Source organism: Saccopteryx leptura, chromosome 2 (assembly GCF_036850995.1).
Source record: "Saccopteryx leptura isolate mSacLep1 chromosome 2, mSacLep1_pri_phased_curated, whole genome shotgun sequence".
NCBI lineage: Eukaryota > Metazoa > Chordata > Mammalia > Chiroptera > Emballonuridae > Saccopteryx > Saccopteryx leptura.
The window spans coordinates 242,684,894-242,754,000 of NC_089504.1; the positions used below are offsets into that span (position 1 = coordinate 242,684,894).

Genomic DNA, 69,107 nt, shown 5'->3' on the forward strand with positions numbered 1-69,107 from the left:
AGACAAGGGGCGGTGGGCGTGTGGAAGGTTTGCTGAAGGACACATGTCTGAGGGGTGGCCTGAAAGGCAAGACCAGCAAGTGCAAGCGGGGCAGGAAGAAGAGTTGGATAAAAGGCTCAGAAGGGAAAGTACACGTATGGCAAATCCAGTCAAAGCTCAGGGCAGTTGGACTGCCGGGAGAGAGGAGGTAAGAGATCAAGTAAGAGGGGGGACAGGGGCTTGGAAACCAACTCCGGGGCTTGGGTTTTGTCCTGCAGCAGTGGGGGACACCTGGAAGGTTTTAGGTATGGGAGTAACCCGGTCCGTCTTCCCTCTGCCCTCACTCTCAGAAGTTTGTCTGAGGACCCTGAGGGTCTCAGATTAGAAACTCCATGAAGACTCTAAGAGGGTAAAGCCACAAAGGCAGGGTGCTCTTTTATTGGCGCAGAAACTGGAATTCCTCCTCTCCCCTGCTTCTCAGTTTCTCCAGGGAACATGTACAATCAGCAGTCGCTCTATTTATCTACACCGATGAGCCTGGTCACCACACACACTTTTTTCCCGGGGCATTTCGTATCTTCCCCCTGGTTTCCTATTTAATCTTCTCCATGGAACTCCTGGGCAGGAACTGGGTCTGATTCATCTTCCTGTTCCCTGGCCCCTCACAAAGTGCCTCGATCACAGAGGGAGCTCAATACATGTCTGCTGATTCATTTTGATCCTTCGATGAGGTGGAAAGGAGAAAGCGCTGGAGGAGGGGAGAAGCAAGCCCTCGGCTGAATAATGCCCATGGCCCTGGATTGCCCTTTGGGAATCTGGGTTTCTATTCCTGCCCTCTTTGCCACCACGTGGGAAATACCAAGGCAGCCATCTGCTCCGGGCCTCAGATGTCTGTAAGATGGAAGTAACGATAGAAGAGAGGGCTTGAGATTTAGGCAATCAGAATTCACATGAAAAGAATCACTCTTGTCATCAAGGAAGGAGGGGGTGGGGCACGCGGCGGCTTTCTCCTCTCTCCCCTCTGAATGCTGTTGAGATCTGAGCCAGAAAGGGCTGCCACTGTCTACAGCGGAGAATGATCGGTTTGGATAAACACACCCGGGTCCAGTCCATGTGGAGGTAGGGTAGCTGATGGCTAGCTCCATTTCCCACACTCCTGCCCAGAGAGGTGGAGTGACTCCCTCAAGCTCACACAGCAAGGGAGTGGCAGAGTTGGGCAATTTGAGATTATTCAAATTAAAGCATCCTGGTTGGAAAAGTGTATACTGGTGAGTTAGCATCAGACATCAAATTCTATCTCAGCTTTGCAAGTTACAGGTTGCAAAATCCCAGAGGTGTCTAACACCTGTTTACCAAATGAGCAAATAAAGGGGGCCATTTGCATATGTTTAATTTCTAAACACCATCCTCCAGACCCAGCACAGGCTCTGTCCCACAGTAGGGGCTCAGTATTATATTGTTCTGTTCAAAGAGCACAGGGTAGGTTCTAGGATCCTGGGGCTCCCTAGGGCTTAAGGCACTTTGGCAGATCTGACTCTGTGTCAGTGGTTCTCAGGCAGAGATAATTTTGGATGCTGGGGGCTATTTGGCAACATCTAGAGATATTTTGAGTTGTCATAATCGGGGTTAAAACTGTGCCCCTGGCATTAGCAGGTAGAGGCTGGGCAAATCTGAGTGGGCTCAGCCACTTGCTAGCTGTGTGACTTCCCTCCCTTAGTTTCTCCATCTGTAAAATGGAGCTAACAACAGTAATAAAATGATGTGTTTTACATGAGTCATTTCATTGCAGAGCACAATGTCAGGCACCTATAAAGACTCCATGACTGGCTGGCAGGGTAGCTCAGTCGGTTAGAGTATCATCCCAAAATGATCCCCAGTGGGGCACATACGAGAAGCAATCAACGAGTGCACAACTAAAGTGGAACAACACATGAATGCTTCTCCCTCTCTCTCTCTCTCTCTCCAATCAATAAATTAAAAAAAATTTTTTAAAGTAATAGGCATTCGATATTTAAAAAAAGACTCAGTGACTTTTTTTAATGCGTACAGATTAGAGAGTGATCATTAACTTAACAAAAGGGTTCGCCAAGAGAATTATCTTAATGTCACATTTCAGTAGTGCGTTGAACACCTGGTGACATTGTCCCGGGTAGGATGGAGACACAGCTTGCAGAGCACTTCTATTATGTAAAGGACGGTTCCTCTGAAGGGTGACAGTGACCACAGTGCCCCAGATAAGGCCTCTAGGAACCAGTTCTGTGTGAAGCTGGACCAGCCCCAGCCCTGAGACTGGATATTGGAAGGTCCTTTAATGACTCCAATCACATAGTTATTTACCTCTTTCTCCAACAAGATAAGCCTCTCCTTCCTACCTTCTCTACCCCAGGGTCCAACAAAATAGATTCACTCACTTTCACCGGCTCAATGAGACACTTCTCTTTATAAAGAAGAAAAAAAAGGACTGCCTGTTTCCCCACCACCGTAAGGCCCAGTACCAGCAGCAAACAACTGGGAAGCAGGGTGCTTCCTAGTTTCTCAAACACCATCTCCCCGAACGCTCCAGGCAGTCCTAGTAGGCAGGCACAATGACTGCCCCATTTTACAAATAAAGAGACTGAGGCCCAGAGCAGCTGAGTGTCCCTACCTGCCGGGACTGAGTGAGGGCTCTCAGGCACGCCCTCTGACTTCAGGGCCCTCTTCCACCTTGACAGGTAAGAGTAGAGCTCTTGAAGGAGAAAATGAGCTCTTAAAAGTTGAGTCTCATCTTTTTCCTTTGTGTCTGTCTCTTAGCACCATCACCTCCCCTATCCATCAGCCCCTAAATACTCTGTTCCCCATTTCCTATAACAACCTCTCACCCAAATAAGACAGACTAACACAATTCCTCGTGGCCACTCTAGTAGACAGGGATATGACTTTTATCCTTATCCCGGAGATGAAGAGACTGAGGAACAGAGAGGCTAAGGGACTTGCCCTGTGTCAGACAGCCAATGAGTGGTGGAGCCAGATTCCAACCAGGGGGTATTGGGCTCCAGCATCTGAACTGTTCCTACCATGCTGTGTTACTTTCCCTACATGTGGGACTGGCTAGAATTTTTTTTTAATTGTAATTTAGATGTCTTACTGATTTGCTGTGTTTTTCCATTATCACCCTTTTATTTGGAACCATGTGAAGGTTTCTGACTTGACAAGAATGAATAAAAAGTTTTTTAAAAAGAATAAATAGCCTGACCAGGTGGTGGTGCAGTGGATAGAGCGTCGGACTGGGATGCGGAAGGACCCAGGTTCGAGACCCCGAGGTTGCCAGCTTGAGCGTGGGCTCATCTGTTTTGAGCAAAAAGCTCACCAGCTTGGACCCAAGGTCACTGGCTCGAGCAGGGGGGTTACTTGGTCTTCTGAAGGCCCGCAGTCATGGCACATATGAGAAAGCAATCAATGAACGACTATTGTGTTGCATCGAAAAACTGATGATTGATGCTTCTCATCTCTCTCCATTCCTGTCTGTCTGTCCCTGTCTATCCCTCTATCTGACTCTCTCTCTGTCCCTATAAAAAAAAAATTAAAAAAAAAAGAATAAATAAAAATCACTTTCCGGCCCTGGCTGGTTGGCTCAGCGGTGGAGCGTTGGCCTGGCATGCGGGGGACCCAGGTTCGATTCCCTGCCAGGGCACATAGGAGAAGCGCCCATTTGCTTCTCCACCCCCCCTTCCTCTCTGTCTCTCTCTTCCCTTCCCGCAGCCAAGGCTCCATTGGAGCAAGGATGGCCCGGGCGCTGGGGATGGCTCCTCAGCCTCTGCCCCAGGCGCTAGAGTGGCTCTGGTCGTGGCAAAGCGACGCCCCGGAGGGGCAGAGCATCGCCCCCTGGTGGGCAGAGCTTCGCTCCTGGTGGGCGTGCCAGGTGGATCCCGGTCGGGCGCATGCAGGAGTCTGTCTGACTGTCTCTCCCCGTTTCCAGCTTCAGAAAAAAAAAAAAGAAAGAAAGAAAAATCACTTTCCAAGGCGTAGATTCGTTTCTCCAATCCAATGTACTCCTGTCTGTAGTTTGCAGAATCCACCTCATGACTGGGTTCTTGGGGTCCTTGGGCAGACTTTGCTTTCTTCCTTTTACCAAACTGGAAACCCACCCAGCCGGTTGCTCCATTTGCAGGACCCGGAAGATAGGCAGATAAAGTTCAGTCCCTTCTCAGCTTTGCCCATCCATCTCCATTCACTGCTGTAGCCCTCTCACCGTCCATCCATTCATTCATTATTCATTCAGTCAACAAATGCGCACTGAACAGCAATGTTCCAGGTACTGAGCTCAGCCCTGGGGACTCAACAGTGAATGGGACAAACCCAGTCTCTGCCTCGTGGAACCGGTATTTTATTAAGGGAGACTGACAATATGCACCTAAACATATAAGTCAGATAATTCTAGCTACTGATAAAGGCTACAAAGGAAATAGACAAAGAGCTGGAGTCCAAGGTGACTGGGGTTGAGGTGCTTGGGTAAGGTGGTCAGGAAAGGCTTCTTTGAGGTGTTGACATTTGAGCTGAGACCTAAGTGACAAGAGGGAGCCAATCTTGTAAGGATCTGAAGGGACATGGGCAAGCCACATGCAAAGGTCTTGAGGTGAGAAAAACCAGATGTGTGGGTGGCACAGCGGGGGGCCAATGAAAGGGGGGCATTAGAGAGGGGGCCAGGAGCCCCTCACCAAGGGCCTTGCAGTGCAGGGTGAGGAGTATGGATTTTATTTTAAGTGCATTGGGGAGTTGTCAAAGGGTTGACAAGATCTGATTTATAATTTTGAAGTGTAACTTTAGTTATAGTGTAAGGAAAAGACCGCAGAGGAGAAGAAACAGGAACAGCAGTCAGGAGGCTGTTGCTGTAAAACAGAGGAGATGATGGGGCTTAGACTGGAGCAATAATGGAGAAGAAGATGAGATGTTGATGGGTTGGAATATACTGCGGAGGCAGAGCTACCTAAACTTGCTCTTGGATTGGATACAAGGCAGGAAAGAAAGGGGGAACGGAGGATGACTCCCAGGTGTGGGTAGAAGAGATGGTCCAGGACTCTTTTACATTAAACTGGTCCCGTTCTGTAAAACACCCACCCAAGCCACATGAAGGGAGTGTTCTCTGCCCTCTTGTTCTTATTTCTTGCTTTCAGATTTAGGACTTCTAACTCCAGACCACAGGCCATGATGACCTGAGAATGCAAAGGGACTATGCTAAAAATTATGAGCAATGTACCCAGTGGTATATCCCCACTCTAATGATCAGCATGCCCCCCCCCCCCGAAAAACATGGGCTATTAGAGAAAGCACAGGCTCCAGTACCAATGAGATCTGAGTTAGGATCACAAACCTTCACTATATAACTTCATAAGCTAGTTAATGAACAGCTCTGAGCCTCAATTTCCCCATCTGTAAGATGGAGCCATGTGAAATACCTGCTCCTTTTGGATTGCAGTGAAGACCAGAGAACCAAATACACATAATGGTCATTCAATAAATGGCTTTATAAAAAATGTCTCCTTTACCCACCCAAGGTCAGGGTTTCTCTCCTGGCACTATGATGTTTTGCATTCTGAGAGGCTGAAAGGCATATGGTCCAAAAGGATGGTTGCTTTGCCTTTAATGAAAGATCTCAGGGTGTTTTGGTGAGAAGATAACAGGGTCTGGAGGAAATGGTGTGCTCATATCCCAAGCCAAAGATGCAACGCCTTACCACAAATTACTCGGTTTGAGAATTCTACTTCCTTTGCATTTATTTTATAGGCAAATTAGCTCTTGGATGTCCAGGTGGGGAGTAAATTCACAGAGAACCCTCTCCATATTGGTAATGCTAACAACTGAGCTTAGCTGACCCCCCTGTGGTGGGGAGGTGAGGAGAGTGCTAAGAAAATCAAATGAGGAGGTGACCCCAGGACCTCTGGGCTCTCTGGGAGGCTGTGTACCTATGAGATGCCAGAGGGAATGTGTACAGATCTATGTGCATTAAAATGGGTGCACTCTCCACCCTAAAAAGAAGTACGTGATTTTTTCCCTTCTTCTGCACAAACTTCTTTAAGCAAGTGTGAGCAGAAGAATGGGTGCTTGGTCATACACCATGTCAGATGTCTAGAAAACATCACACACATTTAGAAAATAAAAGCATCAGGTTAACCCTTTCCTACCCAAACTTTCAAAAGGGATCATCTCCTTCTTAATAATCCTAAAGATTGTTATCTCTGCCTCAAAGGGTTAAGTCAATTTAATGTCCATTGCTTTCGTCCTGGCAGGCCATCTATCCACTTGTAGACAAGAGCCTCAGACTGTTTGCCTTCATATTTGCCTACCAATCCTCCCTGGCTTTTATATTTTTCCAGCCAAGAAGTTGAGGTGCCAAGAATATGATGTTTTCTGAAACTAGCATTTCTAAAATCCTTCCCTCTTCTTCAGAAATAAATCAAAGGGCAGATTCATGGCGTCCATTAAGGCTTAGTTCTATTGTTTGAAGCATGAATTCCCACTCATTTTGGAGTTCGGAATAGCTTTTGTATCTGTGTCAGAGTGCATTGAAAATAAACCTTTCTCTTATCATTTATTTGGGAAGAAAGGAGAAGACACCATTTTTAATCAATCATTTTTGTTCTTTGACATATACAGTATATATATATTAATATATATATACACACACAGAGAGAGAGACACACACACACACACCTGTGTACAGAACACGGGTTCCAAAGGATAAAAAGAGGAAATAAACGCCGAAGGAATCAAGAATCACAGAGTGTAGGGAAGACCGGAGGAGGGGATCAAGGAGAGGGCCGGGCACAGAAGCCTGTTGGCTCCAGCGGTGGCGCGACAGGTTCAGCACCGCGGACAGCTCCCGTCTTTGTCTTGGTCCAAACTCGGGCGCCCGCGCACAGCCAGGAAGCGACCGCTGGTGCACCCGCAGCCTTTCCCACGAAACCTGCTTCGGAAAGAAAGAGAGAGAGAAAGAGAGACTAGAGACGGGAGGTAGAGGTCTTCCCGGCCTCTCCCCGCATCGTCCGAACTCGGCCCTGATCTCATCCAATGGCATCACGGCAGCCGGTTTTCACTCGGTTTCACGAGGAACCTCGCTTCTGTCTACATCGTGTCGGGAGAGCCAAGGGAGTCGTCGCGTCGAGTTCGGATTGGGTTTGGAATTCGTTTTGCCGTCACTGCCCCAGGTCCCAGCCGCCCGGGGTTCTGGGCTCAGACAGCATCTAGTCTCGCCTTCAACCAAAGGAAAGGCAGGAGGGGGGAGATCTTGAACTCTTCGCCGGTGCGTATCCGGGGCTTTGGACACACAAGGATGCCCACACCAGCTGAGCCTTGCCCCAAGACCCGCAGTATCAAATCCAAGGGAAGGAAAACCGAAACTCAGAGAGGAAAGACATAAAGACGAGAATGCGTTTCTTCCGATGCAACCGCGGCCCGACCAAGAGCGGTGAATTCTGTCCCGATCCGAGACTAGACATCCCAGTGCACCAATTCCGCGGCTTTTTCTCCCTTTCGCCAAGAAAAGCGTCTGGTTCCGAATTCAGCAATCTTCACCCACAGAGGCGGGTCAAAATATAGTGGGGTTTTATTTTTCTGGGCCCTTTCGTAGGATCCAGGATAGAAAGACTTTCTTCTCACGTTCTCCTCTGCCTGAAACCTTGCTCCCTGGAAATGCGCGCGCGAAGTTCACTCTCCAAATCCTACACACGCGCGCGCGCACACACACACAAATACACACACACACACACACACACACACACACGAGCCCAACGTCAGTAAAGTTATGTGTTTTAAGCTTCAGAGAAGTCACCATACCAAGCTATGATTTTTTCTCACGGAATTCGTTCCCCAAGTGAAACGCCAGGGTGCGGGTAAGACCCCGAAAGTAAGTTTAAAAATAAGCCTCTCGTGCAATGAAGACTTTTCCTCTGGCCTTCTGCGAATATGTCGGGAGGAAAGAAAGCGGACTCTTGCAGATCTCCTAAAGCTTAGGGTCCCCACGTGGCCTCAGGGGCTCAGGGACCTCTCCAGGAACCAGCCAGCCAGGAGACCCGGAGCCCAGCCCAGCCGCTACGGACTGATGGGAATTCGCCTCCAAAATAAATAAAATAGCCACCCTCCCCCAAAAAAATATCTCTTGGAATTTTTTCTCCCCGAAACAGCCTTCTGCCCTTCCTTGCTCCTCCCCCAAGAAACCTGGAGGAGAGAGGCCGCGGCGCACTGCAGGAGAGCTCAAAGGAGTTTCAGAGAAAGCGCGATCCCCGCTGCGGAGCCCGCGGAGCAGAAGGGAGCGCAGCGGGGTAAACATACTCGCCTTGGGTGGAAGGAGCTGGGGGTCGCCTTCCCTGGGCCCCTCCCGCCTCCCGGGGTCCGCGGCCGTGGGCACCTGGGGGAGTGGGCGGGTCCCCAGCCCGCTGGGCGCTTGTTCAGCCCCGCTGCAGTGTAAACCGCCGCTTTCCGACGCAGATTTCCCTTTTAACACCTTCTAAACAAAGGCTAATGAGGCCACCGCATTACTTTATCAACACACAATCATTAGCAGCCGAGAATTACACGCGCAAGCGCACGCGCAAGCGCGCGCGCGCGCGCACACACACACACACACACACACACACACACACTCTTACAGCGCTTGCAGGCTGCCAAAGTCGGGCAAATTCTAAAGGAATCCATATTAGGCTAACAAAAAGGAGGTGGGATGTGGAAAGGCAGGGAGAGGACGTGGAAAAGAATGGGAGAGAGAGACAGAGAGAAATGCTATCAAACAGGGAAAAAGGACCAAGAGAAAAAAAAGGAAGAGGATGCAAGATACAGACTCAAACACAGACTGGCAGGTTGTAGACAGGGTCATTAGAAAGTTGGGGGTCCTTAATTTGGAGGTTAGGGTCCCTAGTAAGATCTCCCTGGTTAGGCTCCAGAGATGGGGTAGGGTCGCAGGCATGTTCTCAGAAACAACTCCAGGGATGGCCACCATCAGATACACTCAGCAGGGCCATGGGGTCTGTGACCACCGCCCGGTGCATGCCCGGCACTGCCTGTTCTCAGACAATGAGGCGCTGGGGCCCATCTCCAGGCCCAACCACCAGGGCGAGGATGAAGAGCATCCCAGCAGTTCTCAGCTCAGAGCTTCTGCGGGTCTGGCTGACTGGGATCAGTGCTTCACCGAGCAGTCGGCCAGACAGCCCCTAGCTCTGCACAAACTACGGAGTTTTCCTTCTCTGAACAAAAGCATCAGCGTTTCCCCTCACACGTTGGAGGACTGGCTTGCACCTTTGCTTCTGTCCTCCCCGGGCTCTCTCTAGCTCCCAAGGACCAGCCTCAGTCTGCGCCCTCCTAGGGACTGGAGTTTGGCCCTAGGTTGCAGCCCAACTACAGAAAGTAGCCTGCAGGACTGGTCTGGTGGCTGGATGGGCGGGGCCTCCGAGAGGCGCACTCTAGGAGAGAGGCTTGTAGGAAAGAAGGTGGGGACAGCCCACTGCACAATGGGCCAGGTCTCTCAACTAGCTGGCACTCACAAGCGCGTGTATTCACTTTGGGGCTGGATCTTCTCGAACCATGAAGCACGGTTTAGCTGCTATCCTCCCCAAGTGCTCTCTCTCAGAGCTGCCACTCACCCCTGGTGGCTCCTGGGGCTGCCCAGCAGACTTCCACCAGCCTCCGACACCCAGCCTGTGTAAAGCTGACCTCAGGCTTCTGGCCCCAGTTCCTGTCCCAAAGCCACCCGACTTAGACAGTTGCTGACCCCTGCCCACTCACGCCCCACAGGTTTCTTAAAGTCCCAGCCCACATATTGGACTGGAGTTGAGTTCAGACTCAGAGGTCCCCTTCCCAGTGCTTGGAAGGGGTCTTGGGGATGGGGGAAGCTTTGCCACTGTTAAATGGGTGGATAAATGAACGGGAGGAAGGAAGGAAGGAAGGAAGGAAGGAACGAACGAACGAACGAACGAACTGGAGGGATTCCCTGCATTTTTGATTAAACATTCCAGGTCGGCCCTGTCCAGTTAACGAGACCCTTAATTAAGCAGTGCGCAATTCAACTGACAGGAAGGCCCCGCGCCCCGCAGAGATGTTCTACAAACCAAGCAGTCCACAGAAGAGCTCGAGGGGACACACCAGCCTCATTGCCCCTGCCTTCCAGAATCCAAGACCATTGGGGTTCTGTCCTGGCCCTCTTGGGGACGCCCAAGCCCAGACACTCTCCCTATCTGAACTCGGGGCTGCCCCCAGCGGGCCGCCCCCGCGGAGATCCCGGACGCTCACCCACTCCCCACCCCACTGCCGTCCACACGCCCCGACTCCCGCCATCGCTCCCGCCTCCCTGCGCGGATGCCGAGGCCTGAGCCTCCCACCCAGCTGGCGTCCGCCCGAGCCAGCCAGTGCACACAGCGACCGAGATCCTAGGGCAAACCCGGACTCCCCAGGGCAGGGCCTGGGGACCGGGCCTGACGCTCGGCTCTCCGGGTCTCGCCGGATCGCGCCAAAGGCACCGCTCTTCTCAGTCCTCGGGGCTGCAGCCTCCACGCCCGCTCCTAGTCGGAGGTCGAGTCCTCGCCGTGGCGGGCAGGGCGCGGCGGCGCGGCGGGACGCTGAGTATGTGTGCGCTGCGCGGCCTATATTTACACCCCAAACAAAATAATTACACTTTTGTCGGAGGGAGAAAGCCAGTGATTAGGCGCGGGTTCTTTGCAGCAAAACAGTTTCTCAGTGGTACACCAGTATAATTTTTCACGGCTGGCTGAAATCAAAGAGGGGAGGTAATGAATCCGGCGAGCAATTTAAATTTACAATTTGTAACGCCGCCGCCGCTGCCGCACAGACCCGGCCGAGAGCGCAGCTCAGAGGCGCTCGCTGCGTTTGTTTAATGTTAAAGCCGCGCGGGCTCTTGGGGGGCCTGGGGGGAGGGGTTGTGGAGTACGTGTGTTGGGGGGAGGCGGTAATGATCGAAGTCGGTAGAAGACCTGCTGAACCGCCCAAGATACAATGGGGAGAAGAAGACGAGGGACGCGCCTTCCAGATCCCCCCTCCAAGTGCGCGCGTTCCCCAAGAAAGCAGGCCATTCAGGGGGTGCCTTCAGAAAGGCGAGGAGAAATATTCTGGCCGCCGCCAAAAAAAGCCTACGTTTCGGCTTGGCTTTGGCATCTCCTGGTGGTGGGGTGGGGGGAGTTTCTGGTGAGGAGTAGAGAGACGCCACTGAAACGTTCTCTTCAACTTGCGGGAAGGTCAGCTCCAAACGCCCGCAAGAATCCCCCTTCTGGCCGCTGCCCAGTGCCCCGGGTGGAGAGCTCAAGAAAGGCGCCCCCCAAACCCCAGCTCAACGTGCCTGGAAACTCCCACTCGGGCGGGTGTGTGCCTCCTCGCCGGTAATTAATTACCGAACTCAAGAGGGAATATGCAAACCGCATATTACTAACTCTACAGGGCTTAAGTGATTGGAAACAGATTATTATCTTGTTTGTCTTTTGTCTGTTTTACTTATCCCGCCGCCGTCTGTCGAGTTGTAATGTTGATACTCTTTACTCTAGGAGGAAGATTTTGATATAGTAAATTCCATCAACATCTTGTATAAGTGACATTGCGTCTCTATGCATTACCCTGTTAAGACATAAGCGGTTTATTAGTTACATATAGGAGGGGATTTCGCTGCCTGGTCGCCATCTGTTAGCACTGTTAGGTTGGGATAATTCGTCTAATAGTTGGTCTGCTGGCGGTTTTTGGATGCTGTGCGCCCTAGAAGGTGGAGGGCTGCAGAAAACCAAGCAAGCTCCGCTGCAGCTGGGCTGGGACAATGGGGCTTCTGGGTTGGGGCTGTGCTGTGCTGAGGCCCCAGGGTGGTCCAGGGGGGTCTGTGACCCGGACAGGATGAGTAAATTCAGCTACAGGCGGCAGAAGGCCAGACTAGAGCTTCTGGAAGAGGAACCCTCACCTCCTGCAATGGGAGGAACCCTCACCTCCTGCAATGGGACATTCAGCCCCGGATGACTCATCACATCTAGGCTCCTGGGGAACCCAGAGCCGCTCTTTGAGACTGCCCCCTAGTTCTGCTACCTCCCTAGCTTGACATCAGTTACTGGGACCTGGCTGTGCACCGGCATTTAAGTACACGCAGGAAGCAAGGGCAGGCGGGTATCTGGGATGGAGCAGCACATAGGCACTGAGCAGCCGGCAGGCTGGACAAAGCCTGCACTGGGAAGACGCAGCAGCAGATGGGTCCTTCAGATACTCAGTGGAGGGCGAGGCGAAGGTGAGCTCAGTGGGCCTAGCCCAGGGCCATCAGATGGGGGCTTCTAATGACTTTATGTGTGTCTTCCCTCCACAACCCAAAATCTGTACAGAGCACGATGAGAATCATTCATTACAGCGATGAGTCGGATGTTGGATTTGGATGCCCAGTGGAGAGGCAGAGGGAGGGAATTAAAGACAGAAAAAGAAATTGAGAAAGAAAGTGATGGAGAAATAGAGGGAAAGGGGAACAGAAAGAGAACAGAGGCTGAACATAAGCAGAAAGGGAAACAGATGTGAGAGAGCTGGGGAGAGAGAGGAAAACCCCAGTGAGACAAAGACTGAGTGGAGAGGGCAATTTGCCCCCACTGTGAGCCTCTTCCCTCTCCTCCCCTTCTTGTTTCTCTCAAGGACCCTCCATGCCCCAGGAGGCAGGGCCAGGCACTGTCAGAAACTGAGGTTTCATTTGGGGCCCCTAGAACTCGACCAGTTGGGCCTGGGTGACCAGGCGTGATCCATCCTGCTCATTTCTGGCCAAGCCTGGCTGTGAGCAGCCACAGCGCTATGCTGTGTAGACACCTGTCCCTCGGCAAGCTGGAGAATGGAAGCCGCGCACCGTCAGGCAGAAGCTGCCCGATTTGGGGACTCCTTTTTAGAGGCCCAGCTTGTGGGTCAGTGTCCCACCCAGTGGCCAGCATCTGTCAATCCCCTATCCCCAGCCAGATTATCTCCCCCAGAGCCTGGGGGAGAGCACTCATCCTGGACAGGAACAGGGAAAGAAGTGTGTCTGTGCTTCCACCAACTGTCCCAACCAGGCACCCAATCCTGCCCCCCCCCTTTAAATCCACAAAGGTAATGCGCTGTTAGGAGCACACATACAAATATAGCCCTCAAAAAAAAAAAAAAAAAAAAAACCTACAGGAATCTCATAAACAAAAATGCTGTTATATGTGCAAGTACCCACGTCTGGCACACATAGAGACCGGCACACAACACAGATCCACAAAATTCTGCTCTTCCAAACACATCCAGCCTGACTCGGTCACATCCACAATACAAACATTCTCAGATTTTCAGAGCTCCTTTTCCACATTGGTGTTAGCAGACAAGTACACAAATAATCACACACAAATGCACACGCAAACACCCAGCATTCACGTGGTCACAAGTAAGCATAGACACATATACACGGGCCAACAATAAACGAGAGTACACAGATACACAAACATGAGCAGAACCAGACATAAATACAAATACACGCGCGCGCACACACACACCAACCTATACTCACATAATTGATTACTAACTATAAACAGAGGCAAAAAAAATGCAATTCTCGAATATACACTAACAAACTCGGTAACTGCACGCGGACACACGTGCACAGCCAAGTCTTGGCGCACACGCTCTCTGGCCCCAGCCGTTGGGCCCAGGGCCTACCTTCCCTGGCAAAAGGCTTTGGGAGAGCAGAATGGAAAACCCCCGCCAGCCTTCCGGGCCTCCCTAAACCGGAGCCCCCAGTCGCCAGGTTGGCCCCTTGGAAAAGAAGGCCTGACCCTCTCCCTTCTTCCCCCGAGACCCACACCCTTCTCCACACACACCTGAGGGCACCCTCCCACACTCCCCCCAACCCTCGGCGCCCCGCGGGGCCGTTCTTCCAGCGCCTTATGAGAGCTGGAACTTGCACACCCATCTCACACGCCCTGCGTGTGCAAGCAGCGTCCACCCAATCGCTGGCGTTCCCCCCCGCCCCCCGCCTTGGCGGAGCGGTGCCGCGACCGGCTGACCCGGGATCTCGAGGGTGCAGCGAGGCAAGGAGAGACGTGGTGAACGCCGCCTCTGAGCTGGCTCCGGGAAGACCCGTTGGTCCTGGACTTTCTCCTCCCCACATCTCTTCCCGAGCCCCGTGGGCGGCGCGCTCAGGCCTGAAATTCCGGGATACCGGACTAAGCCAAATAACACACCTCCCCCCAACCTGAACCTGGGCCTATTTGGGAGGAAATACGCAAGCCTAACAGCCTCCGTTCATATTCCCTCCCCTGCCCCGCCCCCGAAAGGCTGCCTGGGTCCCAGCCCTAGCCCCGTGTATGACAAAAGAAACCGGGCCGGCGCTGAGAGCTCCTTGAACTGCGCTGTCGCAGCTCCAAGGCGCAGACCCTAGGGACGCGCAGAGGAGAAGGATTCCAATCAGCACAGGCTGGGCTAGGAAAGAGAAGGCGGATTTAGAGCGCGCTTTGGCCCTCTGGCAACTTCTGTAAGTTCCGGGGATGGCGAAGTGGCTAGGCATCCCTCCCCCGGACACACCTAGGCCCAGGAATCCTGGCCCCCAAATATTTGTGAGGAGAGAGAATGGAAAAGAGAAGCGGTTTTCAGATGGCGCGGCCCCCAGCCCCCAGCCCCCAACTAGAAGGTAAATACTTACTTCGCCTCCGAACCAGGTACAAGCTAATACTCAACAATACTGATGCCTTGTTTTTTTTGCTCTGTCCGGACCGCAACGTTGTAGCCAATTTAGATATGCTATAAATTTAAGAGGTTGCCATGGCCACCGCGCACCCATTGGCCGGCGGGCCCCCTACGTGCCGCGCCACGTCACCAAATCTGAATAAGGATGCGCGAATTAGGCGGCGGCCAGACAAAGATGAGGATCGGGACCGCTTGAAAGTGGGGGAAAGTGCTGGCGCCTCCGCCACCGGGGAAAGCGGCTCCGCAGCGCCAAGGCCAGCAGCCACCCAAGACACCTGGGGGAGCTCGTAACAAGCGCTGGGGCGCGCGGCCTGGGGCATGAAGCTGTGAGCGCCACCACTCCCCACTCCACCCCGGGCGGCCCAGCGCCAGGCCAGCGATCACCCAAGGACTTGACCCGCTGAGTCTTGGTCCGGCCCGGACTCGCCCGGCGGCGGCCAAAAGCAGAGGCGGAGCGCAGCGGCGGGGCCCGAGGGGCCCGAGGGCCGGGGGCCCAAAGGGAGGGCAAGGCGGCGCGAGCCGCCAGGGCGCGGGGCTATGATGGTGCACTGTGCCGGTTGCGAGCGGCCCATTCTCGACCGCTTTCTGCTGAACGTGCTGGACCGCGCGTGGCACATCAAATGCGTTCAGTGCTGCGAGTGCAAGACCAACCTCTCGGAGAAGTGCTTCTCGCGCGAGGGCAAGCTCTATTGCAAAAATGACTTCTTCAGGTAAGAGGCCGCGTAGCCTGCGCGCCCAACCTGCGCGCGCCCTGTTGGGGAGCCGGGGAAGGGGAAACTAAGAAACCCATCCAAGCCTCCCGGGCTCACCAGCTTGAAAGGGAAGCGGGGCAGCCTACTGCTCTCTCCCTGCCCTTACTCAAGGAAAGGGCCCGAGCCCGTGCGGAGCCAAAAGGAAGCTGCTTCGCGGCCTCACGGTTGCTCCTCCAGGCCGGCTTGGAGCGGAGGTGCGGCGGGGGCGGAAGCAAACTTGCTTCCCACTCGTCTGTGCCCCTTTCCGGCCGCTGCGGTCCCAAGGTGGAAAGCTTCGAGCTCAGTTCTGAGAGAGGAAGGATTTGGGGGAAGTTAGGGGTGGCTGGAGGCTTCTCCCACCGGGCAGAGTCCATTTGCCTAGGGGCTTCCCCCCATGGACAGCCACAAACTTCCCAGCTCCAGAGGGGGCACAGCCAGAAAGGTTTCCTCTGATGTTGGGGGGAGGAAACCTTTACCTCCTCATCCCCTTATCCCAACTCCTTAAATATTCTCTCCCATGTTGAAAAGTGCCAAGGAAATTCAAGCTGAGATTCAGGAGCTCAAAGGGGTGTGGGTGAGGGGTCCTTCCTGTGTCACCTCCCCTTGCTGCCCACAGAGGCCCTCAGGCCAGGGATAATCACTTCTCTGGGCCTCAGTTTCCCCAGCTGAGAAATGCCGAGGCGGTGGCCCGGAAGGCTGTGGGGTTTTCGACAGCTCAGTCCTGCGGGCTTCCACCCGGCGCCGGGAGCCGGCTTTGTGAGTGCGAATTCCGGCGCCCAGGGAAAGGGGTGTGATTCACACCGAGGAGCAAGGCTGCTCGCCTGCCCCAGCTGCTTGGCGCTGGAGAACTTGAATAGAAGAAAATGTCAGCCTCCCCTTTACACGTGTAAACTCCCTGGCCCAGGAAACCGAGGCACCTAATGTGGTGATGCTTGCAAAGTGCCTAATGATTTTTGATAAGGTACATATGGCCAATTACGCTGCCGGATAAGGCCAAAAGTGACTTATGGCTTCTAATGCCCTCACTAAATCAATGTCACCCAAATTCGCCCTGTTTAGAGACCTGGGTGAAAGTAGATGTGGGGCCCCAAAGTCCCGGGCCCTCTCCATCCCCTCTCTGCACTTCACCCCTGTTAGTGCTCATCTGAACCTCCCATTTCCAGAGGAGGCTGCCCTTCTTCCAGCGCTCAGGGAAAAAAGAAAAGGATTTAGACCAGGAATGTGGGAAAGGGGGGATCTGAGCATGCTGGCCATGCAAGTATACGATTGCCTTCTGGTCACATTTTCCCCGCTGCCTGCCAGGGTCAGGATTTGTGGGTGAGGGGGCTGGACACCTGGTCCCTGCTCCTCAGAGTCCACTGCTTGGAGGCCCTGCTGTCCACAGTCTCCTGACTAGTGTGTCCTCTGGTGTATCCCCCAGTGGGGACTGGAGAGCCTCCGGCGCTGGAGGTGCTGGGAATCAGCAGAAGGAGCCTCCTTTCAGCTCAGGTCCAGGTCAGGAGAGGGGCTCCCCGCCCCATTGCTAGACCCCGCCAGCTAGGCTGCTTGGCCCCTCCTGGACCCCAGCAGACTGGAAAGGATCTAGGAGTCAAAGCCGAGAAGTGGTCCAAATCCTGCCTCCCTGGCTTAAGTGCCTTTGTGACCTGGAAAAGCGAGTTTGCCTTTGAGCACCCCAGATGGATGCTGTGCCCATTGCTCTAAGTCTGGGGGAGTCCAAATAAGCCTGAATGTGGCGTGACAGCCCCGGTCCCAGGAGCAGTCTGGGACTTTGTCTCATCTCTTGTGCTCCAGCTAGGGAGCACAGCATTGGGGTCTCATTGGGTGGATATGGAAATGGAGATTTCTTGAAAGCTAGGGAGGGCGGGAAAAGGTCAGGGGCTTGAGAAGATGGGACATCAGACTGCCCCAGCTGACAGGCTGTGCTGTGTCTGCAGGCGCTTTGGCACTAAATGTGCAGGGTGTGCACAAGGCATCTCGCCCAGTGACCTGGTGCGCAAGGCCCGCAGTAAAGTCTTCCACCTCAACTGCTTCACCTGCATGGTGTGCAACAAGCAGCTGTCCACGGGCGAGGAGCTCTACGTCATCGACGAGAACAAGTTCGTGTGCAAGGATGACTACCTGAGCTCATCCAGCCTCAAGGAGGGCAGCCTCAACTCAGGTAGGGGGCTTCCGCTCCTCTCTCCTCGGCCCAGCCTGGCGCTCTCTACTTTGGCCCCTGCGTGCTGTGGCCGCTCAGAGCTCTCCGCTCTCAATCACCCACCAGGCAGTGCTAGGGGAAGGCAGGGGCCAGGCGCTGGGGGAAGAGACACCGCGTTGGGAGCCAGTCTACAGGCTGTCGGAACACCCGCTCCAATTCAGGAGCCTTTTCCACGTTGCCACCTTCCCCAACCTGGAACTGCGCGCTTCTCCTTTCCGCCTCTGTTGAGCTCCTGGTCATTTCTACGTGCCCCGGGAAGACGCTAGTTGGAAGATGGGAAGGGGGAGGAAGACCCGAGGCCCGAGGGCATCTGTAGCCTCCTCTCGTCCCCTCTCCGAGAAGGCCGGGCTCTCTAGAGGGCGTGCCTCCCCCTCGCCCAGGCACTAGGTGGAAAGTGCTGCAAAAGGGTCTCTTTAAAGACCCAGCCCCCCCTTGGAGGGAGTGGGCGGGCATCGGGCCTCTGGGGGGAGGGGCTGCCGCTGCGTTTGGGAGGGAACCAGCATGGCTGGTGGTGGTCTGGGCCGGCTAGAACCGGCTACCCGATTGGAGAGGCCTCAAGCCACCTCTCAAGTCGCTGTCCCCTTCCCACTCCGCCCGCCCGCAGTGTCATCCTGTACGGACCGCAGTTTGTCCCCGGACCTCCAGGACCCGCTCCAGGACGACCCCAAGGAGACGGACAACTCGACTTCGTCGGACAAGGAGACAGCCAACAATGAGAATGAGGAGCAGAACTCGGGCACGAAGCGGCGCGGCCCGCGCACCACCATCAAAGCCAAGCAGCTGGAGACGCTCAAGGCGGCCTTCGCAGCCACGCCCAAACCCACGCGCCACATCCGCGAGCAGCTGGCACAGGAGACCGGCCTCAACATGCGTGTCATACAGGTGCGGCCCTGGCCGGGTCACCCCCTCTCCCTCCTACCCAGCCTCGTAGCGTCCTGGAGCTGGGAGGCTCGGAGGAGGCTCGCACCCAGCTTCGTGCAGAATTCGGGTTTAAGGGCAGACGGTGCGGTCCAGGTCCGGACCAGCTGGTCACACTCGATGCCAAAGTCACTAGTCACTTCACCTCTCTGAATCCCGCCCCTGCTCATTCTAGGAGGGTTTTAAAACTCTCTGGGGGCAGGCCCCTCCCTTCCTCTCATGAACCGGTCAGAGAAGGAGGCGATGCTGCCAATGTTTGGGCAGGCAGACAGACAAACGGCCGGAGTCCGGCTGGGAAGCCAGGGGCCCAGACCAGAGCCAGGCCAGGCGGGAGACCTTTATAAAGCCGTCATGCCGCGGGGCGGGCCGAGGACCAGGAAGCGCAAGTCTTTATGAGTCGCCCCAAGGGTCCGCGAAATCCTTCACCCTTGACTGGTTCACCGAGGCCCCTCTCCACCCCTCCGGCCTAATCCGCTCCCCCCCCCCCCCCCCCCCCGGGCTAGGGCAGTCTTGGTGAGAAGAAGGCGCTAGGACCCAGAGGGGGCGGCCCCGCGCAGGAAGAGGATCCCCCTCCCAACCGAGAGCTCAGCCCCCTTCTCTGTCCCAGGTGTGGTTCCAGAACCGAAGGTCCAAAGAACGCAGGATGAAACAGCTGAGCGCACTGGGCGCCCGGAGACACGCCTTCTTCCGGAGTCCGAGGCGCATGCGTCCGCTGGGTGGCCGCTTGGATGAGTCTGAAATGTTGGGGTCCACTCCATACACCTACTACGGAGGTAAGGAGCCCCAGGATGCACTGCCCTACACCGAGACCCTCGCCCATTCTGGAGGCTTAGGGCGCAGGGCCCATCCCCAAGATCTTGGCTGCCCAGGGGCTCCATCCCTTTTATTCACGCAGGGCAATAATGGACACACCTTAACAGGCACACATCAACACATTCATACTCAGCCACAGATACTTCTTGAATGCAAAATCAGACACATGGGTTTACTCACCCATAGGGCAGTGCGCACAGATCAACACATCAGACCAAGCAGTGACACACTCACCTACACAGGACACATGGGCACACTCCCTCACACACACTCAAGTTCTGAGAACTCAGGGACACAAATCTACACACAGGATCACACATGACCACACAAAGGTATACTCCAACCTACATACACTGACAAATACACCTGGAGAGACCCATAGGCTTACCCACTCCCACCCGTCGTACCAGCTTGGGTACTCACAAATCCACACGCATCTTGCCCCAACCGGACACACAACCTCCCTCCTGCCCTTGCCGGTGGCCTGGTGTATTTGGCACTAGTGAAAACTCAGGCACTGGAGGGCAGCGCTGGCCGTAGGGATAGAGGAATCAGGATTCATCACGCAGCCCGCTTCTAAGACGTTCACTGGGGTTCTGGGCCACCGGGTCTGTGCTCACAGCATCTAGCACTAGTAGCCCAGATTCAGACAGGTGCTCTGGACAGGATTCTCAAGTCCTCTCTAGCCCCAAGCATTCCGGGTTTAGTGGCAGCTGGAGGCTCAAGGATTGGAACAATCCAGTTATCCACTCAGTCTTGGGGCTACAGGGGCTGGTTGTGAAGTTTGCGAACAGCAGTTCTGCGGTTGACGTTGCCAGGGTGAACTTTCTCTTGGTCACCGCTTCTCTTTCTCTTTCATTTGCTTGGGGGAGACCCATTCCTGCTCCCCCACTGAGGTTTTTAGGGCATTTTCTCTGTGTTCTGGAGCATTTCAGCCCTTGCTCCCTGTCCTCCACTTCCCAGACTCATGGGCTCAAGGAAGGCCCCAACCCCTCTGTTCCCGAGTGCCTGAATTTAGTGAGCCCCCAGGGGTGTATATGCCTGAGATGGGTCTCCACTCTGGGTTGCCCAGTGCCATGGGCCTGCGGGGTTGGGAGGCTAGTAGCTCAGTTTGGGGAGAGGCGACTTCTCTTAGAAAAAAAATGGGTTTAGTAGCAATACCGAGGGCCAGGCACCCAGCGCGCCGGCAGACCCGGGAAGATGGATACGAGCTTTGGTACAGCCTCAGGCCTGGGAGGTTAGTTAGATCTTCAGGTCTGGCCAGGGTCCTCAAAAATTGTAGGCAAAATGTGGCTGCGCTTTCAAGGGAGACACTGAGATGGCAGGGCCCAGGTTGGCGGGTTACAGATGCCTAGGGCAGCCCGGATGGTGGACCGTCCGGGAGTTCCCCTTCAGGGACCCTCTCGACCTAACTTTGTCTCCTTCCGCAGAAAATCTCGGCGGGTGCAGGGAGGTGGTGGGGCGGTACCAGTCCGGAATTTTCCCCCGCCTGGGTAATTATCCAAGGATTCCCTGAGGCCAGTGCGCCCCACCCATCCCGTCGCCTCCTTTAACCGCGCGTTTGCTGCTGGACACGAGGGTCTCTCTTCCCCCAGAGTGGGGGGGGGTGCGAATACCGCCCTCCCCAGCCCCAGCGAGGGAGCCCCCCTAATCCGCGCTGGGAGATCCCGGCGGCGGCGGCGGCGGCGGCCGGCAGCGGGCGAGAAAGGGGCCGGGCGGCGGGCCGGCGGCTCCCCGTGGGAGCGCGGACAAAGCCCCAGCTGCGGCTTTTGTGCCCTTTTCAGACGGCGTTTGTTCCAATTACCTCCGGCCCGGCCGCCATATGGGTGGAGGCGGCGCACTCCGCGCGGGGGCTGCAGCCCTCTCTGGCTTGCCCGCTCTTTGCGGACCCTGCCGGCCCCCATCCCAATCCCTTAGGGGCCCCAAATTCGCGCTTCTAACCTTTCGCTTCAGTTTCGGAGAGAATGGAACGAGTGATTCATTAAAAAAGTAATTGAGGACTGTTTTAGCTGCGGCCCAAACTATCTCCAAGCTTGCCTCCAGACACCTCCATTTGGACTGATTTCAGGATTTGGAGAGGGAAAGGGGATGACAGGGGGCGCCCGGAACTCTCTGGAGACTGAGACCCCAAGACGAAGCAGGGGGTGTGGGTTTGCCGAACAGACTTCTGCCTCCTGGCACGCTGGGAGCGTTGGTTTTCCGCGTACAAAGCGGGTTGTTGTCACCAGTGCGGCGCTACGAGGTGTTCCTTTCGTGGGGTTGCACGCCCAAATCCTTCAAGGGCTGTCCTGGGGGGAAGGGAGCAGGCTGACCGGAAGGACCAGGGGGTGTGGGCTTTGAGAGAGGGTCAGAAACAATTTGTTGAGAATGAATAGGTTTGTCACCTAGAGTCCCTATGTCTCCTGGATTTGCGAGCAGAATGCACATTTGTGCATTTTTTTCTGGAACGAGATCCCAAAACTATCACCAGATTCTCAAAAGGGCTCAGTGTTTCCCAAATGCTTTAGAACCTGGGTGTCCTGGCCAACCCACCCAGAGTGAAACTGTAGGACTGAACCTTTACCCTGGGCGGGGTGCCCATGGAACACCCGGCAAGACCTGGAGAAGGCTCGAGTCCTCCTCCTTGGCTCCCAAGTCGCTGGGGCTCAGCTCTCTGGGTTCCAGGCCAGGCAAGGCCAGCGCGAGTGGTGGGACAGCATCATTCCCCCTGGGGCGCGCAGGGCTGTACTCAGCCAGGTGCGGAGGTGCCGGGCGGGGCACTGAGCCTGCCTAATGCACTTTGACACCCAGGTTTCCGTGCCCCCGCTGAACTCAACTTGCCAGCCCCTCCGTGGTCTGGCTGATGCCCAGATCCCTACTTCTCCCTGGCATGCTCGCTGCTGGGTCTCAACCTTGCGTCCTCGGGCCCCTGTTGCCCCGGCATCCGTCCAAGCCCTGCTCCTCTCCTGTTCTCTCCGCCTTGCATCTGTGGCTTTGTCTCTGACAGATCTCCCCGTCTCTGGGTACATCTCTCTCCTGACCTTCGGTCTTGTTCTCAGGTCTCTCGCTGGATTTTTCACGTGTGTCTCTACCCACGCTGTCTCATCTGTTTCTCTTGGCACCCCGCCGACTTTCTTCCTCAACCTCCAATCTCTCCACGGTGCAGTCTCTAGGTCTCTTTTCTTGTCTTGCCTCCAGTCCCAGGGGCTCGCAGCTCGGTCACCTCCTGGGTCCTCTTTCACTCTGTCCTCTGCTGATCTCTCACTGTCCCTCTGCCTCACGGTGTCTGCCTCTCTTGCTCTCTGCCTGTCTCTCAGCGGTTCTCAGACACTGTCCCTGTGTCCCCCGTGTCTCTGTCCATCTTCGAGTCAGGGAACCTCTGACTAAAGTCCGCTCCTCTCGCTCTGGGCTTCGCGGGCTCTGTGGCTCTCCAGTCCCATCCCCGTGTCTTTTGAAGCTTAAGTCTCTCCCCTTTCCTGTGTCTCTCGTTATCTCTCTCCTCGACTTGACCCCAGGGTCCGCGTCTCCCTGCATCGGGTCTCCCTCCCCCTTGGTCTCCGCAGGTCTCTCTGCGGGTCTGTAACCTCGAGTCGGTGTCGCGTTCGCTGTCCCCCATTAGTGTCCTCTCCCGGTCTGGCAGGTCGCTCCGGGCTCCGGCCATCTCTCACCTTTCCTGTCTCCTCCCGTCCCCTCCACAGACTACCAAGGCGACTACTACGCGCCAGGAGGCAACTACGACTTCTTCGCGCACGGCCCGCCATCACAGGCGCAGTCCCCCGCCGACTCGAGCTTCCTGGCAGCTTCGGGGCCCGGCTCGACGCCGCTGGGCGGCCTGGAGCCGCCGCTGGCCGGGCCGCACGCTGCCGACAACCCCAGGTTCACCGACATGATCTCGCACCCGGACACGCCGAGCCCCGAACCGGGCCTGCCTGGCGCGCTGCACCCTCTGCCCGGAGAGGTGTTCAGCGGAGGGCCCAGCCCGCCTTTTCCCATGAGCGGCGCCAGCGGCTACAGCGGACCCCTGTCGCACCCCAACCCGGAGCTCAACGAAGCCGCGGTGTGGTAAGGCCCCCAGGCTGGGCCGCCCCCTACCCCCGGACGCAGCCTCCCCAAACCAAAACACGCCCAACGAGGCCCGCCTGGGGCTTCCTCAGGGGTTCTCTCTCGGGTCCGCACTCAACCGGCAGCTGCCCCTCGGCTGGGCGCGGAGGGGGAACGACCCCCGTTGCCACCCCACGGGCTCTTCGGGACTCCCAGCCTTCCACCAGCTCTCTCCTGGCAGCAATTTCTTGGGACCAAAGTCAATACTGCAGAGGGTCAAGACATCTTAAGCACGCTCTGGACTTCCCCCGACCCCCCACCCACCCACCACTTCTTTGAACCAAAAGAAGGTTGAGGCCAGGGGGCGGAGACGAGTTCTCCCCTCCCCCACTCTCTGCAATCAGAGTGGCATTTTTGTCATCTTATTTCTCATTCTGCTTTTCCCAGTCTTTCAAACAAGATAAGAAAAAGAGAGAGAAGGGAGAGAGAGGAAAGGGAGCAAAATGAGGAAGAAAGGAGAGATGGAGAGAGCGCCAGCCAGAGAGAGAAGATGGAGAGAGAAAGCGAGCGAGAAACACGCTTGAATGGGGGGGTGTCACTGGGAGGCAGACAAATCCGCCTGCACGTTGGCGCCCCCTGGTGACCAATCTTGAAGATCAAGGTCAGCTTTTCCAGGAAGGTGGGACGGTCTGAACATTGCCAGCCCTGGGCCAGACCACCCCCTTCTCCCTTCCTTTGACATTTATTTGGAGCCGGGGGTCCAAGCCAGACTCAAACATTCGCCCACCCTGCTCTCCTCCTGGGCAAGACGCCAAGATTTCTGGGCTCTGGCCTACAGAGACCACCCTTCCTGCTGGAGGCCTGGAGGCTGGGTCGTCAGGATGTACAGTATACTTTTTTGGAAGTTGGACGCTTCTAGTTTCCTTATTTTGTATAAAGAAGAAACAAATAAAGTATGTTTTTGTGTTTACTGTTTATTTATTGTACTCTAGTTATCTGGGGTTGGACATTTTTATATTTTTAAGAGGAGGGTGGGCGGAGCGAGGGAGGGAAGCAGAAAGGTTTACCTAAAAAAACACACACAAAAAAAAAGCAACAAAAAAAACAACTTTTCTAAAAAGAAAGATTAATAAAAAAAATTCTTTTTTTCCCCCTCAGTGCTATGTGTGTCTGGTTTTTTGTTTGTTTGTTTTAAAATTTTTAAATTTCCACGTGGGGTGGGGGGGGGGGGACACTAGGCTGGCTCCAGGCCACCCTTGTTTGGTTGGTTGGTTGGTTGGTTGGTTGGTTGGTTGGTTTGGGGGCATTTTGGGGGGTGGAATTGTCTTCATAGTCACTCATAGTGGATGAAACTATTCTTTTCTCTGTTTCCCTGTTTCTGACATAAAAAAGACTTGACAGGTGCAAAGGCCTCTCCTTGTCTCAATGAGGAGTTCTTTTGGTAACTATCAGGTAAGGAAAGTGCCGGCCATTTATTTGGACAGCTACTCTGCGCTGGGCACAGTAGCTCCCCTCCCTGCTTTATGTAACACCCCAGTCTCCCATAGACCTGCGTGGCACACAGACAGCCTTCAAAATATTTGATGTGTGATTTGTTTGTCCCCACTACGTAAATATAAACAAATAAATAAATTCTAGCTGCCCTCCTAGTTCTGCCCCATGCAATCCCTGTTGGGTAGGTGGGAGGGGCACTAGGCTGGTAAGCATCACTTGTTATCTGCAAGGCTGTATTAGGACAGCTGTGCCCCCACGGAGAGGGAGGCTGTTGTGCCCTGCCATCGTTACGCAGTACAAGCTGTGTCACTAGGTAAATCAGCATGATGGAAAGAGGACTGATAAGATTTAGGTGTCCTGAGGCCACTTCCTAAAGAGAAGACCCTCCCTCTTTGCCTCAGTATCTCCCTACGTAGAAAAGGGATCAGAAAGAGTCCTCTCTACATTCCCTTCCAAAGAAGACTCTGCAGATAAGAGAGATAAAAATAAATGGAAGAGTGTCCTGCATTTGGATCCTGTTGCCCAAGCATGGGGTGGGGGTCTTGCCCATGTTAGTGGTGGCAGGGGAAAGAAGGGGGGAGCGGGAGGTGGGGAGACACGCACCCCCATGGGATGCATGCGCGCTAAGAGCCCTACTCCTCTGGGGAGGGCTTCTTTCTTTTATGTGGACTTCACGAGAATAATGCAAGGTGGCCAAGCTTTCTCTTTTCTCTCCTTATTGTGCCTTTGTCATCTGACAAATGCTACTTGCTCATTGTGGAAAATTTTAAAATTTCAGATAAACAAAAGAGAGACAATGAAATCACCCCAAATCTCAAACACAGTGGTAATGTAGCTAATGCGTTTCCTTCCAGACTTTTTTTTCATTTTAAAACAAGAGGTGGCACACACATATACACGAGGCATGCAGGTGCCCTTGGCGTGCCCCAACTTCAGCCCAGCAGAAACCCTCATGTCAGGGGACACTTGAGTGACCCTGGGTGGGGGAGACATCAGGCCTCCAAGGGTGGCCCCAGAAACCACATTTCAGGAGGGAGGATAATCTAGTCTAGGGTCATGATGGGTACTTGGGAATAACTCCCCATGGACCCCTCCTCTGAGAGCTCACGAGGGAGAAGGGTTGGGAGCAGAAGCCACCCGGGAGAAGGATGGGGGCAGAACAAAGCAGGGCCCTGGGGCCCAGGACACCACCTGGCTGGCCACTTCATTTCCTTTCTGAGCTTTGCTTTACTCCACTATGAAATGAGCTCACAATGGCCTTTCATCCACATTGAAGAGATCTCATTTAATCAGGGGCCTCGGTTCAGGCACCTAAGTCCCAGGTTCAATCCCCACCCTCATCCACATCCAGACACACACAGACTCACACACACCAACTTCCCTGAAGGTTCACAAGGGAAGAGACAGGGACCATTGTCAAAATTAGCTCAAATTTACTCCCACTCTCGTGAGCTCATTTCAACTTCCCTAGTGCCTACTGGGCCCAGGGGCTCAGGGAGGAGAAACCCGACCCCACCCCACCCCACCCTACACTGTGACAGTGGCCCTTCAGGTGTCACAGTTATGACACTGAGTGCACTTAGTTAGGGAGGCAGTTCCTAAGGAAGGTGAGTGGAGAAGGCGGAGCATTGGGAAGGGACTATTTTGTCCCTGGATGCCCACAACCATTTTCTCAAAGTGTGATCAGAGGACCGATGCTTACTACCCACACGTACCCCTGGGCTGCACAGCCCGTACCTGGAGTCGCTCTCTGGCTTGGTGCCAAGATGCTCCACCTTTGTCCAGCTCCCCGGTTATGTCTGATGCCTCCAAACCCAACAGTCTTGCCCAGAGTCTAGTTCAGTCCTCACAACAGCCCTTCAGGATGACTGTTGTCATTCCCACTTTGTGATAAGCAGACTGAGGCTCTAGGGGTAAAGGGAGCTGCATGGGATCACAGCCCCAGGGAGCAGCATAACCAGGTTTTAAATTGAGATCATCTGCTTCCAGGAGCCACGTTGTCCCTGGACCCAGGACAGAGCCCTGCGCTGCCACAGCCTCATTCTGTGTCTAGTAACTACATAGATGAGTGAGTGAATGAGTGAATGAATGAATGACATGCCCTCCAGCTGCCATAAAAAGAAACTGCTTAAGAAAGGGTCTGATGAATGCTAATTCTTACTGCCTGCAACCTCACTGGTTTTGTTTAAAACACCTTCCTGGGTGAAACAAAGCTATCCAGAAGGGCAACGAAGCTAATGAAAATTGCCAAGGTCAAAAGACAGAGGGACTCCCGCTCCTCCAGGCTTGCCCTTGTTTCTTTCTTTCTCCCTCCCCCCTTGTCCCTTTCCTCTTCCATTACTGTATCTGTTCATCTCTATCTCTTCATCGCCCATATATATTATCATTTACAAATAAATAAAAGATTATTTCAAAGCATGCAGGTAAAGGAGGTTAGCTGGCCCCTTGGTCGAGCCCTCTGGTTCTGGGGGAAAGGGGATGTCACCTCCCCCTCACTGTCCCTGGGTTGTAATTCTGGCCAATCCTGGACAAGTAAACCACATGTATTCCAGCCCCCCTCGTGCATGCTCTCCCCTGTCCCCATCCCTGTCCTCCTGTCCGGAAATAAACCCCCCACAAAGCATGAGAGCTGACCCACGGTGCTTAGGACTAATATTTAAAATGCAGAATGGCTGTGGAGGGCTCCTGCTCCCAAGCCTTGTCGTGCAGTAAAAAGATATAAACAGAATAAATTACCTCTCTAGCTCGGATTATGAGAATACCCATCTCCTGACCGGAATTTTAAGTCCTGCCTCCCTCGTAGCGCCGCACGCGGCTGATTTATGGAAACCAGAGCACTTCTCTGCATATTTCTCCTGTTCAGCCAAGTGACCGAGTTTACCCTTCCTATGCCATTAGCGTTATTAACACCTGGGCAACCGATCATTGCAAATGGGCCATTTCTGTGATGAACGGGAACCTCTCCCACTGCTCCTCTCAGGCCGAGCCACCTCCGGCCTCCTCTCTCTGCATTTTGTGCTGGAGCTCAGGACCATCCACGCTTCCCCGAGCTCCTACCCATGGGCTCCTGGGAGCTTTGGGAGGAAATCCCTCACCCCGGCAGGTACCTGCATCTGTCCAGCATGCATGCCGAAAATGACAACTTTTGCTCCTGTTTTTTATTTCTTTGGAGAAGGTTCCAGATGGAAGGCAGTGCCCCCATTGACCAGGGGAAGAAACTGAGGCTCAGGGAAGGCAAGAGATTGGCTTAAGGGGCTACAGCGGGTTTACCGCAGAGTTGGAATCAGAATTCACCTATTCTAGCCCCTTGATACTCAAAGTGTGGTCTGCAGACCACCAGCAGCAATAGCAGAAGGAAGCCGGGTAGAAATGCAGGTGCACAGTCCCCTCCCAGAATTTCAGACCAGAATAAGCACCCCAGGGGGTGGGCTGCATGTTTGGTTTTTGAACCATTGCCTCTCAACCATCCAGATTCTCAACCATTTTTTTTTTACACGGAAGGAAAACTTCACAGTGTAAATTCTCTTCGCCCAGGAGCCCCCGAGACCTCAAGTCCAAGGTCAAACTGCGTGAAGCTGAGGCAGCCGGGCAAGCTGCTGATGCCCACCTGGCACCTGCTGCACTCCATCCACTTCATCCTCCATGATGACATCTCAACCCACATTGTGTCTTTGTCCCTATCCCCAGTTGTGAGTGACGTGAGACCAGGGTCTGCATGATCTGACGCTGGGCATGCAACCTCTCTGAGCGTCAGCTTTGCCACCTATATAAAAAGGGCACAGTAATATCTAACTGCAGGGACCTTCAGAACGCCCAAACCTAGGTAAAAAATGAATCCCCTGATGGGGTTTCCTGGGAGCCACAGCAGGTGCTCCGGCTCTGCCCCCTACCTCCCCGGCCCTCCTCACTGCTCCCCCCTCCCCACGCGCGCACACACACAGACACACACAGACACACACACACACAGCTATTGCTGGAGGAAAAGCTTGACTCCCACACTTTTGTGGTGTCCCTGAAACCAGAGTCAGAATCATTGTGTGGTACTACTAAGCCATTCTTAAACCGAGGCAGGGTTTCCTGCAGTGTGGGACAGGGACCCCTGGAGAAGCTGCGTCATTGCACAGGTGCCCAGTTTCTCATGAGGAAGCCACTCTTTTTTTAGTTCTTCTTCAGCAATTTTTTAAAGATTTTATTTATTGATTTTTAAAATTTTTTTTTTGCATTTTTCCGAAGCTGGAAACGGGGAGGCAGTCAGACAGACTCCCATATGTGCCCGACCGGGATCCACCCGGCATGCCCACCAGGGGGCGATGCTCTGCCCATCTGGGGCATCGCTCTGTTGCATCCAGAGCCACTCTAGCACCTGAGGCAGAGGCCAAGGAGCCATCCCTAGCGCCCGGGCCATCTTTGCTCCAATGGAGCCTTGGCTGCGGGAGGGGAAGAGAGAGACAGAGAGGAAGGAGAGGGGGAAGGGTGGAGAAGCAGATGGGCGCTTCTCCTGTGTGCCCTGGCCGGGAATCGAACCCGGGACTCCTGCACGCCAGGCTGATGCTCTACCACTGAGCCAACTGGCCAGGGCCTATTTATTGATTTTTAGAGATAGGAGAGAGAGAGAGAGAGGAGAAGCTGGAAGCATCAACTCATAGTAGTTGCTTCCCGTATGTGCCCTGACCAGGCAAGTCCAGGGTTTTGAACCCGTGACCTCAGCGTTCCAGGTCAACGCTTTATCCACTGCGCCACCACAGGTCAGGCATCCTTTAGCTCTTCTGATTGTTTTAGGAAGAGCGCCCCATGCCAGCATGCCTTCAATGTCCCTCGGAGATGTGCAGATCAAACATACAATGGGCGGGCTCACAGACTTGGCCCAACAGAAGCTAGCTACAATGTAATGATGTCATTTTGTCCTTTCTTGTACTGTATTTATTGCTACACTTATTATCCAATTCTAGGAAGTGATACTGTTTCACCATTTAGAGTGAGGATAGTATTTCCCCCCCTAAAAAGCAGTTAAGGCTTCTAGAAATGTATGAATTACATTTCTAGTGTATAGTAAAAATGGTGCATGGATCTGGCACAACCTGGGGTGACAATGAGTTTGGAGATGATATTTCAGGAACATATGCTCCCTATGAGTCCCCACCAGGTCACTTCTTGGTGCTAAAGTGTTTCCGTTTGGGACCACCTTTGCTGGAGCTATCCTGTGTGACTGTGACTAGGGTACTCACCGTCTCTGGGCCTTAGCCTCCTCAGCTGAAAAATGTGAGCAAGGGATAGACCAAAGATCCTGGAAGACTTTCACGGGGTGCTTTTATTCCTCACTTTACAGGAGAGGGAACCGAAGCTCAGAGAGGTTAATTCACCTGCTCAGTGTCCCAGCTAGAAAAAGCAAAGGTGGGTTTTGAACTCATGTGGGCCCATTTTCTGCCCACCTGTCATAGGTGGTTAGACAGCCATGAGCAGAGCAAGGATTGGGGAGCAGCTGTGTTAGGCTTGCTCATGGGGTTACCTGCTGCAAGCACTTTGCCTGATTGGTGCATGGGTGCGTGGCAGTGCCACGTGTGTGTGGCCTGTGTAAGGCTATGGGTGGTTGCACTGGAGAGAGATTGGGGATGGCAGATTGCCCGCCCAGCACTGTGAGGGGCCATTTTGTTGTTTGTTTGCCTGAGAGGCGGTTTCCCTGCCTGTGTGTTTGTCCGCCATTGTGAGACTTTATTAAACGGAATGACCCAACGCGTTTCAGCTCCGCGGTTTTTCTACCGTCTGCCCGAATCCAATGTGAACTTGCCAGGCCTCAGCCACCAGCATTACAAGGACTATAGGCCAGGTGCAGGTCACCAGGACAGAGGGCCTAGGGTGCCTAGCAATGGGCAAAACTGGGGAAACCTCATCCCCAGGGTGACCTTTCCTCCACTAGTATTTTGCTGATCATGCAGTTCAGACCCCCTGACCTTTCATATTGCTAGCCATGTTGTTCCGACGACCCTCCCCTGACCTTTCCTCCCCTGGCATGTCGCCAGTCATGGGGGTTAGACCCCCTCAAGAGGGGAAGCGAACAAGGGGGCTAGAATAGCCCTTCAGCATTAACCCCTAGGAATAACATCTAGGCCTCAGTCGTGTTTTAGCTCCAGGCCCAGAAAAAGCAGCAAAATCAGAGGACAGAAAGCCGCAGCTGACGGGACTAGCTGCATGGACTAATGATCCAACCTCCACCCCCCACCCCCCCACACACCCCACCCCCCCACACCCCCACCCCCCCCACACCCCCACCCCCCCCCCACCCCCCACCCCCCCCACCCCCCGCGTACTGGCTTCGACCAATCAGTGGAGACCACTACTCTGAAAGGACACACCTGAAAACTTCATGAATATTCTATTACGGTCCTCCCCTGGGACCGCCCCTAAAATCCCCACCCATAAAAGCCCGTAGGCCAGAAGACCCAGCTCCCAGCTCCCTTTCCTTCCTGGAAGCATGGGAGCATGTCCATGCCTTTTTCTTCTCTTCCTCCTCTTCTTCTTCCTTCCCCCTCCCCCTCCCCCCAGGAGCGTTTTCCTAGCTTCTCTCTTTCTCTTAGACACTGGGGGACCTCCTGAGACTTGCAGCCGAGGGAACAATGGGCAGCGGTGGCTCGGCCTAGGCTGGCGCCCTGAGCCCGTCCCCAAAGCAGCCCGGCCTCGGCTCCCCTGTTGCTTCCTCGCGCCTAAGCCCTTCCCGGCCGCACTGTCCCCGGCTCTGTCACTGAGGGGGCTCATTCTCCGAGAGAGCTTTCCGCTCGGTCCCTCTGAACGTGCTCCGCCTCCTGCCTTCTGTCTCTGGGCTGGTTTCTTTCCTTCAGGAAGTCAAGAGTCAGGCCCTCATCTCAGAAGAAAGGGTTTATAGATCATGTAACTTTAGGCAAGCCTCCATTTTCTTCATCTGCGACACGACGCACATTGTAGCCCCCATTCCCTGGAGTCCAGGAGTGGAGGAGACGAAACACGCCACGCACAGGTGCCGCGCTCAATAGCTTTTACCTGAAAAGGAAGCAAAAATAAAAAAATTTAAAAATAAAGCCCTTTTCCACCCATTTCTGTCTCCGCTGGTTCTTCCCTAAAAGGAGAAACTTTGGTATTTGTTCTTCAAACATTTATTTTTCCAGTGTGTGTGTGTGGTTTTTGTTTGTTTGTTTGTTTGTTTGTTTTTGTATTTTTCTGAAGTTAGAAACGGGGAGGCAGACAGACAGACTCCCACATGCGCCCGACCGGGATCCACCCGGCATGCCCATTAGGTGTTTTTTGGGGGGGTTTTTGTAGGTTTTTTGTTTTTTTTTTTTGAAGGGGGAGGATGGGTGAAGGTAATCAGTTTTCGGACTTGAGATAAAAAATCGCAGCGAACGGTCGACTTGACTCGTTATAATGAATGGGGCGGCTTGTAATAGGATTCTCCTGCCCGTGGTGTTCCCAGGAAACACCTTTTTACATAAGATATTGCCCACGCTGGAGTGGCAGCGGTCTGATTTATGGGATTCCTGGCTCCAGAAAAACCTCTCCGGGGGTTGCCCAGCCAGTGGAATTTATCAGGGAGTCTGGAAGCAAGGCGAGAAAGCTGCCCGTGACATTTTTGGTGGAGTTTAAAAAGCACAAACACTGGGGAAGGGAGAGGCCGGTGGGACGCAGAGAGGGGAGCGGGACAGAGTCCGTTTAGGTTGGGTTTTCTGCTTAGCAGAGGTTGTGAGAGAAGAGATGGGAATTCTTGGCTGGCGATTTCTTAAGGGCGGGTGCAGCGTGGAGGGAGACACAGAGGGAAACCCAGGGAGCCGGCAGCCGGGGTGGGAGTCAGGTGGAGGCTGGCCCCAGCCTGACCGCAGGGGGAGCTCAGGATGGCAGCACAGAGCTGCCCTACCTTGAGGGCACAAGGGAGTGTACCTTTCATACTCCTCTCTCATTAGTCACTGGCTATTCCCACCTGATAAAGGGGACTTGAGTCAAGGAGGCGGAGACCACAGCAGGGGCAAAAAGTTTCTGGGAACAGACAATAAAAATCAAGACTGGGGTCAGGGCCAAGGGAGGCAGCAGGGGGTGTGTAGTCTGACCCTCTACTCTCGAAGGTCTTTCCATTCTATGTTCAGAATAGAAACCAAAGCCCTGACCATAAGAATTTGCAAGGCCCTCCCCCCACCCCACACACTCTTTATGTCTCTGTTCATCTTCCACCATCGTCTACCCTTCCCTCCTTCACCCTCTTTCCTGCAGCCACACAGGCCTCAGGGCCTTTACACTGGCTGTTCCCGCTGCACTCCCCCACCCCTCTGCCAACACCCCACATGGCTTGTTTCTTCATTTCCTTCAGACCTCCGCTCAAATTGCACCTTCCCAAAGAGGCTGTCTTTGACCATCCTTTCTCAATAAACCAGTAGATTAAGAGGCTTAGGAAACAGATCAACCGGAAGCCATGCGAACACTTCAAAACCTGATTCCGACTAGCCAGTTCTAACAGGATGGTTGAGACCATCTGGGAGAAGTTGAGTGCAGGCAGCTAGTATAGTAAAATTAAAGGAATCATGTGTTCATTGTGATGATGTAGGAATGGTATTATGCTTACATTAAAAATGGTTTTCTTGGCCCTGGCCGGTTAGTTCAGTCGGTTCAGAGCAGCATCCCGAAAAGACAAGGTCACAGGTTTGCTCCCTAGTCAGGGCACACACAGGAAGCAACCAATGAATGCACAACCGAATGGAACAATAATTGAATGCTTCCCTTCCCCCTCCCCTCTCTCTCCTTCCTCTCTCTGTCTTAAATAAATAAGCAAGCAAGCAAGCTCTGGCAGGACAGTTTGGTTGGTTGGAGCACCATCCCGGAGCACAGAGGTGGCCAGTTCAATTCCCCCATCTGGGCACATACAGAAGCAGGTCCATATTCCTCTCAAAAAAAAAAGGGGGGAGGTTTCTTATGTTAGGAATCCATACTGACATGCTTTATGAATACAATATGATGCCTAGGATTGCTTTAACAAACTCAAGTAGACAGGTGCACACACAGCCACACTCAGACGACTTGGGATACAGAGCTGTCTGCAGCAGCTGGGGCATGCGCACTGGGTTCTCACCCCGACTGGGAGGATGGGGCCACAGCAGCGTGACCCCAGTCCCCCTCCTCACACCTGCTTTGCCTGGGGCCAGCTCTGGGGTAAGAACACCTCCTTTGCCTGCTGTTGGTCAAATAAGTTTGTAAATATGATATATATGTTTGCTCACTTATAGTTTGCATTGAGTGTGGGGGACAGGCTGTAAGCAGACAGGGTCCTTATAGCCTAAGGCTTAGTTTTAAGACTAAGCCTTTTTCACCCTTTTAATACTAAGATCTTTTCAAAACGAAGCTTTTCCCTACACCAGGGGTCGGGAATCTTTTTGGCTAAGAGAGCTATGAACGCCACATATTTTAAAATATAATTTCGTGAGAGCCATACAACGACCCGTGTACATTACGCATTATCCCAATAAAAATTTGGTGTTGTCCCGGAGGACGGTTGTAATTGGCTCTAGTCACCCACAACCATGAACATGAGTGATAGGAAATGAATGGATTGTAATACATGAGAACATCTTATATTTTTAACGTTATTATGTTTTTTATTAAAGATTTGTCTGCGAGCCAGATGCAGCCATCAAAAGAGCCACATCTGGCTCACGAGCCATAGGTTCCCAACCCCTGCCCTACACCCTTGACTGTTGCATGATGTGGGGTGGTGCACTCTCATGAGGAATCCCATTATGCCTCAGATAAGTGACTTTGTATCAGAGAATTCCTTGTTTGTATATCGGATTAAAGGTTTTGATTTCTACACTATAAAAAGGAGAGCAGAGAAAGTCCACGTAGAGGAGAGGAGAAGCAGCCAAGATGGCGGAGTGCTGAAGGAGAAGCCAGTTTGTGCAGAGAGAAGGAGATGGGGAACAGAAGTGAATAAGGCTGGTGAGGTAGAAACTTTTGATTCTAGGAAACTCAGATAAGTCAGTGGCTTTGGGAGCCCTGAATGGAAAGGGAAGTGTTTTCCCACTGTGTGTATTTCTTGCCCGCTGGGTGCAAGGTAGGATTAAAGGTAATGGCCCACCAGTTCTTGGCTCTGTTGTTTCATTACCATCTGTCCGAATCAAATGCGAACCTGCACAGGCCAGGTGGCTGTGATGGTGGCCATGGCTACTGGCTTTACACCTGCCAAAGCCTGGACTCCAGGCACCTGCCTCACCCCAGGTGACGGCCGGAATGAAGGACTAGGTAAGGAGAGGCCTCTGCAGGCAGGGGTGTCAGTCAGCCTGGTGAGGGGACAGGAGAGCCCTCAGCCGTAGGACCCACAGAAAGCCAGAGGGGCACCCAGCCCTAGGAGCGCGGCCCCAGCTGGGGTGGCAACGCTGGGTGTATCTCAGGCAGGTACGCGCACCTGGTGGCCCAGTGTGCCACGCTTTCTGCACAGCCCTGGGCCAACACAAAGAAGTCCTGCCTCCTGGCAGGCTCCCCATTTCCCACTGAGCACTCCAAGAGGACAGAGACCGTGTAAGATTCTCTGTGGTCCAGGGCTCGTCTTGCCACATCAGCTCATAGCTTCTGTGGTCTCGGCTTCAGTCATCCTCGTCCTTGCTCTCCCCCCCCCCCCCCCCGTGCCTCCTCCCTGCCCTTGGCGTTCCTTGGGTGTCAACCAGGAAGGGTTGAACTAAGGTAATTGATGTGTGTTATCTGGATGGAGTCAACACGCCCCTCGGTTTCTTATCTCCAGCTTGCTGAGACCAGGAGAGGAGCAAACGGCAGCTGACAAGTCTCCCAGGAGTGCAGCCAAGGGCGGAGGCTTGCCTGGGAGGCAGAGCAGCTGGATGGAGATGAGGTCTGCCACTCATCAGAAGCAGCACGGGGTGGGGGAGAGTACTGCTGGCTGAAGGAATCCCAGAAGGCTTCAGGGAGGAGGCAGCTCTACACTGGGCTTCGAAGGCTGTGTAGGAGTTAGAGGTGGCTAGGGCATGCCAGGCCAGGGACACAGCTTAAGCAAAGGAAAGGAAGGCGGTGAAAACAGCAGGGGTTAGATGCATGAGCCTCAGATGTGAATGTATCAGGGTTCCAGCCCAGCTGCATGACTTGATGTACGAAGCTCAGCGGCTCTATGCCTCAGTTTCCTCATTTGCAAAACTGAAGATAAATAGTAGTACCTCCCATGTGGGTATTTGTGGAATGAAATGACTGCAAAGGCTCAAAGCACACAGTAGGTGCTCAATATATAAGGGCTAGCTCCTCGAGGGATAGTAAGAACTAACATCTATTGAAAGACTGCATAGGCCTGGTCCGTCGTAATAATCCACAAACAAGCCATTTTACAGATCAGAACACTGAGGCACTGAAAGGGAGCTTCATGTGCTCAAGGTCACTGGGCTAGCAAGAAGGAGCCAAGTTCAGACTCAGGTCTGGCTGAGTCCATCTCTGCTGAGTCCATCCTGTGTCCCTTCTGTTATCCTGTGGCTTCCAGAGGGGCGACCCTGGCACAATGTCTGGGGTCAAACAGAATGCAACCAGGGCGGCAGAAGAAGCAGATGGCGCCACTGCCTCTCACAGGCACTCCTCCTGAGGGAAGGGGGCAGCTGGCGGAGGGCACAGCTTGGGCAGAGGAGAGGTGATGGGACATGGCCAGGGGGCCGCCTCCAGCACAGAGGTGCAGCCCAAGCCTAGAGAGGGGAAAGCACCTGCCCAAGGTCACACAGCCTTCATGAGGCAAGGGGGCCTCAGTGGGACCAGCAGGTGGATTCTGCCAGGGGCTGTGGAGCCGGGTGGACCCCACACTCTCTGAGCCGTGTTTCCTGCTATGAAGGGCTATGAAGGGTTGGGTAGAGCTTCCCTTTCAAAGACCTTGGGCCTCAGACATCTCTGGGACCTCCGCACCCTTCAGCTGGAGGGCGTGTGGGTGGGGGGCAGAGTCAAGGAAGACCAGAGGGGCAAGGCGGCCTCCTCGCCACCCCCATTCCCTATTGGAGGCGTGTTGCTGCCCCCTGGTGGCTCCAAGAGATTCTAATGTCCCCTCCAGTTTCCTAAGAGATCCTTCCCAGGAGCTGAAGGTGCCCAATTCCAGGACCAGCACCCACTCTTTGTGACCTACAGGTGTGTCCAAACTGACCTGAAGATCCCACTTCCTTCCTCAATGTCCCACTGCCACCAACCCCTGCACAAAGAAGGCCAAAGTCACGGGTTTGAACCTGACTGGGCTGCATTCCAGCTTTGTGACCTTGGGTGGGTTAGGTCACCTTCCCATGCCTCAGTTTCTCCATCTGTAGAGCAGAGATGACAATAATGGTTTTATTTCATAGTGATGTTGTGAACGTCAGAGAAAAAAATGAGTAGAAAGTTCTTAGAAGAAAGTATCTAGAAGTAGTAAGTTCTTCGAGTTTCTGGCACTTAAGCAGCACCTGATAAAGATGGAAAATATTGTCCTCGTCTGCCCAGGCCTGTGAAGTGACAGCATCCCCTCCTCTTCCTGTCCCCAGGTGAGGGAAGCCCTCCTGGGAGCTCAGCGTGGGCCAGACTCCCTTAGAGTCCTGAGTTTTGAATCCTTGGCTTCGTTTCTCAAGCTGTGTGAAAGAGTTGCTTCATCATAGAGCCAGGCTCAGGCTGCCATGCGCCTTCTATGAGCTCAGGGAGGTGGAAAGATTGGACCCACCCGAGTAATAAACGCAGTTCAGAAAGGGTTTATTGGCCAGGGTTACAGAGGAACTGAAGGGAGCCGTTTGGGAGGACTTCCTGCAGGAGGCGGCCAGCACAGAAGTACAGGGCAGCTTCCTCTGCCATCCCTGAGCACAGAGGGCCCCTCCACCAGCACAGGAGTATCCGTGACCCTCGTGGGGATCTCTGGGGTGCAGCCGGCCCTCCCAGACCAGGAGCCCTCAGCTCAGGCCCAGCTGGGTTTTCAGAGCCTGCAGCTCTCGGCTGTCAATGCTGTTGCCTCCACACACGATGACCACAATGGAGGCCAGGGAGGGGCTCAGGCGGCCCTCAGCCTGCAGCCTCCCCAGGAGGCCTGAATAGACGGCAGCTAAGGCTGCCCCGCAGGCGGGCTCCACCAACATACGCTCATCATCTGCCCAGAGCAGGGGCGTGGGGTGGAGGAGAAGAGAGAAAAGGGGAAAGCAGTTAGTGCTCAGCAGTCTCGGGGCACTGCAAATCCAGGAAGCCAGCCCGCCATCCATCTCACAGTCTGTCTGTCTGACTCCCTCTCCATCCATCAATCTGACCATCTATCTCTCCACCCATCTACCTTTCATCTATCCATCCATCCATCATTAGACTGTCTGTCTGTCCATCTATTAGTGTAGCCATCAATCAATATAGCCATCCATCCATCCATTCACCCTTTCATCCACTATCCATCATTTGACTGTCTGTCCATCCATCAATGTGTTCATTAATCAATGTGTTCATCCATCTATTCATTTCTATGTCATTCATCAATTCGTTAGCCCCCTCAGTTCATTCGCCCATCCATCCGTCCATTATCCACCCTTTCACTCACCCACTCACCCCTTCATTCAACACTTTTTTACTGGGTGCCCACCCCTTGCCAGGCCTTGTTCTAGGAAGGTCCTGGGGACACAACAGTGAACGAGACACACTGGCCCCTGCCTTCAGTGAGTTCACACTCTAGTAATTTAGATGAATAAGAATCAGGCAGTTATGAGACTAGTGAGATTGGTGCAAAGGAAGTCTTCAGCCCAAGTGGGATGGGGGTGAGAGATCAAAGGAGGCTTCCTGGAGGAGGTGCCATCATGGCTGAGCAGCCCTTAGTGACATGAAACTGACAGGGAACAGGGCCAGGGACAGGCAGCTAGAGGGAAGAACACACCCCTTCTGTATCCCCACTCATTTTATCTACTCAACACACACTTCCTGCACTGTCACCACATACCCCACACAGAGAACATGCTCTCGCTAGGAAATCCAGGGACCTTGTAGGTTTCTGAGACACAGCAGGGGACAGTGCTCACTCACCGAGGAACCGCTGCATGGCACTCACAGCCTCGCTGTCCTCCACCACCTCGGAGAAGATCTCAAAGTCCTGCACACAGGCCAGGGCCCCTGCAGCCACCGTCTTGGCACCCAGGCACTTGGCCACACTGCAGGAGCGGGCAGTTGGGGCAGGGAGTACAGGGAACGCAAGGAAGAGCTGGTGAATCTCGTCTCCTCCTCACGCAGACCGGCCCTCCCCTGCTTGGACCCCCTCCCATCCTCCAACAGACTAGGGCTCAGCGTTGCAAGAGTCCAAAGCAGCGTCCAGCACAGAGGCCAGGCTCAAAAATTGTGTCCCATGCACAGCTGATGAACTCACAGCACACCTTCTGGCTCTATGGCCATGATTGTGCCATATTTTGCACAGATACCAGAAATCCAAACATAGAAAAAGATTTTTAAAATGTCCTTCATTGATGACCATGCATCAGGTCTATACTATACTATAGCTAATATTTAATATTTTCAGAATGTCCACAAGGTACTGGATGATGGATTTTTCTGTTTTAATCCTCACAGTCACCCTTTGAGTGAGGAACTTATGAGCTCCATCCCTTTTGGTCCTACGCCATTATATCCTAAGTCCCAGCAACCTTTGATAAAATGTGGGCAGTAATGGTATTGGTAGAGGGCTGAATAGCTCCCCTTTCCCCCCCCCCCAAAAAAAAAACCCGTGTCCACTCAGAACCTCAGAAGGTGACCTTATTTGGAAATAGGGTCTTTGCAGATATAATTTGTTAAGATGGTGTCATACTTGATTAGGGTAAACCGTGAACCCAATGACTGGTGTCCCAACAAGAAGGGTATGGACACACAGAGGAAAAGGCCACGTGAAGACAGAGGTAGGTGATGTAGCTGCAAACCAAGGAATGACAAGGATCAATGCCATCCCCGGGACCTGGGAAAGGCAGGGAAGGCCCCCTTAGGGCCCTCAGAGGGAGCACGGCCCTGCCTGCTCACACCCTGACTTCAGACTGTTAGCTTCCAGGGATGTGGAAGAATAAATTTCTGGTGTTTTCTGTTATTTTAAGGCACTGGATTTGTGGTTATTCCTATGGAAGCCCTAGGTGACTGAGACAGCATCCATGATGATGGGGGTGGGGGGGGTGACCATGAAGAGTATAAGATGAGACAGGGGCTGGAGGCTGGACCACTCTTTGCTTGTTAATTGGTTTATAAGGACTCTTCCTCAATTGAATTAAAATCGGTTGCAAAATGCAATGGGGAAAACGTTCTTTAATGGTGTTGCTAAAAAAAAAAATGTTCATGTTATATAATAGGAATAGAAAAATAGAGATTACAAAACAGTGTGACAACTATAATCTCAACTTTTAAAAATTGATTCATTTGTTCATTTTACAAATATTTGTTGAGCACTTACTATGTCCCACCGGGCACATTTCACTTGGTAATGACTCATGGATGGGGCCAGGGAAAAGGCAGCCAAGGGCAACCTAATCTGAGCAACATCAGTCTTTGGATGGTGGAAGTGAGGGTGGTATTTGGTTTTCTGCTGCTTATTGCTCGCCTACATTTTTGAACTGCAGCTTCGTTAAAGTGCTCTGGTAATGACACAAACCAGCGGCAAGCCTTAAATGAATCAGGTCCTTCATCTGCCTTCTCGGCACTGCCTTCTAATTTAGACCCACATTGCTGCAGTTGGAGCCCCAGGTGGAAGAGACCCTCCTGAGTGTCCCCCACCTCCACTCATCGAGGAGGCCCTCACCCTCCAGCGCCCCACAGATGCCTCGCTTGAGCCTACCTGGTGATGTTCGGCAGCGTGACCAGCCTGCCTGCCTCAATGGCCGCGTTGAAAGAGTGTGCCCCTCGGGTCTCCATGGCGACAATGGGCACATGCTTCCAGCCCACCTCCGCCAGGCCTGCTGTCACCCCAGCCAGGAGCCCACCGCCCCCGACCGCCAGCACCAGGGCCCCCGGGGGGGTCCCCAGGGCTGCCTTCAGCTCTCGCACCAGGCTGGCGTGGCCTTCCCTGGGTGGGAGGGAGGAGCCCAGTGAGGGAGACCCTCAGCCCCAAAGGCTCCCATACACACAAACTCCCCTCACTGCCTCCCCTCCCCGCCTGCTGCTATGGGAGAGGCCCTGTGATGCTGAGTTCACTCAGCTTTCATCCTTGGATTTATTAATTCACTCGTTCTCTCCCCACCTCTACCTCCACCTCCACCTCCACCTCCACCTCCATCAACCTCCCAGGACCCGCATATCACTTGGAAGCAGCTCAACAAGTTCTGGGCCCGGGACCCAATGTCTCAGCCACTTATTAGCTGTGTGATCTCAAGCAGTTGCTTGGCCCGTGATGCCTCAGTTTCCTCACCTGTAAAACAGACATAAAACACCCACCTCTAGGACTTCAGGGAGGATTCAAAGGACTAATTGTGTCTCAAAGTACACACTCAATAAAGGAGGTTTATTATTAGCATTCTTTCTTACACATGCAGAAACTGAGGTACAAGGTGGTGAGATGTTTTAAAGAGTCACACAATTCGCAAGTGGCAGAAGCAGGGTCTGAACCCGGTGTGCCTGGATTCTATGCCTCTTCTACTCTCTGGGCCTCAGTTTCCCCTTCTGTGCAATGGAAGGACCCTGATTCAACCTGAACTCCATAGGGGGTGTGGCAGCAGCCTTACCATAGCAGGGGGTGGTCGAATGGGGGGACGTTCACCCAGCCGTCCCTCTTGGCCAATTCTTGTGCCCTGATATTGGCCTCGTCCCAGACCTAAAAGGAAAACGGGGTCAGATCATTGTGGGGGTCTCCTGGGAGCCCCTCCAGCCAATCTCAGTGGTAACTATCTCCTCTCCTAACGGGTAAAGGGTGACAAGGGGGCCAGAAACAACCCCTGCCCATCCTCTGGCCCCCTGTAGTGCCCACTCTGGGCCAGTCCTGTGCCAGGGGCATGCAAGAAAGACAAAGACATGGCCTCTGCCTGCATGCACTCCCCTATCTAGCTGAAGAGTTGGGCCTCATTCTCTTGAGTGACACAAAAATGAGACGCGAACTGTGCGGCCCTTGACAGCCCCCACCGGGATGCCACAGAGCCTCCTCACGGCTTCCCTGCCCCCCATCCTTGTCCCAGAGCCCCGGAGTGAACATCCAACTGTGTCCTCCTCATTCCTCCACGGCCCCCACGGCCCTCAGGTTAAAAGTCGGCTCAGCCTCACTACAGGCCCCGGCCGGTCAGCACCGTGCCTCCCTCCAACTCCCGGTTCATGCGGGGGTCTTCCCAGCGTGGAGACCAGTGAGTCGGGTCCCAGCCCTCAGTACACAGCACACACGCCCCCACCCTTCAGCTCAGCCATCCTGGGGGGAGACCAGGTCCCAGGCCTAGTTCATCAAGAGGAAAAGGAGACAGTCTCTTAGGGATGAGGTGCAGTGAGGGGCTTCCCCTTCCTGGGGTCCTTACCTTTCCAGCCAGCTGAACCTCGGCCCCCTCCCCCTGCAGCCTCCTCACCACCTGCGGGGAGGTGCCCTCGGGGAGCACAATGGTGGCAGGGATGCCCAGCTTCCGGGCACAGTAGGCAGCTGCGATGCCCGCGTTGCCCCCTGTGCAGGAGCAGAAGGGGGTGCAGTGGGCAGTGCTACATTAGCCTATTGATAACCCTTCCCACCTCCTCCTCCCTTTCCCTTTGAGTCACCCCTTCCTCCATACTCATATGTCCCATGATTGAGTCCTGGTGCCAAAGGTGGATACATGATCTAGATTGAGCCAATCAGAGAACTCAATTGTTCATGAGTAGTTCAGAGATGAATGAGTACATGACCCAAACTGGGTCAAAAAGACCAACTCATGGATTGAGGAGACCCATCGGGAAGGGGTGCTCCCTTTTCACCAGGGTTGGTAGGATGGCAAGGAGCAAGCCTGAAACTCTGATGGCCATCTTGCTGCCATGAGGTCTGTATGAGAATAAAGCTAGTGGAAAGGAAAGAAAAGCCAAGAGAAAGGAGAGATACAGATGAGAGCTCCTGGATCGAGCTGTGCCTGAAAGCCATTTATCCCAAGAATTTTCAGTTCTTGTAGTCTGTAGCTCACACCTGTATGAATTGGGTTTCTGTTACTTCTACAATGGGTCCTGAATGAGAGAAACATGGCTGGAAGAGGATATACAAAATGGTCATCTGACCATGACCTTGAAGAGGCTGGGCCTTTAAAAGAAGGTCAAGACCTAGACATCTATTGCTGTTCCTCCTCCCTCACACTCAGTCCTGAGGACCCTCATGAAGCAGAAAGAGGTGGGGTCACCTGAGGAGCACACCAGGTGTCTGCATCCCTTCCTGGCCACCTGGGAAGAAAAGAAATGGGGTTAGGGGCCAACCCAAGCAGATGTCATGGAGCCCTATGTGGGATGGAGTTAGACCTTCCCCACGCCATTGCAACACTCCTCACCCTTCACCTGCCCACTACTTTCTCCTCCCATCTGGACAACCTCACACACCCCTCCTGCCCTCACACCCTCACCTCCCCCCTCCTGCCCTCCTACCCTCACACCCTCACATCCCCTCCTGCCCTCACATCTTCACCTCCCCCCTCCTGCCCTCACATCCTCACACCCCCTCCTGCCCTCACACCCTCACCTCCCCCCTTCTGCCCTCACACCCTCACCTCCCCCCTCCTGCCCTTACACCCTCACATCCCCTCCTGACCTCACATCCTCACTTCCCCCCTCCTGCCCTCACACCCTCACCTCCCCCCTCCTGCCCTCAAACCCTCACCTCTCCCCTCCTGCCCTCACATCCTCACCTCCCCCCTCCTCCCCTCACACCCTCACACCCCCTCCTGCCCTCACATCCTCACTTCCCCCCTCCTGCCCTCACACCCTCACCTCCCCCCTCCTGCCCTCACATCCTCACCTCCCCCCTCCTCCCCTCACACCCTCACACCCCCTCCTGCCCTCACACCCTCACCTCCCCCTCCTGCCCTGACACCCTCACCTCCTCCCTTCTGCCCTCACACCCTCACCTCCCCCCTTCTGCCCTCACACCCTCACCTCCCCCCTCCTGCCCTCACACCCTCACACCCCCTCCTGCCCTCACACCCTCACACCCCCTCCTGCCCTCACATCCTCACACCCCCCTCCTGCCCTCACACCCTCACACCCCCCTCCTGCCCTCACACCCTCACCTCCCCCCTCCTGCCCTCACACCCTCACCTCCCCCCTCCTGCCCTCACACCCTCACCTCCCCCCTCTTGCCCTCACACCTTCACCTCCCCCCTCCTGCCCTCACACCCTCACCTCCCCCCTTCTGCCCTCACACCCTCACCTCCCCCTCCTGCCCTCACATCCTCACCTCCCCCCTCCTGCCCTCACACCCTCACACCCCCTCCTGCCCTCACACCCTCACCTCCCCCCTCCTGCCCTCACACCCTCACCTCCCCCCTCCTGCCCTCACACCCTCACCTCCCCCCTCCTGCCCTCACACCCTCACCTCCCCCTCCTGCCCTCACACCCTCACCTCCCCCCCTCCTCCCCTCACACCCTCACACCCCCTCCTGCCCTCACATCCTCACTTCCCCCCTCCTGCCCTCACACCCTCACCTCCCCCCTCCTGCCCTCACATCCTCACCTCCCCCCTCCTCCCCTCACACCCTCACACCCCCTCCTGCCCTCACACCCTCACACCCCCTCCTGCCCTCACATCCTCACACCCCCCTCCTGCCCTCACACCCTCACACCCCCCTCCTGCCCTCACACCCTCACCTCCCCCCTCCTGCCCTCACACCCTCACCTCCCCCCTCCTGCCCTCACACCCTCACCTCCCCCCTCTTGCCCTCACACCTTCACCTCCCCCCTCCTGCCCTCACACCCTCACCTCCCCCCTTCTGCCCTCACACCCTCACCTCCCCCTCCTGCCCTCACATCCTCACCTCCCCCCTCCTGCCCTCACACCCTCACACCCCCTCCTGCCCTCACACCCTCACCTCCCCCCTCCTGCCCTCACACCCTCACCTCCCCCCTCCTGCCCTCACACCCTCACCTCCCCCCTCCTGCCCTCACACCTTCACCTCCCCCCTCCTGCCCTCACACCCTCACCTCCCCCCTTCTGCCCTCACACCCTCACACCCCCTCCTGCCCTCACATCATCACCTCCCCCCTCCTGCCCTCACACCCTCACACCCCCTCCTGCCCTCACACCCTCACCTCCCCCCTCCTGCCCTCACACCCTCACCTCCCCCTCCTGCCCTCACACCCTCACCTCCCCCCTCCTGCCCTCACATCCTCACACCCCCCTCCTGCCCTCACACCCTCACCTCCCCCCTCCTGCCCTCACACCCTCACCTCCCCCCTCCTTCCCTCACACCCTCACACCCCCTCCTGCCCTCACACCCTCACACCCCCTCCTGCCCTCACACCCTCACCTCCCCCTCCTGCCCTCACATCCTCACACCCCCCTCCTGCCCTCACACCCTCACCTCCCCCTCCTGCCCTCACACCCTCACACCCCCTCCTGCCCTCACACCCTCACACCCCCTCCTGCCCTCACACCCTCACCTCCCCCTCCTGCCCTCACATCCTCACACCCCCCTCCTGCCCTCACACCCTCACCTCCCCCCTCCTGCCCTCACACCCTCACCTCCCCCCTCCTGCCCTCACACCCTCACACCCCTCCTGCCCTCCTGCCTCACACCCTCACACCCCCTCCTGCCCTCACATCGTCACCTCCCCCCTCCTGCCCTCCTGCCCTCACACCCTCACACCCCCTCCTGCCCTCCTGCCTGCCCACCCTCACACCACCCTGCCCGCACACCCTCACCTCCCCCCTCCTGCCCTCACACCCTCACCTCCCCCCTCCTGCCCTCACACCTTCACCTCCCCCCTCCTGCCCTCACACCCTCACCTCCCCCCTTCTGCCCTCACACCCTCACACCCCCTCCTGCCCTCACATCATCACCTCCCCCCTCCTGCCCTCCTGCCCTCACACCCTCACACCCCCCTGCCCACACACCCTCACCTCCTGACAGAAATGACCGATGCCCCGGATCTTGAAGGAGCCGGCTGGCTGCACATTCTCACACTTGAGGAAGACAGTCGTGCCCGCCACCTGGGACAGTGCCCAGCTCTCCAGCAGAGGTGTGACAGTGTGGAAGTGCTCCCCCTTAACACACTCTGCCTGAGAGCTCTCCATGCCAGCATCCACCTAGCGGGCCTGCAGGAAGACACGAATGTCATAGCCCAGGCAGCTCCACTGAAGAGTCCTCTTAACCAGAATGGGAGATGGGAAAGTGGAGAAGCCCCTCAGCTCGGCCCCCTCAACCTCATCTGGCTGCCAACCTTGAGACTGTACCAAGTACCCGCTCCTCCCTGGGCCTCAGTTTCCCCATCAGGACAAGGAGGCTTGGACTAGGGGCCCTTTCGTTCTGTAACTGCAGCTGCCCACAGGTCTGAGGATGCAAAATATGGCCAACATGAAGTCATGAGTGAATGAAAATGGGAGAATTCATTCATGCAATATCCATTCATTCAAAAGAGTATTTATTGGGCACCCCGTAAGTGCCCAGTGGGTCCACATTTTGGGGTCTGGAACAGGACAAGTCAGCGGGGGCCCCTGCTTTGCCAGAGCTCCCACTCGAGTGTGGGAAACAGAGTCACAGAATTTCAACCAGGAGTGACTGGGAAAGGTGTTTCTTAGCAAGGGTGGTGGGGAAGGACCTCTCTCAAGAGAAAAGCTTTTTTAAACTTCTATTGCGGAAATTTCAGACACAGCAAACATGTCAAGAACTGCACAATAAACCTCTTGTGTATCCATCACTAGGTTCCATCGGTCATCAACTTACTGCCTGCCCTGTTTCACCCATATCTACACCACCCCCTTTAGTGTTTCCTCTTTTATTATCATTCTTATATTTTTCCTCTGCGTTATTTCATCTGTAAATGTTTCAACATAGACCCCCAAAGGTAAAGAACTCTTTTTATTCTGGCAAGATTTATTTTATTTTACTTTTAAATTTTTTACAGAGATATAATTGACAGGCAGCATTATATTAGTTTCCGGTCTACAACACAAAGGATTCGATATCTGTATATTTTGCAAAATAATCACCATAATAAGTCTAGCTATCATCTGGCACCATACATGCTTACAGAATGTTTCTGTGTGATGAGAACTTTTAAGATCTACTATCTGAGCAACTTTTAAATAGGCAATACAACATTGTTAACTCGAGTCACCATGCCGTACATTACATCCCCAGGACTTATTTATCTGATAACTGGAAGTTCATACCTTTCAACCACAAAGAACTCTTTTTTAAAAAAAAAAATGAAGCTACATAATTTTTCACAACAGTGCATATTTTTCCAAACTCTGAAGTTGACCTGAAAGCGGGCTCGTTTTATTGTATGTAAATTATACTTCAATAATGCTAACTTGTAAAAATGCAATCACACTTAAAATAGTAATAATTTCTTAATATCAGTTGTCTTATTAACTGTGCTATGCGATCGGTTTGTGGTTGGTGGTAGTTTGGGGATTATAAGAGTTTGAATCAGGATGCGTATTGGATTTGAACATTTGTTTGGTTGAGAGGTCTCTTAATTCATTTGTGATCTGCGAGTTCTCAAAGGGGCAACTCTGAGATGAATGACAAGAAGAGAGCCAAGGCACAAGCATTCCTGCTGTGGGAACAGCAGATAGAACTACCCCGACCTAGAAATGAACTTGAGCGTTGCTGGTGCAAAGAGAGGGGTTTGGGCTCAGGAGCAAGAGGTGGGCGGGGACGTGGGGAGGGCGGGGGAGTAGGGCGTTCCAACCCAAAGGGAAAGGTTGGGACGTCATTCTAAGCCTACTCGCCAAGGGAAGCAATGGAGGATTTTAAACCTAGGCACGGGTGAATGAGCAGTCAATGAACCCGTGGGTCAGAAGGAGACTGAAAAGAGGGAGGGTATGAAAGGGAAGAAAAATAGAAGGATTTTTTTTAAAGGAGCAAACTCAGCCCCTCTTTTCTTTCCTCTCTGGGCTGCCCCCCTGCAGTTCCACTCTTTGCCACTAGTAGGAGCACTGAAACCTCTCTCACCAACAAGCCCAAGATTCTTGTCGGGGCTGGGATCCCCCCATCGAAGAGTTCTGGGTCCACCGTCCCTGGATTTAACGCCTTGGCCTTTGTTGGGATGGCCCTGGGATTCCCCAGGCAGGGCAAAGCCTGAGCCACTGCCACCCAGTTTCACGCAGGGCACCTCTCCAGCTGAGCCAGGCAGTCCTTGAGTTACCCAAATCCAGCATACCCTGCCTGGGTCTCACCACAGTCCAAGCCCAAGAAGGTGGACGTAGGGCCAATCCAGGACCAAAGTGAGAGACCAGCTATGATTTCCTGCCTGTGAGACAAGTGTCTCAACCTCTGTATGCCTATTTTGCCTCCTATAAACATGATTAATAACAGTTTCTAACTCACAGGTTATGGTACATATGAATGTAATAATTGTTGAGAACCTATTATGTACCAGACAGCTGCGGAGTCCTCTGGAAGCGTTATCTCATTCTGACAACGCTGGTGTGCTCACCCTTACTCTAGCATGTCTAGAGGGCACTTACGAGGTATAGATCCTGACTCTGGAACTGGGGATCACACGGGGAACAAGACGTCTACTCTTGGAGATTACTTATAGTCTGATAGGGAGATCAGTGCTCATCAAATACCTGCATAGACAAACAAACTAATCAGAAATGGTGAAAATTGCTAAGAGGGACACATGCATATAGGGAGTCTAGAAGAGAAGAACAAGGGAACCTACTTTGGGTAGGGAGGTCAGGAAAGACCTCTTGGAGGAGGAGGCCATGAAAACAGAGACTGAAGAGTGATAATGAAGTAACCACACAGCAAGCTGGTCAGGCTGATCTAATATAATTCTTAACAACCACTCTGAAATAGGTTTAATTATTAACTCTCTGTTACGGACAATGAAACTGAGGCCCAGAGAGGTTAAATAATTTACTGAAGGCCACACAGCTAAAAATGGCACAGCCAGGATTCAAACCCAGGCAGTGTGCTTTGGCATCTGTGATTATAACCACCATACTATACTTTCTCTATTATCATTATTAATTACTTAATTGCCACTTGTCCTTAGGAGCCAAATGCTCCTGGCTAAGCCTCTAGGATCCCCCAACCCTATTGGTTATACCAATTGCCCACAAGAGAACAGCAGATATCAGTCAAATGAACAAGGCCAAAGTTGCCAGCAGCCTTATCAAACCCAGATGTCCACACGGTCGGGGCCAAGTCCCGGCCTTGGCCTACGGACGTGTCGTTCTCACTGCGAGTGTCAGCCCATGGGGCTGAGGTGGAAGCTCGGGCTCTGCTGGCTGTGGGGCAATGCAGAGAGAAGCCCAGGGCTTGAGTTCAGGTCCCAACATGCATGATCTTGGCCAAGTCCCTGGGCCTCACCTGTTGCATCCATGAGTTGAGTAAAGACCAACTAGCTTTTCTACCTCTGTCCTTCGGGCTTTTCCCCAGAGGCCACCTGTGTGACACTCCACAGCCAAAGCCCAGGGGCCAGGGCTGGGGAACCTCAGCTGGCCCCTGGCTGGCAGAATGCCCAGCCCTGCCTCTCTGGCAATCAGAGCCTTCTTCCTTCCTTCTGCAAGGCGGGCAGGCAGGCTGGGCCCAGGGCACTCTGAGCTGAATCGATATTTCTGGGAGGGTTTAGGCCGCTGTCACCCTCTCTCACTTCCCATCCACTCAGCTGGGACTTTGCCCCAGGACCTTGCAAATTATCCTACACGCACATTCACATGTGCACACAGAGCTCCGGGGGCCCCTCTTTGACCCCCAGACCCCTTACCGTTCTGCCCAAGATCCCGTGGACCAACTTGGCCGCAACCTGCTGCCCACCAGCCTAACTGGGCACCAGCTCTGTCCAGCTCCCAGCAGCCTCCTGTGACCTTGGCCCCTCCTCCCCACTGTTAAAGAGACAGCTCCAGCTGCCTCCCTCACTGTGTCCCCCTGCGCTGTTCCCGACACATGCATTACTTGGTCCCATTTGGCCGATGAAGAAACTGAGGCTCAGAGAGGGAACTTCGTTTGACCACCCAGCCAGTGAGAAACACCCTTAATCTCTCAGCCTGGACCACCACTTTTATGACACAGACATCTCCAAGTACGTGCTTGTCCCAAGAAAACAAAGACAAAGGAACAATTGTTCTGCATCATGTGAGAAAAGCATATTTTTTTTCTGAAGCACCTCCTCATCTTTGATACTTGACACCCCACACGGGAACCCAACAATTATTTACCTTTCAAATGAATGACTCTGGCAATTGATTCATTCAACAAATATTTATTGGACACCTACTATGTGTCACATCCCGGGACCTTTAGCCTCAAACAAAACAGCCTGTTCCCTGCCCTTATGGAGCCCCACAGGATCACTGAAGAGTAGTTACAATCAGTGCCATCAGGTATTGGCAGGGCTGTGGGTGCCCAGAGCAGGTACCTCACTTGGCTCCAGAGGGCCAGGAAGGCTTCCTGGAGGAGGAGAAGGCTGAGCTCAGCCAGGAATAAGGAACATGGAGTGCAAAGGTCTGGAATTGAAAAACATGGTGTGTTCCAGGGATGGAGAAGTGTCCAGGAGGACTGGACAGAGGAGGCAGGGCTGGGGCAGCAGGCCTGCTGGGGACTGGGGAGGTGGGCAGGGGTCAGAGTCCACAGGGATTGCTATGCCAATCCAGAGTCTGGACCTGAGCCAGGGGGACTAGGGAGCCATGGAAGGCTGTGGGAGGAGAGTGATATCATCAGATTCCCATCTTATCTCTGCCACCGTCTCATCGGGTAAACCTGAGCTTGTCACATCCATCTGGTCTCAGTTTCCTTCTATGTCAAATGGGAGGTGAAGTCCTAGAAGGACCTGGCAGCCCAAGTATTTTGTACCCTTCTCGGGCTTCAGGTGACCTCCTCGGGTTGGATGATTAACTCCTGGTCACTTGGGTCCAGTTGAGCTGCTTGGCCCTGGTCCCTGATGAGGACGCTGACAGCTTCATTCCTGCCCACACGTTAACATGCAGCCATTGCCAGGTGTTCTGTACTGAACAGGGTGTAGGAGCAGAGAGAGTAAAACCCAGTTTCTGCCCTGAGTGCCTCCCGAGCAGGAGGGGAGAGGAAGACACCCAATTCAGTGACAATTCTAACACTCCTTCGGAAGACAGAAAGCAGAAGGTTCCCGCAGGGCATCTAAGGGAGGGGTGGGATCAGGGATGGCTTCCTGGAGGAGCAGGGCCTTAGCACACAGCTCAGACTTGGACAAAAAGCGCAATTGCTGCATTTATTGCATGCCTACTGTATGCCAGCCCTTCGGATCGCATATCCTAAAGGTTTTTTTATAGTTGGATATTCATTTTTGTGTGCAGTAGGAGATATCAAACCCATACATGAATATTATTGCTTCAGAAGAAATTAGAGAGGTATTAAAGTTTGAAAATAGCCTGTTTGTTTGTTTGTTTTTTAAATCTTATGTAGTAGCAGTAGTAGTTTCTGGTATGAAAAGGCGGTGTGCTTTAGAATTAGAACACAGTCCCTGGGGCCAGGTTCGTGTACAGATCAATCCCAGCTCTGCCACTCACTGGCTGTGTGACCTTGGGTAAATTACTCAACCTCTCTGTCTTGTTGCCTCAACTGGGGATAAAGTATTGCCCTAGTGGAATTCTTGGGAAGATCAAATGAGTTAATAAATGTAAGACATCCAGAACAGTAATAAATGGTCTGTGTTTACTGCTATTGTTGTAATCGTTACTATTATAGAAGAGGTGAGACAATAAGGTGACAAAGATTACAGTGTCTAAAGTTTGGGAACATGACATCAGTATGTCATGAAATGTGTACAGCGCCCTGCAGAGGTGAATGTTGTAATGAACGCTACATTGTGGAATCAGATTTGGCTCAGAGAGCTCTAGTCACTTGCCCAAGGTCACACAGCAGCCATAGAACCAGGGTTCACAGTCAGAGGGCCCGGGCTCCAGAGCTCCTGGCTTGAGAGAGGATGTGCCAGGGAAAGCCAGGGTGGCTATGTCAGAGAAGGCTGGAAAGATGGGCCAGGTCACTGACCTGTCCCCTCCCAGGGCCATCTTCGTCAGCCAACTCCTGTCCCTGATACCTCAGGCCGCCACACACCCTCCCTGGCCAGCGCCGTGGGTTATTCGTTAATCTTAATTTCATCATCTTTGCCCTCAGCTGGCTTTCTTGTTTACAAGGCAAGGGAACCACATGGAGAGGAGTGACAGTACCTCAGATACAAGCGATTGGCCACACGGATTTGCAGGTTTAACTCTGGACTCGGGACATATATTTTCCAAGCCATGGGGCTCGGTTTCGTTAAATGGATGAGAGAACTGGAGTTCAGGCAGCCATGCAAGCAACCTAGCTAGTGAGTGGCCCAGCTGAGGTTTGGACCCGCATCTCCTACGCCCCAATGCGTCTTAGGTAACTTCTCAGACCCTTGCTGAGATGATAAGCACTCTGGAACTGAGAGGGCCTCACTGCTGCTGGCTGGAGCTAACTCACTCTGTCCTCAGTAAGGGACATGGCTCTCCATTTGCTACAGTCCCCACCTCTCCTTATTGCTTGAACAGGGGAACTCTCCCTCTCTCTTCTTGCCCCTTAAAGAAAAGGAATCAGCCTGACTAATGGTGGTACAGTGGATAAAGCGTCGACCTGTAACACTGTGGTCGCCAGTTTGAAACTCTGGGCTTGCCCGGTCAAGGCACATATGGGGAGTTGATGCTTCCTGCTCCTCCCCACTCTCTCTCTCTCTCTCTCTCTCTCTCTCCTCCCTAAAATTAATAAATAAAAAAACTTTAAAAAAAAAAGAAAAGGAGTCACACCTAACCAAGGCAGTGCACAGTGGATAGAGCGTCGGCCTGGGATGCTAAGGGCCTAGGTTTGAAACCCTGAGGTCACCGATTTGAGTATGGGCTCATCCGGCTGGGGTGCGAGGTCGCTAGTTTGAGCATGGGATCGTAGACATGACCCCATGGTCACTGGCTTGAGCCCAAAGGTTGCTGGCTTGAACCCACAAGGGGTCACTGGCTCGGCTGATCAAGGCATGTATGAGAAGCAATCAATGAACAACTAAGACTGCCATAACTACGAGTTGATGCTTCCAGACAATGTGATGTTGATGACAGACATGGATCTGACATGATGTAATGACAGAGACATTTCTCTTCTATGCTCTATGACCCCAGTCCACTCATGAGAAGAACATAATTCATGACCAGTGCTGTTCAAAACTGTCAAGGTCATTGAAAACAAGGGAACACAGAGGCACTGTCACAGCCAAGAGGAGCCTACAGAGACATGATGACCAACTGTGACATGGTGTCTTGGGTGGGATCCTGGGACAGTAAAAGGATATTCAGTAAAAACTAAAGAAATGTGAATAAAGTATAGACTCCAATGAATAATAATGTATCAATAGTGCTTCAATAATTGTGACCAAGATACCATATTACTGTCACTTGTTACCAATAAGGAAATGGGAAGTGGGACGCATGGGAACTCTATTACTATCTAGGCAGTTGTAGTGTTTCTTTCCTGTCAATCTAAAATATTGTTCTAAATTAAAAGATTTTTTTTACAGAGACAGAGAGAAAGTCAGAGAGAGGGATAGACAAGGACAGACAGCCAGGAACGGAGAGATGAGAAGCATCAATCAGTTTTTTGTTGCGCTTTGCAACACCTTAGTTGTTCATTGATTGTTTCTCATATGTGCCTTGACCACGGGCCTTCAGCAGACTGAGTAACCCCTTGCTCGAGCCAGTGACCTTGGGTCCAAGCTAGTGAACTTTTGCTCAAACCAGATGAGCCCGCGCTCAAGCTGGCGACCTCAGGGTCTCGAACCTGGGTCCTCGGCATCCCAGTCCAACACTCTATCCACTGCGCCACCGCCTGGTCAGGCTAAATTAAAAGATTTTTTTTTTAAGTCCCTGTACCCAAACATGCAAAAGTAGTGGAAAACAAAAATACCTCTTAGAAGATGATTCTTTGTGCCTGACCTGTGGTGGCGCAGTGGATAAAGCGTCGACCTGGAAATGCTGAGGTTGCCGGTTCGAAACCCTGGGCTTGCCTGGTCAGGGCACATATGGGAGTTGATGCTTCCAGCTCCTCCCCCCTTCTCTCTCTCTGTCTCTCCTCTCTCTGTCTCTCCCTCTCCTCTCTAAAATAAATAAATTAAAAATATGTATATATATATATAAAAAAGAATAGGCAAAAAATAAAAAGAAGATGATTCTTTGCTTTGCAGAAACTTTCTCTGTGGAGAGTGCTTAGATATAAATTAGACCAAGTTAAGGAAAAATAAAGTCTTCATTTGTTCTGCATTGAGTTAGTGGTCTGAGATTTAATCCTGCCACCAATATCTTGCCTTCTTGATGAACTTGGGACTAAATCCCTCACAAGGTGTTTGGACCTCGCAAACTCCACACATCACATGCTGACTGAGGGGTGGGTGATGATAGCCCTCCAGGGGCAGCCCTAGTGTGGCCTTGGGGTCCTGACCTTGGACATGACCAGCTTTAGCTACAAGGGCCCACCAAGGGGCTGTTCGTCACATGTGGGGAAGACACAAAGCCGGGAGGCATCGCTACAGATCATACCACGAGGTCTCAACCAAATGGAATAATGGGTTGAAGCCAGGCGAATGAGCATGAGGAAGGCTAGCTGCCAGGTGCTAGAGGAGAGTCTCAGAGGACAGATTCATTAAGTCCAAAACAATGGAGGCCTGGTGCATTTGTATTAATTTCACCAAGAAAAAAAAAGTTTCACTTCTTTGCGGGTTGATTGAATAGCAGTTAAATATATATAGAGCAACAACTTTTTTATTTTATTTTATTGAAGCAGAGAGAGAGAGAGAGAGAGAGAGAGAGGAACATCAAGCTGATTTTGTATGTGCCCTGACCAGGGGGTCGAACTGGCAACCTCCACACTCCTGGACAACACTCCAGAGCTATCCTGCAAGGGCTTCACTTTATTGATTTTTTGTTTTAAGAGAGCCAGAGAGAGAAAAGGAGAGAGAGGTGTGGGGGAGGGGAAGCATTTATTGTTCCACTCAGTTGTGCATTTTTTGGTTGCTTCACATGTGTCCCCTGACCAAGGATCAAACCCCCAACCTTGTTTCGGGAAAACGCTCTTAACCGACTGAGCTAACCATCCATGGCCAGCAATAGCTTTTAAACTGAGTACCTTCTGCCCACATCAGATTAAGTCCTGGCAGACCTCAGCACTACTAACATTTGGGGCCAGATAATTCTTACTTGTGAGGGGCCGGCTGACCTGTGCATGGTAGGATGTTGGATGGATGGAGGAGAGAGTGGTGGACCCAATGGGGACCAGGTCAGAACAGACCTGCCCTAAGGCTGCTCATGACCCCCCGCATGGGGGAAAGACTCCAGGGACCGCCAGGCTGCAGAATCCCAGAGGGTCCAACCCAGACTTGCTGGGAAGGAAACATGAATGAGAAACCAGGTCTGGAGGGAGGACACAGGAAAAGGGGACCTAAATGGGTGGGAAAGTCCTGGATAACACTAATAAGACCAAAGATAATAATATTAGCAGCTACTTTTCTTTGAGCCCTTCCTCTGTGCTTGGCACTTGTCTGCCATTATCCCTAATCTTGCTAAACCCAGTAGCTACCATCGTCCTCATTTCTCAAGGCAGGAAACTGAAGCTAAGGGAAGTTAGGTGAATACCCTGAGGTCACACAGCTGGGTGTCTGTCTGTTTTAGCCCAGGTGTGATGGACTCAGGAGTGGAGACCTTAACTAACCAGGAGTCAGGGATGGCTTCACCAGCCAGAAAGACAAACAGAGGTAAGAGCTGTCTGTTCCTCCCCGAGCTGTGAAAACAACCGTCAGAATCCCCACCTCCCGCAGCCAAGGACACTCTGATCTGGTCACGCTCAGGGACACCTCCTGGGAGGGTGTGATGTAACAAGGCTAAATCTACAACTGCTGTCTGGAAAAGACATGCCTTGGATGCAGGAGTCACAGACATGAACGGATCCCCCTGAGGTTTGCACCGTGACACAGTGACAGCAGCCAGCCTTTCCCCCAGACCCTCCAGCAGCTAACTGGGCAGAATGTCCCCATCACATCGAGACTCTCACTGGTTCTGCTCTGTTTCCTCCCCAGGGTAACCTTGAGTGAGTCCACTGCCCTGTTAGGTAGGGTCTTGGGTTCCTATCCATGTTATGGGACACAGAACCACAAATGAACACAAGCATGCACATATATTTTAATATATTTTAAAATGAAGATATGCCCAGATGACAACTATTCATCAATACATAAATAGATAAATAAAACGTGGTCTATCACTACAGTGGAATATTATGCAGCCGTAAAAAGGATTGAAGCACCAACATGTGGAAATGTGGATGAACCTTGAAAACATGAGGCCAAGTGAAAGAAGCCGGACACAAAAGGCCACATATTGTCTGATTCCATTTATACAAAATGTCCAGAATAGGTAAACCCATAAAAACAAAAAGCAGATTGGTGACTGGCAGGGGCTAGAAGGTGGAGGAGGGGAGTGACTGTTAATAAGTATAGGATTTCTTTACCGAAAATGGGAGATGAAAATGTTCCAAAATTGAGTCTCTGTAAATAAGTGAGTTGTATGCTAAGCAAATTTTATCTCAATAAAATTTTTATTTAAAAAAAATATATGCCTGCCTTGGCTGGATAGCTCAGTTGGTTAGAACACCATCCCAATACATCAAAGCTCATAGTTTTGATCTCTGGTCAGGGCACATGCAAGAATAAGCCAATGAAAGTGTAAATGAGTAGAAAAATCTCTCTCTCTTTCTCTCTCTGTCTCTCTCTCTCTAACAAATAAATAAATGATATGCCCAAATAGAATATCAACAACAGTGATATATATTTTGTTTTTCCCTCTTTTTGGTTCTTTTATGATTGATTTTCTTAATTTGCATTTTTTTTCAAATCACAACAATGACACATTCTTGTTGAAATAAATGGAACAACATAGAAAGTTCTGAAGAAAGAATTAATTACCTCATTTCTTGTCCTTGCAGCCCCCCACCCCCACCCCCGTGCAGTGGTGTAGGATAATTCAGCAGATAGGAGAATCCTCCCTTCATTTCCGTCTCCCTGGCTGCAAGGACAATCTCACGTCACACACCCGCCTCTGAGAGGCTAGCGTGACCTCCGCTGGCCCTCCGCGACCCTACGCCAATGCCCTCTGTCAGAATCCCTGAGACTGCATTTCGCCATGCCAGCTGGTGACAGTTTTACTCCACCTCTGTGCCTGTTTCTCCACCTGTGACACGGGACTCAGAATGCCCACTCCCTTTGTTGAGGATTAAGTGACACCCCACATGGGAAACAGCTGGCATGCGATGGGGCACCAGCAGATGTTGGGCAATGTGAGTGCCGCCTGCATGCACTCAGATGCGCACAGGGAAGCTGTGTCTGTACGTGCGCTCCAAGATGCCCTCATCACTTGAGCTCTGCCCAACACATGCCAATGGACACCCCACTGGGGAGGGGGCTTGGCCATGCCAGGGGAAGGTCGGTGGGGCGGCAGGAGGGGACAGCCTGTCCCACAGAGAGGGACAGCTGTGTAGGCTGTCGGAGCCCTCACTACCCTCTGTCTCATCAATATTCTTGTCTTGGTCAACCAGACAAGAGAGCTTTGTGGAGGGGGCCAGGGAGACAGCTGACAGTGCTGTGTGTGTGTGTGTGTGTGTGTGTGTGTGTGTGTGTGTACAGACAGACCCCTGCACACAGCCAGAGACAGACAGGAGGCTTGGCATGGGGCAGGGAGTGAGTTCTGGTGCAAGATCCTGCAATTCTGTGACAATGATGTTAATGACAATGACGATGATAATGACAGTAGCTGCTAACACTTGCTGAACAACTAAGTTCTATACCCCTTACATACATAATTGGGTCATTTCTTCCTAAGAGAATGGCACCACTATCATACCCACTTCACAGATAAGCAAAGGGGGGCTTTAGGAGGCCAAGTAACAGCCCAGGGCCACACAGCTAGTAAACAGCAGTCATGATTTGAACCCTGGTCTGTCGGGGTCTTACCCATAATGGCATCTGCCCCTTTAAACAAAAGAGTCATAGAAGGATGACAGTGGAAGGCAATCAAGACTGTCCGGATTGCACGTTTGGGAGTCAGACTGCTGGGTTCCAACGCCAGCGTATCCCTTTTATTGTCTGTGCCTCAGCTTCCCTTTCTGTAAGATGGGGATAACGATAGTACCCAATTCTTCCGTGGTTTCTTTCTTGGGTGCATAATATGTGCTGAACAATGCTAGTGACTCTAAGGGCATTATCTCACACCATCCTCCTGCAAGCCTCCGAACAGTCTGGGAAGCAGGAACACCTGGGAAAGAGGACAACATCCTCTTTGCAAATGAAGCAGCTGAGGGTGGGGAAGGGAAAGTGACAGGAGAAGAGCAGGGAGGATAGGGGGAGAGAGAGACAGGAGGGAGCTGCCAGGGGGAAGAACAGCCAGCCTTCCCTTCCCCTCCTCGCAGCCCCAGGCCTCAGCCCAGGGGGCGTGTCCAGGCGGGGGTGTGGCCGGCCCTGCGGCCCTATTGGCTGCCAAGAGGTGCCCAGGGAATAAAGCCCGGGACCTGGGAATTCCGGGACAATTTAGAGGACTGTGTACCTGTCCATCTACCCTCCATCTGTCCGTGGACTGACTACCCTGTCCTCCATCTAGACCATCGCCAATCTCTCCCTTGCTCTCTTGGTCCAGCCCACCCAGCGCCATCGCCTCTGCCCTTCCTTTCTCCAGCAATGACTTCCCGAGAGCCCCTGCACGTGAAGACCCCCGTGCGTGACAGCATGGCCCTGTCCAAGGTGGCTGGCACCAGCGTCTATCTCAAGATGGATAGTGCCCAGCCCTCAGGCTCCTTCAAGATCCGGGGCATCGGACACCTCTGCCAGACGGTACAGGACAGCTTTAGGCGAGGGTGGCAAATCCTCTTTCTTCTGTGGGGCAGGGCCAGTGTCATGTAAAATCCCAGCAGTTCCAGGCTAGGCCCTGATGACTCCCACAAGGACTGAGCACCCACCATTAGCGCTTCCTCTGGATAAGGAGTGCCCCAGAGCTGTCAGCTGTCAGGCTCTCCAGAGACCTTCCCTGAGTCAGGCTCTTTAGGGAGGGAAGATGTCATTTGAGAGGTTAAGGCAGTGTAAGTTCCCTGTGAAGGAAGGAGATTTCAGTTAGAATCATGGGGAGGTGTTCCAGGTGGAAGGGAAGAACCCAGGTTCAGCCTGACCCCCGCCCCCTTGTTTCCCTAGTGGGCTGAGAAAGGCTGTAAACATTTCGTCTGCTCCTCCGGTAAGTGGCCTGCATACATGTCCTCTGCTGTGTGTCCCGGGGCCAAGAGCTCCACCTCTCTGGGCCCTGGTTTCCCCAGCCATGAGCTGTTGCAGACACTGGCAGCAGGCCCAATTTGGAATTCCAGGGGGAGGCCTGAGGTCACCGGAGGAGGGGAGGCTCAGAGGCCAAAGGTTGGGCTCCCAGGCCCTCCCGCACTGACACACTCTCCACCCCCCTCCCCTGGCAGCGGGCAATGCGGGCATGGCAGCTGCCTATGCCGCCAGGAAGCTGGGCATCCCCGCCACCATTGTCGTGCCCAATACCACACCTGCCCTCACCATAGAGCGGCTCAAGGATGAGGGTGCCACAGTCAAGGTAGTGGGTGAGGTGAGTGCCAACCTGGGGCAGGAGCATAGAGGGCAGTTGGTGGCAGAGGAAGGTACCCTGGACACTCACCCTCTCCCTTTCCCTCTCCCGACTCCTCTATGGTCTTGCAGATGTTGGACGAGGCTTTCGAGCTGGCCAAGGCCCTGGCAAAGAACAACCCAGGTTGGGTTTTCATCCCTCCCTTTGACGACCCTCTCATCTGGTACGTGGAGCCCAGATCACCTGGTGTGGGTGGCATCCACCTCCTATACCACTGGGTGGGCACCTGCCACAAGGCATGTCATCATATTATGCACAACAGCTGCACGTGTGTGTGCACACACCATCACCTAGGAGCACACAGACAAGTGCTCCAACGCCCACTCTCCATGACCAGGAGTGAAAACGGGCTCAGATACACAGGTGTCTGCTATTACATGCCCTCCGGGCAGATCCCAGAGAAGAATTTTAGGAAAGCCGTTTACTTGAGAGGTGATCCATTAGAGGGGTGGGGAAGTGAGATGAGGAAGGATCCAATGGACTGGTGACTACTGGGGACAGCTGGAGCTTAATTTCTGGGGCCCCTGGGAGCCAGCGGGGAACACAAACCTGAGATACCCACTGGCAGGAGAGGATGCTGGGGTGATTATACACCAACACCCCTAATTCCCACAGTCACTGGGGAATGGATGTTCTCAAGGCTGTCATTTGCTGGCACTGCCAGCTGCCACATTCCTAGGCAGTGGCCAGAGTAAGCTTTCAGTTAGATTCTTGTATGTGCCCTGACTGGAGACTGACCCCACGGCTTATGGCATATGGGGACATGCTAACCAACTGAGCTACCCTGCCGGGACTAAGCCTTCAGGGAGAGATGCAGATGCTGGCGGCTGGAAATCAGGTGGAGTCAGGGTAAAGGGACTAGCCCCAAGACCTGTCTGTGCTTAGAATGAGGACAAGATGCAAGTAGCATCTCTAGGACCCCTGTGTCCCGTCTCCAGGAAGCCCAGCCCTGACCTGCCACCCCCACCCACCCTCCAGGGAAGGCCACACTTCCATTGTGAAGGAACTGAAGGAGACGCTGCACGCAAAGCCGGGGGCCATTGTGCTGTCAGTGGGAGGTGGCGGCATGCTGTGCGGAGTGGTCCAGGGCCTGCAGGAGCTGGGCTGGGGGGACGTGCCTGTCATTGCCATGGAGACACTTGGAGCCCACAGCTTCCACGTTGCCACCTCTGCGGGCAAGCTCATCCCTCTGCCCCAGATTACCAGGTGAGCAGCTGGGGGTGCCTCCATCAGGGGTTCAGAAAGACTTGGGGAGCCCCCCTCGGTGCTGGCTGCCAGGTAGAGCCTGATGTCCCATTTTACAAGTGAGAAAACTGAGGCTTGTTCATTTGCCCAGAGTCACACAGCCAGTGAGTGGTACTGCTGAGACTGAGTCTAAGTCTGTATGACTACCATGAACGTCATGCTTTCTCATACAAGTCTAATACTAATAATGCATTGAGCTCTTCTGTGGCAGGGTTTCACACTCTTCATTGATTTTCCAACCGTGTACTGTGCCCCTAATGTGTCCCAATCTTTGACACATGGTGTTTAAGTGGGATTAGATTTGGCTGCTTTACACAGGAATCCAAAATAACAGTGACTTGACTTTTATTTCCTCTCTTGTTATAAAAAATCTCAAGGTAGGCAATCCAAGGGCAGCTCCTTGAAGCCAGGGGCCCGGAATCCTTGAGTTTGTTCACCATCATCTTTATTATGCAGTGTCATAGGCCAAAACATCTGCATGAGTGCCATACTCCATGCTACCCATACTTCATCTGGAAGGAAGGAGGAAGCAAGGCAGAAGTTATGCCCCTCCCCCTTACTTCCACTTACCTCTCATTGGCCAGAACTTAGTCACATGGCCACACCTGCTGCACAGGAGGCAGAGAAATGCCTAATACCAGCCATGCATGTGTGCAGCTAGCATAGATAGATATTGGGTAGACAAGTCTCTGCCACAGATAGGGAAGACCGAGTCCAGGTAAGAATTCTTCGGGATTCCTAAGCCCAGCACCCCGGAGCTCTCATATTGGCCTCTGGTTGATCTCTCCAGGCTGATGTGAGCATGAACACACTGCTTACGAGTGCAGGTCCCGGAGGTTCTATGGGTCCTGTTTACAGACCCAACACCACAACTCCCTGGGCATGTGATAGTGCACGATCTGCCTCAGTTTTCCCTCCTATGGAATTGAACCAATAAGATCTGCCTCAGTTTCCCCTCTTATGGAATTGAACCAATAAACAACAAAAATTGTTGTGAGAATTAATGCTTGTAAAGAGATTGGCACCGAATGCTTTCTCAGGAAGTGGTCACTGTGTGTATGTTACGAAGAGGGTCATTTGGGAATTCCACATGGGGACACTGGGTTGAGTGCTTCCCCAGGAGGACTCCTTGAAGGAGGTGACCTTTTTTTTTTTTTTTAAGATTTATTTATTGATACTTTTGGAGGAGGAGGCAACCTTAATCCTGAGCCTTGAAGGAGAGGGTAGGACTTGAGCAGGCAGAGCGGTGCTGAGCTTAGTGAGGGCTAAAAGCAGAGGGTGACGACCTGGAGCAAAGGCTGGGGGTCCTATCCAGGGATCGCAAGGTGGCCTTTGAGGCATCTGTTCCTGAGCTGTGCTGAACAGCAAGTGATGCCTTAGAAGACCCTGGGACTTTGTGGTGCTTTAAGCTGCCAGGGGCCATCCAATCCCGTGCTTGCGGACAGCTCCTCCTCCCTCTCACATCCAACTATCTCTCTCACCCTCCCCATCCTGATCTGCACTTCCCTCCTCTCCCCTGCCTCTGTTTTCCCCATTCCCATTTTCCATGCCCCCCAGTGTCGCCAAGGCCCTGTGCGTGAAGACCGTGGGGGCTCAGGCCTTGAAGCTATTTCAGGAACATCCCATTTTCTCAGAAGTTATCGCAGACCAGGAGGCTGTGGCCGCCATTGAGAAGTTTGTGGGTATGTGCCAAGTCCCTTCAAGACCCAACCTGCTGGCTCAGGAACTAAGTGGCTGTCCTGGCTACTCAGTATGCCAAGGGTTTCCATCGCTTCAAGATTTCCTCACAGTTCTGTCTCCCATCCTTTCCTAGTACTTCCCATTGAAGATACATAATGCAGTGGTAAAAACAGAAAGGCCAAAGGCACAAATGAAGTAACCATGACAGCAGGGATTATTTTAAAATATTGATTCTGAGCTTCTTAGCAGATAGGGTGAAAAAGGAAAGTATTGGCCTCAGTGACGGATTCAGAAGTGGGTCTGTAACTAGGTTGGACTCTTTCTGGGTTCCGCTGAGGACAAGGGACACACACACACACACTGAGAGCACTTATGCTGCCACTTAACTCTCTTGTGCCGGCAGTCCGTTTGGCTAATCACCCTTGGCACTCTTGCTCAGATGATGCCTGAGAACCCTTCTCAACACACTGCTCAGGCAATTACAATCATCCTGTCAGTGTTAGCATTAATGATGAAACCTAGCCCGGCTCGGGTCTTGGAAGCTCAATCTAGAATAATGATGGAAGGACCTGGGTCTATGGCCATGGCTGAGAACGAATCGGCTCCTCACCCCCAAGTTTGCCAATGACTCAGCAGTCCCGTGTACCCTGCAGAACTCAGGCCCCGCCCTCACCACCCCCTCCTCTACAGATGATGAGAAGATCCTGGTGGAGCCCGCCTGCGGGGCTGCCCTGGCCGCTGTCTACAGCCATGTGGTTCAGAAGCTGCAAGGAGAGGGCAAGCTCCCCACCCCCTTGTCCTCCATCGTGGTCATCGTCTGTGGGGGAAGCAACATCAGTCTGGCCCAGCTGCAGGCCCTCAAGAAACAACTGGGCATGGAGAACAAGCTGCCCAAGTGAGGATCCTCCCCCACTTGCCTTCCGCGAGACCCCTGGAGGGGCTAGAAGAGTTTTATCCAGTGCTACGTTGTACATACTATTCCTGTCTGGTTGTGAGCCTGCACCCAGGCCATCAGTATTTTCTTATGCAGAGGGGCCACTGCTCCCAGGTGGAGGCCGGGGGTCCGCAGCCAGTAAGGCTATGAACTGAATCTCTGCTATCGTGTGACTGCTCTGTGAGGGTCCTTAGCCACCCTGCCAGGGTGACAACTGTCCACATGTAACAGATCAGGTCCCCAGAGCAGGGTGGACATGAGGGATTGGGATCACAGCAGGATGTCCCTCTTCGGAGCTGGTGTTCCCACCCCAGGCTTTCAACTTAGGAAGGTGGACAGAACCACGGTCCAGAGTTTAGGAATCATCTTGTGTTTCTTCTCAGGAAGCCCAGCCCCACCTTTTCATTTTTCTAATGTGCAAACATTTTCATTAAAAGAGAAAAAATATCTATTTAAAGATCCTGAGTTTTCCCATCATCACTGTATTTCTTCCTCCCCTCCCCCACCCCGTCATGCCTGCTCCCAGTCCCCTATCTGCAGTGAGCATCCCAAACCTCCATCGCCAACCCCAGGAACCATGGGTCCCACATGGAACTCAAGACCTCCCTCCCACACACAGCTGGGCTTGATGCTGGGAGGTGGGAAGCTGGTGAGGGACATGGCTCTGAACAAAAGGGGCTTCAGACGGGACAAGGGCTGCCCCAAGGGGAGGCAGAGTTTATCACAGAGTGACTCCATCACAGAACCACTGGGAGTAGAATAGTGAGCCCCCCCACCCCTGGGCAGGGGAAGGTGTGTCGTCTCAGGGACAGGAAAAAGTAGACGCAAAGCCAGTGTCAGGCAAACCCTCTGGAAACCTGAAACCCTCTCTCCCAAGATGTGCTGAAACCAGCATATAAAACAGAGGAGGAGCCTCGAGGTCTGGCAGGGGGACCCCCCCCCCACTCGTTACCATTCAGCAATGTCCCCGTACCAACTATAGCAGCCACTGGGCACCTCATTGGATCCCCAAGTTCAAAGTGAAGTTTGAGAGCACTAAGCTCTCAGGAAAGCACACAGATGAGCCCAGGCTTGCAGAGCCCCCCACCCAGCCCAACCAAGAGCAGAGGCTGTGAGATTTCAAGGGGGAGTGGAAAACCCACCCAGCCACACTGCCAACAGGCCTACCTACTGATTTCTACATGTACTTGAAATCTCCAGGGGACAGGACATTAAAGCAGGGCCAGCAGGAACAGGGTATATTGGCCCTGCGGCTCCAGAAACATTCCCGGAAATAGAGTAAGGCTAAAATGGTACCCAGTCCAGGGAAACCTGCTCAGAATAGGACTGCTTCCAGCGTCCACTGTCCCGCTTGGCTCAGGCACAAAACCCTTCACTAGGCAAGGCAGACACTTCTGCCCACTAGAAGAGAAGCCAAGGCGTTGTGGACTCGGGGCCAACCAGCTGGCCAGGCCCCTGTCTGTCAGGGAAGGGCAGAAGCCACAGATGAGCCAGCAGCCACCATTTTCAAGCTGAGGATTGTGGGAAACTCCCAGGGCACAGGTGCCAAGAGGAGCTGCCTTTCTGGGAGTTTCTGTAAAGCTGGGTCCTGCCTTTGCTGGGTTGTTCACATCATCACCCCATTTTACAGATGAGCTAACCAAGGCTCAGAGAGGTTAGGTCCCATTGCTAGCAAGAGTTGGAGACAGGATTTGAACCCAGGTCTCTGGTTCCAGCACTGTATTGCTTTCTTCTCATCAAGCACATAGGATTGGGTGAGTCTTTTCTCCAATGTAGGTTTTCGGGTATGAACAGACAGGGTGGGACTCTGTTTTGTGTTGACCAGTACCCTACAGTAGGAGTTGGGACAGTCCTGTGGTTAACAGGGTCCCAGAACAGGACCCAGAACAAAGTAGGTGCTCAATAAACATCAGGTGGCTGGCTAGCTGGCTGGATGATGTGGTGGTGGGGGGGTGGCAAATAAATGGATAAATGGACAGGCAGAGGGATGGACAGGAAGATGCATGAGAAGATAGTGCAGATCCCAATCCTGAGAGGAGAACAGGCACAGACCCAGCCTTCCCCACATCCCCAAAAAGCACCATACAGGACCACGGCCTCTCTCGTTTAATGATGTCACAGCCAGCGGTTAGGTACCTGCAGCAGGAGAGCTGTGGGCACTGCCCTGAGGCCAGGGACATGCCCAGCTTGGGGGCAGGGCATGAGGCTGGAGCATGGTGGCCAACACGCCCGCCTGCCCCTGGAGAGAGGACACTCGGCTCCTCCAGCCACACGTCACCAGAAACTTTGGTTTTTGTTTGTGTTCAAGTTTCTGTCCTTGAGAAAGCTGCCCAGAGGGGACACGGGCTCCTCCCCACAGAAGCAGAGGAGCTGGGGCTGAGGAGCAACGCCAACCACAAGTAACACCCAGTTCTCGGGGGCTGAAACCCCACAAGCTCCAGAGCCACAGGCCACAGGCCTGGAACAGCCCCTCTTGCCCCACAGGAGGCCCCAGAACCTGATCCCTTGGGAGGGGCAGCATGAGGACAGGCCCCAGCATAGGGGGGAGAAAGAAGCAGGGAGAACATAGAGAAAAACAGAAAGAGACACAGACGCAGAGGCAGAGGGGGACAGAGACAGCACTCACCCATCTCAGGGGAGAGGCAGTCAGTTCTGGGCCCCATTAGTTAGGTCTGTGCCCACCCCCTGATCCCAGCCAGCTCTGGGCACAGTAGGGGGCAAAGGCCACAGAAGGGACAAGCAGGAGGTCATGAAAATGGCCGGAAGTGTGGCCCTGCTGGGGTCAGCAGGGCAGAGGAGGTGCCTCAGTCCCACCAGACCTCTACAGGCGAGAACTTCCAGAGGTCGGGCTGGCCCATGTGCAGCAGGTCACTGAAGGGCGAGGTGCTCCACTGGAAAGGGGGAACCTGGTCCCACGTTGGGCCACTGGCTGCCACGAGGCGCAAGGCCTTGGCTAGTGCCATGCTGGTCACCTGGGGACCGGGGCAGAACAGATCACTGGTGTCAGCCCAGGCTGGGCTCCAAGCTGCCCCAACCCAGGGGGCCTGGCACCCACCCTCACTTGGACCCCAACCACAGCCAATTCTGTCCCTGACTCCTGCCCTGCCATCGGCGTTGACCCCAGTCTTCACCCTGTCCTCTCGCTGGCCTTGAGGGTGACCAAGCCCACCCACATCCCCAGGCCTGAGGCACGTGGCACCTTGACATCGATGCCCCCATGGGAGCGCTGCTGCAGAGCCCGGAAAGGGTAGGAGCCATTGGCCGGGTTGAGGTCGGAGCGGGCCGAGATGGCGTTCTCCCCATTGGGCTGTGGGTTGCAGGCTTTGCACAGTGACAGGGGGTCGTGCAGGAAATCATTGTACCTGGATGTGGGAAGGAAAGGACCATCAGTCATACAGGAAGCGGAGGTTAAGGAGGGGCCAAAACTCCTCGGGGCAGCAGCCCCCTAACACAGCTACCTGCTCTCAATGCACCCACACCCCCTCACAACTGGGGTCCCTCACCCCCTTTATCACGTTATCCCACCCTCATCCAGACCTCTGCTCAAGCATCCCGTCCTCTGGGGATGACTGCATTCCATCCCAAGTCAGGCTAGAGCCCCCAACTTGTCCCCTTATAGCATTTCTGGGGACACAGATAGTCCTAGTCACACATCCCCATCAGAGCGCGTGCTTGATGGGGTTCCACATCTCCACGGGACAGGGGGCCCCTGAGGAGAGCACCTCCAGTTCCAAGCACAGTGCCAGCACTGATGGTCACCAGCAGCAGTTCAGTGTCCCCCCTCCCCCCGTGACATGAGGAGGGCAACAGGACTCACGCCGAGCAGGGCCATGGCACGCTGGACCGGCGGTTACACACTTTCACCCTGCCGTCCCCCTACCCCCCGGCCTGTTGTGAGGGTGAAATGAGTGACAAGCAAGAGCACAGAGCGCTCCATGTGACTCCAGGCTCACTGTCTCCCACGCACCTCATGAGCTGGATCATGGAGTCCACGTCGCGCACCAGCGACTGGTTCCGCTGGAAGATCTGGGCCCGGGGGCTCTTGTCGTAGGAGAACCAGTCCCCATACTGGGCCACCAGAGCCTGCAGCCCACTGGCGTTGAACACACTCTCAAAGGACCTGCCGGGGATGAGGACGGTCACTCTTGACCCTCACTGACCTCACCTGGCTGTGACTAGGGAGGCGGAGAGGAGGTCACACCAGAATATTAGCACTAACAACTGGGACAGTCATGGCAGCTACAATACTGTCTTTGGTTTGAGCTGGGGGGTGGCTTGGTGGGATGGCCAAGCTTGGGCTTTGGGTATCCAAGAGACATAAATTCAAATCCTGGCTTCATCACTGACCAGCTGTGGAACCTTGGGAAAATTAGGCACTCTCTCTCAAGGCCTCAGTTTCATCATCTGTGAAATGGGAACAGGAGCAGTGGCTAGCACGTTGTATGGATGAAATGACATAACCCAGGTAAAGCGCAGTGAGCGTCAAGAGGGGATGGAGCAGCGGTCCAGGGGTGAGTGGGGAGGAGCCATGGCAGTGGTCTACACCTGGGATGAGCCACCCCAATCACCCGGCCGACCGGAGGTCATAAGAATGCTGACCTAAGCCCCACAACTGTACCCCAAAACTGATAGGGCTTTCCTGGCCATAGAAGGAGGTGGGGTGGATTTCTTGGCTCTGTGGGTTTAAAGAACCACTTGGAAGGGCCCTGTATCAGCATGGAGAGCTGAACAGGTAGTAGGGCTGGTACTGGATGGGGGAGGGGGAGGAGGAGGGAGGAACACTCACGGTATGTTGTAGCTGGCCCAGTAGGTCTTCTGGTAGAGTTCCGAGGTCTTGTCAGCCACCACCACCATGCCCCTGGGACCAAGAAAGATGGGGCAGGAGTGGTGAGAGAAGGGGCTCATGTGGGCCCTGCCCTGCTCAAGGACCCTCGATGGCTCCTCACTGCCTGGAGGTAGGTTATGGCCTGAATCTTCAGCCCCAGTCAGGGCTGCGTTCTCCTCCAACCTCGCCTTCCTTGGATTGTCCCTCCCCACGCACGCAAGGTCCAGCAAGCCTCCAGGCCTTCACCAAGGCAGTTCCCTCAGCAGGAGCGCCCTGGCCCCGCCCCAGGATACTCACGGGATCTGTTCCAGGACGGTGAGCACCCTGCTTCCTGGGCTGGGCCCGCCAGGGATGAACGCATTGTAGTCCACGATCATCCACTGGTTGTTGTACCTGCCGTGCCCAAGGACAGAGGACTGAATGGACCCTGGGGCTAGTGCCCCAGCCTCCCCCTGCCCCAGCGCTCCACACAGACAAGAGTCCTGTGGCAGGGGTGGTCTGGGGTGTCTGCATCTGACTGTCGCTCTGATACTGCAGCCTGACCGAGTGTGCTCAAACTCTTCTCTCAACATGCTGTTTGCCTGCTCCAGAGGACTCTATGGCTCCCTAGTGCTGCTGGAGCAAAGGGCAGTTCTGCCTGACGTTCTGAGACCTGCACTAGGCAGCTCCAGCATGTCTGGTTCACAGAGCCCTCACCCACCCATGTCCACCTCCTCGGATGGCTCTCTCCTCTGTCCCCAGAACTCTCAAGTTCCCAACCCCCTTCCTACCCTTCCCCTGAAGCCCTCCCCCTGGGTGGGGAAGCCTGCGAGAGAGAGGCAAGCACTTCCCCCGCCGAGCCTCAGTTTCCCCAT

The 69,107-nt window shown here is 53.6% G+C and overlaps 4 protein-coding genes across 4 annotated transcripts in view; 2 read left to right on the plus strand and 2 right to left on the minus strand.

Moving 5' to 3' along the window:
- The first annotated feature begins 15,195 nt into the window (after positions 1-15,195).
- LHX5 (LIM homeobox 5) lies at positions 15,196-23,362 on the plus strand. Its single transcript, XM_066365984.1, has 5 exons — positions 15,196-15,368; positions 17,324-17,547; positions 18,191-18,468; positions 19,112-19,277; positions 22,995-23,362. The coding sequence occupies exons 1-5, from the start codon at positions 15,196-15,198 to the stop codon at positions 23,360-23,362; spliced, it is 1,209 nt and encodes a 402-aa protein (XP_066222081.1).
- Positions 23,363-37,509: 14,147 nt separating this feature from the next.
- SDSL (serine dehydratase like) lies at positions 37,510-49,766 on the minus strand. Its single transcript, XM_066370835.1, has 8 exons — positions 49,630-49,766; positions 45,803-45,997; positions 43,095-43,134; positions 42,258-42,397; positions 41,484-41,572; positions 40,601-40,828; positions 38,821-38,945; positions 37,510-37,912 (listed from the first exon to the last, which is right to left on the minus strand). Exons 2-8 carry the CDS (start codon positions 45,974-45,976, stop codon positions 37,719-37,721), a joined length of 990 nt encoding a protein of 329 aa, XP_066226932.1. The 5' UTR covers positions 45,977-45,997; positions 49,630-49,766; the 3' UTR covers positions 37,510-37,718.
- An 8,679-nt stretch (positions 49,767-58,445) lies between these two features.
- Positions 58,446-63,885, plus strand: SDS (serine dehydratase). The gene is made up of 7 exons (XM_066370837.1): positions 58,446-58,767; positions 59,122-59,161; positions 59,391-59,530; positions 59,641-59,732; positions 60,548-60,775; positions 62,372-62,496; positions 63,185-63,885. Exons 1-7 carry the CDS (start codon positions 58,615-58,617, stop codon positions 63,391-63,393), a joined length of 987 nt encoding a protein of 328 aa, XP_066226934.1. The 5' UTR covers positions 58,446-58,614; the 3' UTR covers positions 63,394-63,885.
- A 1,634-nt stretch (positions 63,886-65,519) lies between these two features.
- The window catches only part of PLBD2 (phospholipase B domain containing 2), an 18,914-nt gene continuing 15,326 nt past the window's right edge, over positions 65,520-69,107 (minus strand). Inside the window, exons 8-12 of the mRNA XM_066370836.1 lie at positions 68,551-68,646; positions 68,215-68,286; positions 67,396-67,548; positions 66,628-66,790; positions 65,520-66,400 (exon numbers count right to left, since the gene is read on the minus strand). Of these exons, the coding sequence (XP_066226933.1) occupies positions 66,233-66,400; positions 66,628-66,790; positions 67,396-67,548; positions 68,215-68,286; positions 68,551-68,646 (652 nt within the window). The 3' untranslated portion in view covers positions 65,520-66,232. The remainder of the gene's footprint in view (positions 66,401-66,627; positions 66,791-67,395; positions 67,549-68,214; positions 68,287-68,550; positions 68,647-69,107) is intronic.

Excerpts from the sequence above, each read along its gene's own strand:
- LHX5 (XM_066365984.1), top strand. The coding sequence starts at position 15,196 with ATGATGGTGCACTGTGCCGGTTGCGAGCGGCCCATTCTCGACCGCTTT. Across the intron at positions 18,469-19,111 it reads TCAACATGCGTGTCATACAG|GTGTGGTTCCAGAACCGAAG; the intron begins GTGCGGCCCTGG and ends TCTCTGTCCCAG. Across the intron at positions 19,278-22,994 it reads TCCATACACCTACTACGGAG|ACTACCAAGGCGACTACTAC; the intron begins GTAAGGAGCCCC and ends TCCCCTCCACAG.
- SDSL (XM_066370835.1), bottom strand. The coding sequence starts at position 45,976 with ATGGAGAGCTCTCAGGCAGAGTGTGTTAAGGGGGAGCACTTCCACACT. Across the intron at positions 42,398-43,094 it reads ACACCTGGTGTGCTCCTCAG|GGGGCAACGCGGGCATCGCA; the intron begins GTGACCCCACCT and ends GCTCCTGCACAG. Across the intron at positions 37,913-38,820 it reads TGCCATGCAGCGGTTCCTCG|ATGATGAGCGTATGTTGGTG; the intron begins GTGAGTGAGCAC and ends TGCTCTGGGCAG.
- SDS (XM_066370837.1), top strand. The coding sequence starts at position 58,615 with ATGACTTCCCGAGAGCCCCTGCACGTGAAGACCCCCGTGCGTGACAGC. Across the intron at positions 59,162-59,390 it reads ACATTTCGTCTGCTCCTCCG|CGGGCAATGCGGGCATGGCA; the intron begins GTAAGTGGCCTG and ends CTCCCCTGGCAG. Across the intron at positions 60,776-62,371 it reads CCTCTGCCCCAGATTACCAG|TGTCGCCAAGGCCCTGTGCG; the intron begins GTGAGCAGCTGG and ends CATGCCCCCCAG.